This window comes from Adiantum capillus-veneris, chromosome 30 (genome assembly GCF_014529385.1).
Source record: "Adiantum capillus-veneris isolate H3 chromosome 30, ASM1452938v2, whole genome shotgun sequence".
Lineage (NCBI taxonomy): Eukaryota > Viridiplantae > Streptophyta > Polypodiopsida > Polypodiales > Pteridaceae > Adiantum > Adiantum capillus-veneris.
The window spans coordinates 15,713,768-15,785,856 of NC_140960.1; the positions used below are offsets into that span (position 1 = coordinate 15,713,768).

A 72,089-nucleotide genomic window follows, 5' to 3' on the forward strand; every position below is an offset into this window, starting at 1 on the left:
GAGGTGCTGGGAGTGGTACAGGTTACCCATTGCATGTGGATCACGGGAGAGACGGTGTTGTCTCTGTGATCACGCAGCCAGGTAGAGAGCGAGAGAGCAGGCGAGTCTCTTTTGCTCATGGGTTGCAGGGTACTTTGCATGGAGTGCAGAGTAGTGAGCTCGTTGTGCACACAGTTGGGGCACGACTTGAGCAGTCACACAGAGAGGTGACAGAGTCAGACATGCATGCTTTGCTAGTGACTAAGCAAAGCAGAGAGTCAGTTGTGCGAGATACTTCTATGCAGGATAGACAGGTAGAGCGGTCTTGCTCTAGTGAGTCACGACAGGAGGACGTTGTGCAAGAGTCTATGCATACGGAGTTAGAGCATGAGAGCTCTAGTGAGTCACAGCAGATTGAGTGGTCATGTTTGCAGTGGATGATTGCAGAGGACACTGAGATGTCAGTGATTATGCAGTCATTCCTTTCTATGCTCGACAGTGAGCATGGGGATATAGTTGTGTAGGATATGTCTTCCAGCAGACACCTAGAGCAGCTGGTTTGCTCTGAGGTTGCACGACAGGTTGATGCGTCTTTTGTGGACAGTTAGGAGATGCATGTGGCTGACACGCCTTGTCAGTCAGAGATGCCTATTGCCAGGGATATATATGTTGATGCATGCTCCGTAGAGCTAGCAGGGCCCGCTAGCATTGCATCGGCATTCGGTGGTCTCATGTATGAGATGCTGATCTTGAGACCGGATATCGCAGCTGTAGTGGGAGCATTTGCAGTTGGGGTTGTCAGTCGTTTGTTGACTGATGATGGCATAGTGCACGAGGGAGATATGCAGGTATTGCATACATACTTGCAGTACGTGTGTGGTACGTCTCGTGGTGTATGGACTTACACGGGAGCAGGACAGCCGGATGCACACGATCACAGCCAGCTAGTGGGCATCGGTTGAGAGCGATTTTCTCTCACCTTTTGTAGTCTTTTGACTAGGTTCCCTTGCTTAAAGGCACATTCGCCTTTAAGTGGGAGGTTGTTGGGGTATAGGCGTCTGTGCCTTGCCCGGCCGCCCAGAGTCTGGGCGCCCACTGACTTGTATACCTTATACATAGCATAAGTGTATAGGGGGCTGCTCACTCTTTGAGTCTCCCCACCCACATCGTGTTGTGTGTCTCCTTCTCTCTCTCTCACTCTCCGTCTGTGGTGCTCCCCGATCCCCTTCAATCATGAGCGAGAACCGCCTCTAACCTGAAGCGTCTTCATATCCATGCCAAAACTATGGCAAACAATGCTTGAGATCACAAGACTCTCCAACCTGAGAGCAAACCACTGTCTCAAGTAAAGAAGGTGAGCAAACAACCAAGCTCACTAGCCTGTGCAATAGGCATAGATATCTGGCAATTTCGGCACAGTCTCCCCTGGGCTAGAGCAAAAACCTCAACAGTAAATTGCAATGGAGAAAACAACAAATACCCAAATGGCCAATTTGGGAATGTACTTGTCCGGAATCACCTCACAAAGTTATACACAGAGCCAAACCGCTCTAGCTGGAGTATCACTCAACAGTGCCACAAATGAAATACATATGTGAGTGAAAAACTGCTGCAAAATGTGTTTATGAATGAACAATGTGCCTGAAAATTGTAGCATACACAATCCTCACTCTTGTGAGACTGCATAGAAGAACACCAAACTGTGTCCAAGCTGACAAAACCTGTCAAAGTGAGAGTAAACACTCGATCACTGTCAAAGTGGGAATATATCGACCACTATACCATTAGAGAGCAAACTGCGAATACGCAAACCATGGTGAGAACTCTTGGGAAAAATCCGACAGAGTTTCCCTTGGAAACTGAGCAAAAACTCAAAAAATCTCACCAAATACGCATGATAATAGACACTGTCTTAGTAGCAAAATCCACAAATGGTCTACATGCAATGCCAAAAGCCTGTCAAACTGGCTCACTCCTGACCGAGTAGCTCTACGGACGTGTACCTGTCCAAAAATATTGCAAACGTGTAAACCTGCTACCTGTGAGCTATAGCTAGCTCAAACTGTATCCGCATAAAGTATACATAGTATGAAACTGCACAAAATCGTGCTAGAAAAGCTCTCCGAAATGCCCCACAGAGTCAAACAATGCGCATGAAACCGCATTCGGATGTGTGACAATCCGAAAGTCACATCCCAAAGTATCACTTGCATACGCAAAAACAAGGTGCATTCTCTCTCAAATAGCACCACAATGTGCCATAGATAGCCAAAGATGCAAACCGCATAACTCTCTATACTGTAGGAATTAAACAACAAAACCTCGATATGTAGAGATTGTTGACAGGTTGCTGCAAAAAAATCAGCACTCAGAATTGCAATATTCTAATATAACCAGCGCGTCCGGAACATGCCAAAACCTGAGGGTAGACTCCTGGATCACATGTATCCGACTTCGGGTGTGAGAGATATGCCAAAAACCTCCGTTTTGTTCAAAAAACGCAGCATAAACTTGCTGCTATTGCACCTGCTGTAATTCAAAGCAGAATTTTATAAAATGGACATAGCTAGTCACGTATGGATGCATCAAACCTGACTCTAGGGTAGTGGTCACTCCCTCGTCGTCCATAGGGACTGTATCCACATGTCCTAGCATCACCATATCAGCCTCTAGCGTAAGCATGCCAAAGAACTCCATATTTCTTAGCTCTGTGGTAGGAGGCATCTATGTCCTAAGAGGATCAAGCATGGGCGCTGTAACTCTGCATCTATTGACATAACGTGCACAACACTCTGGAGCTTATTCATGAAAGATACGTGTCTAGTCTCTCACTGACATAACTATAATGTAATTAAGACTATGCCATCTCACACCTCAGATATATGCATAGGGTAGACCAAGCCACCGTGGGCTCCCCTGGAAATCACTAATGATCCACAATGCATATGAAAATACTGCTCTCTAAGCAGTATCTAACAACGACAATCTGATAATCACTCAACAATGCATCTTAAAAGACTGTTAGATACTGCTCTCTAAGCAGTATTTGACACCCACAATCTGCTAACTGTCTCAGTGAGATCAAACTCTATCTCAACTGAGGAACATAACACACACGTCGTAGCATATAAGATGCACCACTGGGTAATGAAATGCATACATCTCCTGCACCTTCTATGTCATATGCTGATTCGTCAGCAAGATGCACAAGACCAAGGCTCTCACTAGTAAAAGTGCTAAACCACTCACGACATGATGTGCCGTGGAACACTGCATACTCATCTAGCAGCCATTAAGAGCAAGGGGCATCTCTATCCGACACAAAATCAAGATGAACAATAGAGATAAACGTGACATCACCGTCACTAGCATACAAAGCCACCCCTCTAGTCTGAGTAAAACCATCTCTACATCACACGTACATTTGCGTCACTGTCTCATGTGTCTAAAGCAACAATGTCTAATGTGCCTTGCCTGACCACAATGCCAACATCTCAAGTGTCAATATGAACAAGACCGCTGTCTCACATGAGTCATCATAGTGGACTCAAAACTGTCACACATATCAACTGCCATAAGTGAAGCTATGGCTCTACAACATGTACAAAGGGCAACGTGCATAAACCAATGCTGAAGAGAAGTACTAAACCTGGAACAAAAGGAGCTGCTTCTCACCAACACTCGTAGTGCTCAAGCGCATCAATGCATAAATCTTTCATAGTAGTGTAACCACACTGTGCTCTACAACCGTCACACTTATGCAAGTCTCAACTGCCAAAAGTACGTGGAATCCATAATCAATGACTACCTATAAACTGTATGCAATAGGCTCATGATTGGAATATTCGTCAATCGAAAACAATGCATACCATAAGTCTACCTGTAGCCATTGCGAGCATAGACAAATCTCACTCTTGCAAGAGTGGATACAAGAACACCAATCCGTGTCCAAAAAAAACAATTATATGCTTGTCAATGTGGGAGCAAAGTCGACCACAATAAGAGAGAATCATAGTCTCAATCCAATGACTGCAAATGCATAAAAAGAGTGTATGGCAATCGAGCCAAAACTATGGGAAGAAATCTAGGGAAAATTGGACAAAATCTCCCCTGCAAAACGAGAAAAATCTTAGCTCTTGAGATTCTAACACATCAAAATTAGCCATTACACCTAGACTATGCTAATCTGTTCGATGCACTAAAATTACATACCTAGCAACCTGGTTCATGTAGGATGGCACATCACACTGCAACACGGATGCTTACATATGCATGTTACAAGACACAAAAATAGATAGTTGCTGATGAACACTCCCCCCGCAAAACCATATGCACTCCCCGGTGTTCGGGAAAAATGTGTCTCAGCTTAACATCGTGTCGTTTTCAATTTCAAAAATGCTAGTTGAGGGCAAGGGGAAAAGGAGTAATTCTTCCCTAAAATAGAGAAAAATAGTGTAACAATCCAAAAATAAACCTTATTTTCTAAAATTTCCTCTTGGAAAATTCAAGGAAAGGAATTTTGTATGTTCAATTGGTTGAACCTGCAGCGTCAAGTTTGTTGCTTTCATTGCCCGGTTTAGTGTGAATGACATGAAGGTGGAAACGTGAGCGCGAGGTCGGCAGTCTTTTAATGCGCCCTAATACAAATACCATTGGCTATTAATAGCGTTTGATACATACCACCGTGTCTTCTGGCTGTTACGCTTCCGCGCGACCTCCAATTCTCTGTTCTCCAACGCTCAGCCTTGATCTTGAAGCGAATCAATCGCTCCTCTTCTCAAATCTGCGAATACTACACTCCTGGGTGTTCTCATCACGTAAGTGCTCTCAAAGTCTGTACCTGTATTGCGCGTGTGTGGGTGTGGCCGAACATGTGTTTATCGCCTGTGCATCACGTTTCTCATGACATGGGTTCTAAATCCATACTCTTTTTTGCATCTAGTACACTGTATGCAGTTTCTTCTGAGCGTTCGAATGGTTTTTTCTCTATGTTCACTTGGCTCCGAAAAGCTTTGCTGAGACAGTATTATCCTTGCAAACTGATTGAAGTGTTTAATTTTGTCTCCATTCCTGCCGTAACTGCCTATTTAAGCCAATTCAATTTGAAGTATCCTTAGCCTATCCGAGTTTGAGCACAATTTTTGCCGAACATTGTCAAGAGTGCTCTTCCTGTCCCTGAGAACCTTATCAAGCACATCTTGCTCGCTTGTCAGTTTGTGGCTATTGTGAACTTATTATTAAGTTCATCTTGTTGACTCACTAACTTAGCAGCACCTACATCTGCTTTTTTTTCTTTAGAAAACAATAGTTCATTCTGCCCTTTGAGTACTTGTTCATAAGATGCTTGTTTATGTTTTAAACTCCCAAGATTTCTTTGAGATTCCCCTCTAACCTTGTATTCGTGGTAGCAGCAACATTGAGCTCCACTCTTTGTTCTGCTTTTGGAAGGCCCTCTTTTGTCACAAACTCGTTTGGCGATGTTATGATGTTAGTGTAGGCCATATACATAAGAGCTTTATGTCTTCCAAGGTGGTTGAGTCAGCTCTTAATAACATTTCATGGAGCGGCTGCCTTGTATGATGGGTATTGTTTTTGTGATAGAAACCCATCAGCTATTGGTTGGTAACGTTGATGTGCATCATGGCCGACATGGTCAAGAACAGACGCTCCAATTGAGCTGGAGAGTTCAGGAAAATTGGGTGAGGGCATAGTTGTTAGATGTTGCGTTGGTAGATGACGACGTAGTCGCAGAAGTGGAAGTCGCCGTGGTCGTAGTAGATGTAGGTACTAGGGGGCGTCTTCTGGGATTGTTGTCCCTTCTGCTTCGGAGTTGACATGTCGCGTGCTCAAAGAATGGTCGCAAGGATGAATGGATAAGATCTCACGTCGCTGAAGAAGGTACCGTCGCCACGCAATAGGCAAAAAATCAGCCTGCTGTCGGCCCAAAAAAACACCTGCAAAGGGGCTGAAAACGCTGCTGTAACAGGGAATGGGATCCTCGCACTTCTCAGTTGTCAGATGGCTGAAAACAAAGAAAAAACAGCAAGTAAGTAATGCCAGAAGGGTCAATTTCTTGCGGATACCTGACGAAAGTGTAGATCTGTTGGTTCCAGGCGGTGGAAGAAAGGCCATGCAGGTGTAGGTCTAGGTCGCTCCCAGATGATGCAGAGGCTTGGCGCTTTCAGGACACGCAGCAACCACACAAAAACGCAGCTCTCCAAAAAAACGCAGATATTTACCAAAAACGCTAGGCAGATTTGGTCCGAATTGGGGGCGATCTTGCAGCAAGGAGGGGGCCCTTGCAAGGGGAGATGCTGATCAAGTCTTGAAGCAGCAAAATGCCAGGCAGATCCAAAAATGCTAAGTTGTTGAAAAACGCTAGGTATCTTTCCGACTTTTTTCGTGATGGAAAGTGGAAAAAATGCTAGCGCTAGGCCTCAGTAGTGAGATTGATGATGATGCTCCCAAGTAATGGCGACTGTTACCATGTGAGAGTGAGCAACGGAGAGGGTCAGAGCTATCATGTGCGCCAAAACGAGAGAGAGAGAGAGAGAGAGAGAGAGAGAGAGAGAGAGAGAGAGAGAGAGAATGCTAGAGGCACAAATGCTCTGCAAAACACAATGCTCTCAATACACAATGCCTGAATACAACACTATGTTGGGTTGAGGTAGGGCAAAAAAAATGTGTAATAGGTTCAAAAATATAAAAGCCCATAAAATGGCTAAAATATGTGTGCACCCAGCCAAGCTCAAAAATGACCGGCCGGACACATGCTAAAGTGTCCCCCCGTGCAACCTACGTGATGTGCAATGGGTGGCCAGCCCGGGAAAATCACTAGCCGTACAAAATGGGGAAGCAACGGTGGTGTAACTAACACAAGATGCTGAGGCTGATCTGAAAATTGGAAACGCTAGGCTACTCTTCTGCTAGCGCTAGGTGATGTGCAACTTGCTCAAATGCTTGGTTGCCCGGTTCCTATAAACTCCCTTAGGCTTAGGTAGGGCAAATTGTCCACCAGACCCAACAAAATAAATCCTAAAATGATTTATTAATAAGTTTGGTCAATTTGTCAGTTTCTTGGGGAAACTGTCCTCTAACCTAAAACTATATGCCGCCATGCCTAGATGCCCACCATAGTGTAATAACGTCTGTCAAAACGCGTGTACAAACCATTTATGCAAGAGGGTTCCAAAACTAGAAAACCTAATCTAATCGACTCGTTTGGACATGCATGTCTTGTGAACAGGCTCACAAAATTGCCGGTACCAATACTCCTAGGCTTCTAGATACTCCTATCTAGGAAGAAGGGGAAAACTGGCTCTAGAAGTCAATGAAGCATGTCCACGTGGCACATAGAGCCATGTGCATGTGAAAACCTCTTTAGATGCTTTCCCAAAAAGCAACCCGCTTTCTCAGAAAGCATCTGTATTTCCTCAAAGTGTAACAAGCGGGCACCATGTGGCCTCGGAAAAGAACAGACGAGACAACTTTTAACACTTGAAAACAACTGAATTGAGAGAGAGAGTGCACGATACACGAGACGAAGAGTGGCGTAATTCCACCCCAAGAGAGCATTGGCCCCAAACCCCCTGGCGCCCCTTTCGGTATTTCTTTATATTACTTGAAATTAGTACAGAGATGGCGCGGCTTTGCTCTGGTCTGCTCCTGCAAGGTTGCCAGAGAAGAGAGCCTAACTTTCTATTTAAACGCCCAAGGCCTCTCAAAAGCAGTTACATGAAAAGTATCAAACTCTAAAAGCATTTGGTGCCAAAAACAACCAGGTCGAAAGTCAGTACGATCTGCCACTTCATCACTCTGCAGCACAAGACGCAGGAGACGGTGCTATTGCTACATCATACCCTATTAGCGCGATTCGGTGCGTTCGTACAACATGTCAACGTAATTTTTGGGGAGTTCGTTTAGGCCAGCCACGTCAGCAAAACAACTATGCAAGGTGTGTATGTGTGCTTGGCGTCCATTGGACAAGGTCCCATTAAGTTGGTGGAAACTTCTTTTAAAAATTAGGCCCACTCATAGAGGACTTGTAAGTTGGTAAAACTTATTCTACTGCTTTTACTTCTTCTCTTAGGGTTTAGGCTCCTATGCCGAGATCGGATCTTTAGTGGCTTGACACGTCAGAAGTTTGTGGCACAAAGTGTCGGGTGCAGCGGAAGAGAATAAGGATTTTGCTCGGATCTAGTACTCCGCACACAAACACAAGGGACACTTTACTTCACTTGAAAGAACTGAATTGAGCTGAACGAAAGAGAGACGAGAGAGAGAAAGGAGACGACACAGGGATGTTGGGTCCCAATCGTCAAGGGTCCCCTTGCTCTGTCATCAAAGCAAGTACTTTCTTTATTCTTGCACAAATGCTGCTACAATGACTAAATGTTGAGATGCTGATGCTAATGGGTACTGATGCTACTGATGCTAGGTACTGAGGTACTGAAGGGGACTATGTCGAAGACGATGATGTCGACGACGGGTACTACGGGTTCTAAGTCGAAGACGGGGAGGTCGACGATGAGGTCTATGTCAAAGACGATGAAGTCGACGACGAGGTACTAAGGGTCTTTGTCGATGACGGTACTGTGTCGAAGACGGTGATGTCGACGACGGATAGTGCTGGTCTACGTCAACGACGATGATGTCGACGACGACAACGACAACGACGATGGCTGTGACGATAACGACGATGATGTCGTCGTCAAGTCCGGGAGTGCGATGACGATGATGAAGGTGTCGTCGTCAAGATAGGATTTGCGATGATGATGGCGATGGTGTCGTCGTCAAGATAGGGACTTCGATGACGATGACGATGGCGATGACGATGGTGTCGATGACGACGGCATTAAGGCTGAAGAAAATGCTAGGTGTTCTGCGGGGGATCTGCTACTGCGACGATACTGCGGCTGTAACAGACTTGGACACTCCAAGTCAAGAATCAATCACAACAGCATCAAATAACCACTTCAAAATAGTTCACAATAGATTTGCACTGGCCCGGTGGAGTTTCGTGCCTAGAGATATTGGCCCCAAAGACTGGCGCCCCTTTCGGTATTATTTAATGTATTAATCAATGTTCAAAGTACAAGAGAGCGGTTAGGGTTTCACTCTTTGACTTTGCGTCCAGATACTCTGCAGAGTGTGAGCCCTCATCGCTTATTTATCGTTTACAAGGGATGCCGAAAGCAGAGTCCCAAAAGCTTCCAATCGAAAGCAAAGTGTTCTCTCTCTATCTCACACAAGCTCTCTTGAGTTTTTGTAAATAAAAAGCAATGTAATTCTCTCTTCAAATTGCGTTGAGAAAAAAAGCATCAGCTATTGCAGCCCTAAATCAGCGCCGCAAATTCCGAGATTTTGCCACATCATCAGGTTGGTGCTTTTCCACTGCTTCCCTTTTAGGGTTAGGGTTTTTGGCAGATTTTAGGGTTTGCAGGTTTTAGGGTTAGGGTTTGCAGAGTTAGGGTTTTCAACAGCAGTCATGGTTTCGGCTCTCGGGCAGACATGTCATCACTTTGTGACATACTCTCCTCTTGAAAGCATTGTAATCGCCCTCGATTACGCCTGCAAAACAGACAGAGGCCATAAACCGTCTTAGCAGACATTGATTGTTAGTACCTACGTACTAGGAACACACATCTAGCACATGTACCAATCGACAGTCACATCACACGACATCACTAGACATCACAAGACATCACATGACATTCAACATTCATTTGGATCTTAGACCATGATTTATCAGCAATGTAGCTAGCAATCGCATCTAGATCCAATCGGGACCTCATCGATGTCCGATTGACTAACCCCTATTGCAACCATGTCTATTCGAGACAATCAGACCAAAATGCTGTAGTCATTTCGTCCATCAGTTCCTGCACTTAAAAGAAGTCAAGAACAAATCAGTATCATAATCAGGAATTCCATTTCATAAAGTCATACAGCAGAATACTGTCAGCTTTCAGTATCCCTGAAGCTCAAAGAGACATCAGTGTCACGTGACACATCCAACCCTATGTGTCCGTGGACAAGCTACAACACGATAAGGGTTCAATCAGTCCAGTCATTCTAGATTTAGAAGTGATCTGGCACTTTTGTGAGGCTATTCGTAGACCGTGCATGCCCAGACACTTAGTGTAGATGCATATCCTCTGGTTGCACACAGCATGATCATAAGAATTCTCATGAGAATCCTTCAAGGGAATTTTCCAGTGCATTTAGCCTATTTTCCCTATTTTTGACATTTTTCACTTATTATTTTTAAGTGACTTTTGTTGGAAAGTAGGTAGGGCAAATTGAGTAAGTTTGTATCTAAGCAAACCTAGACTAGCACTAATTGGCAGAAGAGGCAGCAGGAGCACCGCTCAACAGGCACCTTCTCAGCAGGAACCCCCAGCAAGGCCTAGCGTTTTTGCTACACAGCGGAGAGGCTAGCGGTTTGCATCAAGACCCCAGACCAGCCAACGTTTTTGCATTTGCAGATTCCCGGTGACAACAGAACCATAGGTCAGCCTAGCGTTTTGCATTTGCAAGACATCCGGCGACAGCAGATCAGTTTTCAGCCCTAGCGTTTTTGGTTTCCAGATCAGCCCCGGCGTTTTGCAGACTTACCGCGACGGAACATCAAGGAACATCAGCGTTTTCAGTTTTCAGCAGTTAGCACCCGCAGTAGAAGTCGCGAACCTTGCAGATCTCACCTTCCCGCAGCAGATCCTCGCCGCACGGTCAGATCCCGCAAAGTGCGCAGTTGCAGCCCGGAAAACGCAGATTTTCAGCATCTGCGTTTCCAGCGCGTCGTCGTCGCATCGTCGCCATCGACATCGTCACCGACATAGAGTCAGAATTCAGCAGATAGAAGAGTTGCAGATTTCAGCCTTTAGCCTTTCAGATTTCAGCCTGTCTCGTCGTCGTTGACATTGTCGGCAAGTCCAAGCATTGTAGAGATTTGTGCAATCAATAGTAGACCACTCTCGCCGACGAGAGTGGGGCCTTCGGAGGAGGGTTTTACAACGTCTCTGTTGTCGTATTCTCTTCTCTCTCTATCTCTCAGTCTCATACACTTTCACGCACAGTGTCCATTCACTTGTTTGTGATCATTGCACTCTCTCATTAAGAACGGAAGGCTCTCCCTTCCATAAGAACAAAAGAAACCTTGAGCACAGTTCGGAGCACTCGTCTTGAGCAAAGTTCAACATTCATTCCGTTGCACCTAACATTGGTATCAGAGGTTTGGCAGTGTTTTGTATCACTCAAGGAAAGAACCACAAGAATCACAAGAAGTTTTTTGCTTGTTGCGGTCGCATGAACCCAAGTCGCTTGGGCGTGTCGATTCCTAATCGTGTTTTTGAAGAGTGACAGGAATCCCAAGAAAGATGCTTGTCCAGTCTCTCCTTGTGCCTTTGTTCACTCATTGAGAGCGGACCGTGCACTTAGCGGCCGGCCAATCGACGTGAGGTGGCAAAAAGCAACCTTGGTGTGAGCGCAAGGCCGCCAAGGGGTGCGCCCGCGGAAAAGAGCAGAACTCGGGTGAAGAGAAGATCCTTCTCTAACACAGATTGCAAGCGAAAGAAGAACCTCAAGACCCACAAGAACCTCAAAAACTCCAAGAACCCAGACCCCCAAGAACCCAAGTTCCTCGTGAACTTAAGAACCTCAAGACCACAAGAACCCACAAGAACAGTGAAGAACACTATTACTAAGTGTATTTATTCATAACTATACTTAGATGAAAATTGAAAAACTGAACTAGACTAGAGACAAAGACACAAGAGAGAAATGTGTGTTTGATTGATTGAATCTGTTACAAGAGGGTTCTTATATAGAATCTGAAAAGACACGATGAAAAGACATGACCATAGGCCAATAGACATGACTTTAGGCCAATAGTCGTGTCCCTCTGTTGTAGAGTTGTAATCCTTCGGCGTAAAGGTGCAGCCATTCGCTGAAGAGGCATGGCTATTCGCCGAACAGGTGCAACTCTTGGTGGAAGAGACGCATCTTTTCGAGAATAGGGGTCTCTGATCTGGTACGTCTTTGTATCTGCAAGAGAATCACGTAAAGAAGGTAAAGAATACGTCACAATCGTGACATTCCCTCCCATTTAAAATAAAACCCTGTTATTAAATAATTGTCATGCGTTTATCAAAAAATTCTTGTAAAAGGTTAGGGTATTGTTGCATTTCTTTATCCGTTTGCCAAGTAGAGTCTGACTCTTCAAGGTCCATCCACTTGACTAGAAACTCGGTAATAATCTTCCTTCTTGTCTCCTTTTGTCTAACATCAAGAATAAGTTCTGGGATTAGAATCAAGTGTTCTTCTTCAATTTCTGGAACATAGGATGAGACATCTGGAATAATTGAATCTCCTGGGATATATTTCTTTAACCAAGAAATATGAAATGTTGGATGAATCTTTCCCCATGCTATTGGAAGTTCGATTCTGTAACTAACTGTAGAATACTTCTTCAAAATCTTGAAAGGACCATAATACTTAGGCCGTAACTTGGGAAGAACAGACTTTATTGTTTTGTATCGATGCGAGGCAACACATAGTAACACCAAATCTCCTTCTTGAAATTCTGTATGGCGACGATGTTTATTTGCTTGCTTTTGATAAGTCTGTCCAACATGTGCCAATCTGTCCTTGATATGAAGAAGGATATCTTGCATTTCATTTACCAACTGATCCGCTAAAGCAACTTTATGTTGTATCACAAAGTTTATGGGAATCAATGGTGTATGTCCAAATGCTGCTTGGAAAGGAGTCATTCCAATCGTTGAATGAAAAGAATTATTGTAAGCAAACTCCACCAAAGGTAAATATTCTTCCCAAGAATTTAGGTGGGTTTGTATGTAATGTCGCAACATTTCTTCCAATATTTGATTCACTCGTTCAGTTTGTCCATCAGTCTGTGGATGATAAGCTGAACTGAATAAAAGATTCGTTCCCAATGACTTGAATAAGGAAGTCCAAAAATGTCCTGTGAACTTGGGATCTCGATCTGAAATTATTGATTTTGGCAGTCCATGGATTCGAAATATATGTTGCACAAATAACGAAGCAATATCTGGTGCTGAAGCAGTAGTTTTGCAAGGTATGAAATGTGCCATCTTTGAAAATCGATCCACAATCACCAATAACTGAGTATTGCCTTTTGATGATTTAGGCAACGTTGTAATGAAATCCATACTAATGCTTTCCCATCGCTCATTTGGAATTGGTAAAGGCTGTAACAATCCTTGTGGTAACTGTCTTGAGGCCTTCATAGTTTGGCAGGAGTAACAAGCTTTAACAAAGTTCACTACGTCTTGCTTCATTTGAGGCCAATAAAATACAGCTGTCAATAATTTATACGTTTTGTTGATTCCAGGATGAGCTGTATAAGGAACTTCATGATGTTCTTGAATAATCATCTTCCTCATGCGTAAATTGTGTGGTACGCAAATTCGGTCTTCATAATATAACAGATTATCTTCTACTGTATATGCTGCAACTAGATTCATTTCTGCTTGTGTGGGAGTATTTGTGCGAAGTACTCGAAATACTTCAACAAAATCTCGATCCGTCAAATATTCACTCTTGAAACAATCAGGAATATCAAAAGTAACTGTAGATATTGCCATGTTCGTAGCTTGCGGCATTCGACTGAGTGCATCTGCGACCGAATTCTGAAGTCCTGGAACATATTCAATAGTCATGTGGAAATTTGCCAAGAATTCCACCCATCGACCTTGACGAGGATTCATAACTGGTTGTGTAAAAATATACTGCAATGATTGATGATCCGTTTTGACAATAGAGTCGGCTTCCAAAAGGTAATGTTTCCATGTACGGTAGGCATGGATAATGGCGAGGAACTCTTTGTCATAGACTGGGTAACGTATCTGTATAGCAGTAAATTTTTTACTATCAAAGGCAATAACTCTGTCATTTTGCATTAATACTCCACCAGAAGCACGAGCTGAAGCATCTGTCATTACTAAAAATGGTTTGAGAGGATCTGCAATGGCCATGACTGGAGTAGTAGTCAAAGCCTGTTTAAGATCATTAAAAGACTTTTTTGCTTCTGTGGACCATGTAAGCTTTTCAAATTTCGTTAACTCTGAAAGAGGAGCAGCAATGTCCGAAAACTTGTAAACCTTGGTATGGTAGAAATTTGCCAAACCCAAGAATAAGCGAACATCAGATATTGTTGTTGGAAGAGGCCACTCGACAATAACTTTGATTTTCTGAGGGTCAACTGCTATTCCATCAGCTGATATAACATGGCCAAGATAGTCGATTCGATCCTTGAAAAATTCGCTCTTTTTCTTGTCGATATAAAGCACATTAGTCCGCAATATTAAAAACACCAAACGAAGATGTTCTTTATGCTCTGCAATATTCTTGCTAAAAACGTGAATGTCATCCAAATAAATTATGACGAATTTATCCAGATATGGACCAAAAATCTCATTCATCAATGTCATAAACGATGCAGGAGCATTGGTTAGTCCAAAAGGAATTACCAAGAATTCATAATGCCCATATTTTGTTCTAAATGCAGTTTTATACTCATCACCTGCTTTGATTCTGATTTGATGATATCCAGACTTCAAGTCAATCTTCGAAAATATCTTAGCACCCAAAAGTTGATCAAAAAGTTCATCAATCCTTGGAAGAGGAAATTTATTTTTGATTGTCAGCTTATTTAACGTGCGGTAATTTATGCACAAGCGCATAGAACCATCTTCTTTTTTACTAACAAAACTGGAGCACCAAAAGGACTTTTACTTGGACGGATATGACCTTTATCAAGCAAATCAGCGAGTTGTTGCTGAATTTCTTGAGATTCGGAATATGAGACTCGATATGGAGCTCGTGTGGGCGGAGCACTACCAGGAATTAAATCAATAGGATGATCCACTGGTCTACGAGGAGGTAAGGTGCTCGGCAATTCATCAGGAAAGAGGTCCAAGTATGGTTTATAGAATGGTTGCTCAAGAGAAGCTGCTAGATTGGGTTTTGATGTGGATTGAATTGTATCCAATGAAGCATCATCTGTGCTACGTATCATTAAGAGTGCTGTAAAATTCTCAGATTTTCGTACTATCCACTTAACTTGTAAAGCAGAAACAACAGCTACTGGTTGTACTTGAAATAAGCCATTTATCGTAATGAGTTGACCATCCTTGCAAAGTGTTATTATATGTCCTTGAAAACTGATAAGAGGATCATATTAGTATAACCAACATTGGCCAAGAATCATATCATAAGTTGATAATGGCATTACTTCAAAAGAAAGGCTGTCTTGATAATCTTGGATGTCAAATGGGAAGTGCTGAACAATTGTGTTACATGTCAAAAATGAACCATCAGCTAATTCAACATCATATGGTCGAATACTTTGAACCGTAGGCAATTTAAGTCGATGCACTATGCTGGTGCTCACAAAGTTATTAGAACAACCGCTGTCGACCAAAATGTTAATTGGTTTGCCATGTATGAAGCCAGGAAGACTTAAAACTTGGTTAGACAAGGTGTTCGGGACCGGCTTAGCATTATTGGCATTTTTCATAAGAAATGTAGCCCCCTTAGAAACACGAATTGTACTAACCACACGCTTGCCTTTATCTTGCTGTGGTGTAGATTGCTCAGAAGTGGAAGGTAACATTAAAGGTGTCTCTGCATTAGCATTGCGTCGCAAATTGGACGGTTGAGGTCGCTTATCACATTGGTACTATCTGTGTGGTCCACCACAAATTGTACACAATCCATCTTTGGACTGTTGTGAAGTAGACTGCTGAGGAGGAGCGGCAGAAGTTGAAGCTTGATTGCCATACGAACGTCTATTTGAATATGAATTTGGCCGAAAAGTTTGACGGCTTCGACGACGTCGATTGAAAAGAGACCAATCATTTTGGAAATTAGGTCTACCGTTGTGCGCTCTAGAACTCCAAACATTAGACCTGGATGAAGAACTAGCAGTTGATTGTGACTGCATAGAATTAGGGCCATTTTGTTGTCTGCTGCCTGAATAAGAGATATCTCGCTGGTTGCGAAAAGAAGCACGGGGTCCGCGACCAGATGGGCGATCACCGGCTCTACCAGACGAAAAATTTTCTCTACGATAGTCTCCTAATCTTTCCACATAACTGATGGCTTCTTCAAGTGTAGAGGGATTAGCCTTATGTACATCATCACGTAAAGTGGGCTCCAATCCATCGACAAAATAGTGTAATTTGTCCTGGGGACTGAATGTCATTACCTCCAAGTTCAACCTTTGGAACTGAGATACATATGCAGCCACTGAGCCTGTCTGGCATAGGTGACGCAAAGCAGAGCGTGCATGGAAATCGGCACTAGCTGGCACGAAAGCCTTACACAACGCTCGCTTAAATTTTGCCCACGTCGATGTGTGTTTGCCTAAGGTTACCCGATTTTGCCACCATAGAAAGGCGCTATCTTTAAGGAGACTAGCAGCTAAGGCTACTTTCTTGTCATCCGGCAATTCAAGATTATTGAAATACGTGTCCATTTTGAACAGCCATTGGTCAATGACTCGCTTATTACGGCGGCCATCAAAGGGTTCTGGCGGTTTAATGTCTACTTTCTTTTTATTAGATTCTGTGGGTAAGCGAAAAAGATATTGGAGTTCAGGATTATTAACTTGTTCTGGTTGATCTGGCATCGGATGATTTCCGCCCTTCACGAAAGAAGTTGCACTAGAATCTGGCGGAGAAGTCGATTGCTTCAATGATTTGACCTCTGCTGATAAGGAATGAAGTAGTGTTTCAAACTGCTCTTGACGTGACGCTTGGACTACGAATTGCTGCTGGATAGTAGCCAAGAGTGCAGTAGCATCCATCTGTCTGTGTCCTGGGTCTGTCTCTAACATGATGAAGTCAGAGTTCGTATCGAGGCGAAGCTAAAAAACTCCACCCTGTAGCCAAAGTTGGCGGTGTGTGAACTGGCTCTAAGAACTCTGCAAACGCCGGGTCGTCCTCTGTGAGATCCTCGACCTCGTCGGGCTGTGGGGTAAGAGGAGTATAATCTGGCACAATTTCCTCCGAATGAAAAGGAACCAACGTGTGCGCAGTCTGAATCTCCGAAAGACTATCAACGAAACACGCTGGGATATGGTGTGCCAAGTGCGTAAAACGAGTAAGGATGAACTCGTAATGCTGTAACTTTCCAAATCGTCCTGTTGGAAGCCAAAGCGGCGCTGACAAATGTGTACCAAGTATTCACGTTCCAGCGGGTTCGGTGGTTCAGGAGAGTACACCGGCAATGGAATGGCTGCGGGAATGTCCGGAACTGGAATGGGTTTGGGAACCGGCGCAGGAGCAGGTTCTGGCAGAATGGGATTCTCTGGGAGAATTTCGTCTGGCACTTCGTCTACGTACGACAGGTACGGAACGGGAACATCGTATGCGTCATCGTCCATGAGGCAGTAAAGTCCGCGACGCGCAGTGTGTGGCCAGAAGAAAGGAGCGCAAGCAAGCCAGCGTTGCAAAATTGCCCTATGTTGCTGGTTCGTTGCGTAAAAAAAGAGGTAGCCATGCTATATAATATGGGTAAGTTAATAAAACCTCTTATGGTCGGTCACTCCAATTTGGGGCGGCCGGGCACTTGTAATAATTTAGGAGCTTAGAGCTTATAAAGGGTCAAGCAGCCAGCGTATTGACCCCAGCGTAAAGAAAAAAAAGGACTCAGCCAGCGAATAATAACTCAGCCACGTAAAAGGGCCAGCCAGCGAACAAATTCAGCCTTAGGGAAAACGTCAGCCACGTAGCCTTTTTTTTTGTTTGTTCTGAAGCGTAATAATCAGCCACGTAAAGATGAAACGCTGCTATTCAGTAAGCGCTTGGAAAAAAAAACGTGGAAAGGTTACGGCTCTTGATGTCCAAAGGGTGTACCCGATGGCAAAAACCCTTCACGCGAAAGGGTGCGAGCGGCCAATTTGAACAAGGACTCGTGAGTTGCCGGGTACGTCACACACACACATGTCGCACACACACATCACTGTATGCTGTAGTATAGTATAAGTATGAATTGGATAAAACACTTAAGTTACCTCGTACTCAAATTCGTGTGTACCACCGTTCTTCTGTTGCCATACAACACGTAGATTGTCGCGGGTAAGGTGAGCAACGGCGAGTTAGGTAGATGCCAAGTCCAGAGGCCCGAAAAAAAATTGCTATGATACCACTGTGAAGAACACTATTACTAAGTGTATTTATTCATAACTATACTTAGATGAAAACTGAAAAACTGAACTAGACTAGAGACAAAGACACGAGAGGAATGTGTGTTTGATTGATTGAATCTGTTACAAGAGGGTTCTTATATAGAATCTGAAAATGCACGATGAAAAGACATGACCATAGGCCAATAGACATGACTTTAGGCCAATAGTCGTGTCCCTCTGTTGTAGAGTTGTAACCCTTCGGCGTAAAGGTGCAGCCATTCGCTGAAGAGGCATGGCTATTCGCCGAACAGGTGCAACTCTTGGTGGAAGAGACGCATCCTTTCGAGAATAGGGGTCTCTGATCTGGTACGTCTTTGTATCTGCAAGAGAATCACGTAAAGAAGGTAAAGAATACGTCACAATCGTGACAAGAACTCACGACTTCAGTGTATGGTCATCACTCGAAGCAGAATGGATACTTTTCTTAGAGGTGATGAGCATGAGAGAGGCGAAGAAGAATTTTCCCCACCAGTAGGTTTTTCCGACCCTCCCCCTTCCCCATCTACGCCAAGGATTGCACTAACTCCTATGGAGGAGTTGGAGCATATGTTTGTGGAAAGGAAGTTAGAACACGAAGCAAGAAATGCAGAAATGAATCGCAGACACGCAGAAAGAAAAGCAGAAAGAGAAGCAGAAAGAAAGGCAGCCATAGAGCATGACCATGAGCAAGCGCAACACATGCAAGAGATGTTGCGACTCTTCTCTCAAGTGCAGGCACAGATGCAAGAGATTCGGGAAAAGGAGACTCTCTCAGTCTCTTCTTCTCCAAAGCATGACACACAGAATTTGCATGATGATACGCATGATGATTTGAATGATAATGATGAGCATGATGATTTGGGTGACACTGACAAGCATGATGATTTGCATGATCAAGATGTGATTTCTCACAAGCATGTTGATTTGCATGAAGATAATGTGATTGTTCCCCAGGATGATGTGTTAGTTGATACTTTCTCTAGTGAAGCTAACCTCATTGCAGATTCGATCAATCACGAAGAATCGATCTTGGCTCTCGAGTCGAGGTCCAAAGAACCCCCACGGGAAGATTCGACCAATCAGGAAGAACCGATCTTGGCTCTCGAGTCTAGGTCCAAAGAACCCTCACAGGAAGTATTATGTGTTCGCATGATTCATACGCACGCATTGTTCGAGTGTTTCATTCGTGATCGTTTCTTGTATTTTAGTCGGCGTCTTTATGTGATCCCTTTCCAAAGGCATGACAAATTGTACGTTGAGCACGTTTCACTCATGGATGAGCACAGTTGTATACGGATGGTTCATGAAAAGCTGAATGGTATGCATTCAAGGAAGTCTCTTCCTTGGCACGACACAGTTGTAGAAAGAGCACATGAAAGTATGAGCACCAAGCATGGGCATTTCCGTTGTCAATTGCCACAGTTGATTGCTTTAGATCCGCAAGACAAGATTAGATCTCATTGTTTGCGTGTGTGTAGTGAACGGTTTGGCACTCCGTCTATTTGTTCATCTACCTTGCATGCACAGTCTTTTGAGAAGACAAGATTTTCTCCAATCACTTATACACGGAATAGGTATGTTCATGGTTTTGTGTTGGAAATGGTTTCAAGAATTTTCAGCCATGAAGATCTTGAAGAAGAAAGAAGCACGACTCTAGATGAAGTTGAAGCATCGAAGGAGCCTCAAAAGACTTTGTCGCTTTCGGCGCGGCCCAAAGAAGTAAGCGTTGCAGACCTTTATGAAGTCCAAGTACCGCATGACCCACACATCAGAGTGGGCCTACGAAGAGTCCCTTCCAGGATTGTGGATGCTTTTGGCGATCTCCCTCGATGCCATACAGTTCGGTACCAATACCTCACTTTGAAAAGGAGGGGATGTCACGTGACACATCCAACCTTGTGTCCATGGACAAGCTACAACATGACAAGTGTTTAGTCAGTCCAGTCAGTTTAGATTTAGAAGTGATCTGGCACTTTTGTGAGTCTATTCGTAGATTGTGCATGCCCAGACACTTAGTGTAGATGCATATCCTCTAGTTGCTGTCACGAGGACGTGGCAACTGCTAACCTTAGTTGTTGGTTTCTTTCGAATGATTTTTGTTTAATTTCTGAGACCCTCTTTTTGAAGTTGCAAATGGTCGGACATTGTATGGCCGATGTGAACGGTAATTTCACCCGCAGATGGGAAGTTGGTCGGCATTGGAGTTCGTAAAGTAAAAGGATGTCTAGGCCAGTTCAAGGTCATGTAGGTCCCCTCGTCGCACTTAGCAAGTTGGTGGATACTAGGAAGTGAACCAATAAAGGCATAAAGTCAATGTGGGACTACCAACAGAAAGTATCCAACAGTTGGGTCACATTGCACTTTTGGATGCGGTCCCAATGAGGGTAGATTGTCAGATGACCAATGGGAGCCCAACGGAATCATTTTCTAAAATTTAGGGAACTGCTATTTTGGGCCATGAAATCTGTTCGCGTCGTTAGCTTCAGAATGACAAGGGAAACATTTTAGTACTCCGCTGCAAAGTCAAATGATGCACCAGTTGAGAGATTTTTAAGCGAGAAGCCCAATGTGGGAAATTGCATGCATGAGTGCCAAGTGGCACTTTTTGGCCAATTTACCAAGTTTGGGACAACAGAACTCGTAATTGACTTTTTGGAGCAGTTTTGGAGGCTGATAACACTGATTTTCAGCCATTTCTCTCCATTTTTGAGCTTCCCATGACTTTACCTAGGACCAAGGATCTCATTTTCAGCATTGGAAGGCGTCAGATGCGTGTTTACAGGGCTGTTTTGCTGCGTTTTTAGCGATACGCAGGTTTTGGCAGCCATGGAAATTTTCCCCTTTTTGCATCTAGTTGTTCACAGATGCATTACAGGTCAAGGGCAGCAGAGGGGGCGCTCGATTTATGCTGGGGGGATGCTTCATTGAGAACCTGTCATCACAGGTTAAGAGCTATGGAGTGCTTTCTTTCCCTCCCATGTACAGTGTGGTGCTAGGAGTGATGCCCTGCACACTACGCACTGCTCTCTCTCTCCCCTTTTGCAGTATGTGATGCCCCTCTTGCTCTTCATTTGACTGATTTACAGCTGTGTGGGTTCATGCTTTTGTGCTGAGGCAAGAGCCTCCTTGAGTAGGAACAGGGGTAGCTAACTGCTACTCCAAAGCAGGCATCGGTGAGGGTCATAACCTCACCGTATAGGTGCAAATTCAGCGCTGTGTATGCGCAGAAAATTGACTGTTTTTCAGCCATACGGATGCTAGAACTCTTGGGAATCATGCCCTACTGGCAGTGGACAGCTAGGGGACTGTTTGGGACTGAAAACAGGGCAAAAAACAGTAAATACAGCGAGCTGAATTTACTGTTTTTGGGTAGGAATCAGGGGGTTTACGCCAATGCAAGTGAGATTCAGCAAGGGAATTGATTTCGCGCAAGTTTTGGGGCTGTTATGTTGTCGAAATTTTGGCCAAATCAGGTAGTATCTAGTGTGATACAGGTAAAGGATTCCCAGGATCTTACTTTGTAATTTTCCCACTCAAAGTATAAAGAAATACCGAAAGGGGCGTCAATTTTTGGGCCTTCAGGTTGTCGGCGTCTGCTCGGAACATTCTAGCTTCCAAACCGTGTGTGTATTCAAGTGTTAATTCCCGTCGCAGGTTCTCTTTGCAAAGTGCTCTGTGTGTGTGTCTAAAGTAAAGAATTTCGGGTGAAAGCCAACGCCTACCGCCCCACGGGCCGGTTTCAAGGTTCCGTTGCCGGGACATCAATCACTTTTTCCTCAAAGAGTGAGCCTCGGTTGTTTTGGTTAAAGACACAGAGTAGAGGAACGCGCGATTACACTATGGCTGACAAAGGGAATGACACCAAGGAAGAGGGTTCCTCTTCACAGGACAGACAGGAAATTCCGCATGTTCGCCCTGCCCAAAAGTGGTCAAATTAGGGCTGATTTTCTGCTGAATTTTTAGGGTTTGCAAGTATGAACCAATATGAGATAGGGAGAGGTCTCACGGTGGTAGATTGGCCACTAGATCTCCTATGGGAGTGATGTGGGTCTGCCAGGTGACACGCTACTTACCGATTCTCTGAGGCGATTGCTTGGATTCTATGACGCATTGGTAAATCATCTTGAAATTTGAGCTTTCTTGGTCGTGGGTGGTACGTCAGTGTTGTGGAATTATGCTCGTTTGCAGAGGCAAGAGCCTCTTGCACAGGTAAAAAGTTAAGGGACAGGTTGCAAGATTCTATGTGGTGAAGTTCAAGAACTATCCACCTATGGATGCAAAGTGGATGGAAGAGCATGAGCTGTCAGAGTCACCAAATGTATTGCAACTTTAACTTGAGGCCTTTGGGTTACAGCCTACTTATGCCCCAACCCAACATGTGCAAAGGAGGGATAATGATAGAGCTAGCACATCAAATGTACATATGAATTCAGTGTAATAGATGGAAATGAAAAAAGTATAAAGGTCTCATTAAGTCATTTGTATCTATGTGTTACGATCTTTCTTGCGGATACATGCGATGATAAAAGAGTGCTAACAACACAAGATCATCAGTGGCATGTATTTATCGTATGCAATCGAGGACGTTTGCGATTTCAAGAGGGGGGTGTCACGAGGATGTGGCAACTGCTAACCTTAGTTGTTGGTTTCTTTCCATTGATTTTTGTTTAATTTCTGAGACCCTCTTTTTGAAGTTGCAAATGGTCAGACATTGTATGGCCAATGTGAACGTTAGTTTCACCTGCAGACGGGAAGTTGGTCGGCATTGGAATTCGTAAAGTAAAAGGATATCTAGGGTCAGTTCAAGGTCATGTAGGTCCCCCCGTCGCACTTAGCAAGTTGGTGGATACTAGGAAGTGAACTCAATAAAGGCATAAAGTCAAGGTGGGACTACCAGCAGAAAGTATCCGACAGTTGGGCCACATTGCACTTTTGGATGCGGTCCCAACGAGGATAGATGGTCAGATGACCATTGGGAGCCCAACGGAATCATTTCGGGAATTGCTATTTTGGGCCATGAAATGTTTTTGCGTCATTAGCTTCAGAATGACAAGGGGAACATTTTAGTACTCTGCTGCAAAGTCAACTGATGCACCAGCTGAGAGATTTTTAAGCGGGAAGCCCAATGCGGAAAATTGCATGCATGAGTGCCAAGTGGCACGTTTTGGCCAATTTACCAAGTTTGGGACAACAGAACTCGTAACTGACTTTTTGGAGCAGTTTTGGAGGTTGATAATTGTGATTTTCAGCCATTTCTCTCCATTTTTGAGCTTCCCTAGGACCAAGGAGCTCTTTTTTAGCATTGGAAGGCATCAGATGCGTGTTTACAGGGCTGTTTTGCTGCGTTTTCAACGATACGCAGGTTTTGGCAGCCAGTTCACAGATGCATTACAGGTCAAGGGCAGCTGAGGGGGCGCTCGATTAATGCTGGGGGGATGCTTCATTGAGAACCTGTCACAGGTTAAGAGCTATGGAGTGCTTCCTTTCCCTCTTATGTACAGTGCGGTGCCAGGAGTGATGCCTTGCACGCTACGCACTGCTCTCTCCCCCCCCTATGAGCAGTATGTTATGCCCCTCTAGTGGGCTTTTCATTTGACCAATGTACAATTATGTGGGTTCATGCGCGATTGCCGAGGCAAGAGCCTCTTGCTTAGGTACTGGGTTAGCTAGTGGCTAATCCCCTGCAGGTACAGGTGAATTCGGAGAGGTTTCACGTGAGAAATCTCGTCCGATTCAAAGGACAAGTAGCCCTACAGGTGCGGGAGCTCGAGGTCTTGCCACAGATGCGACCGGCACGTGAAACGGAGCCTAAAACAGGGAATTACAGCCTGCTGTGTATTTTTGAAGGTTTAGGGTTTCGGCCCTAAACGGTCCTTAACACCGCCAGGAGGTTTGGGGATGCGAGGGGACCGTTGTACAGGTGATCTGGCGCATTTTCGGGGCACAAAACAGAGAATTCAGCGTGCTGCAGATTCTCGCCAGGTTTTGCAAAGTGTCTGTATGCGTCGGGAAAGTCATCTATTGCGTGGGGATACTCCAGAACAGGTGTTTCTTAGCCTTGATTATGCGGGGTAGCTTGTAGGAGATCACATGTTTTATTCCCTTTGTTAAAGAATAAAGAAATACCGAAAGGGGGGCCAATTTTGGGGCCTATAGGTTGTCGGTGTCTGCTCGGAGCATTCTAGCTTCCAAGCCGTGTGTGTACTTAGGTGTTAATCCCCGTTACAGGTTACCTTCGCAAAGTGCTCTGTGTGTGTCTAAAGCAAAGAATTTTGGGTGAAAGCCAACGCCTACTGCCCCACGGGCCGGTTTCAGTTGCACACAACATGATCATAAGAATTCCCATCAGAATTCTTCAAGGGCGTTTTCCAGTGCATTTAGCCTATTTTCCCTTTTGACATTTTTCACTTATTATTTTTAAGTGACTTTTGTTGGAAAGTAGGTCGGGCAAATTGAGTAAGTTTGTATCTAAGCAAACCTAGATTAGCACTAATTGGTAGAAGAGGCAGCAGGAGCATCGCTCAACAGGCACCTTCTCAGCAGGAACCCCAGCAAGGCCTAGCGTTTTTGCTACACAGTAGAGAGGCTAGCGTTTTGCATCAAGACCCCAGATCAGCCAGCGTTTTTGCATTTGCAGATTCCAGGCGACAACAGAACCACAGATCAGCCTAGCGTTTTGCATTTGCAGGACTTCCGGCGACAGCAGATCAGTTTTCAGCCGTAGTGTTTTTGGTTTGCAGATCAGCCCTGGCGTTTTGCAGATTTACCGCGACAGAACATCAAGGAACATCAGCGTTTTCAGTTTTGAGCAGTTAGTACCCGCAGTAGAAGTCGCGAACCTTGCAGATCTCACCTTCCCGCAGCAGATCCTCGCCGCACGGCCAGATCCCACAAAGTTCGCAGTTTCAGCCCGGAAAACGTAGATTTCAGCATCTGCGTTTTCAGCGCGTCATCGTCACGTCGTCGCCATGGACATCGTCACCGACATAGAGTCAGAATTCAGCAGATAGAAGATTTGCAGATTTCAGCCTTTAGCCTTTCAGATTTCAGCCCGTCTCGTCCTCGTCCTCATCGTTGTCGACATCGTCGGCAAGTCCAAGCATTGTAGAGATTTGTGCAATCAATAGTAGACCACTCTCGCCGACGAGAGTAGGGCCTTCGGAGGAGGGTTTACAACGTCTCTGGTGTCGTATTCTCTTCTCTCTCTATCTCTCAGTCTCATACACTTTCACGCATAGTGTTTATTCACTTGTTTGTGATCATTGCACTCTCTCATTAAGAATGGAAGGCTCTCCCTTCCATAAGAATAAAAGGAACCTTGAGCACAGTTCGGAGCACTCATCCTGAGCAAAGTTCAAACATTCATTCCGTTGCACCTAACATCAGTGACTCTAGTATCTAAATCAAGGCATCTGTTGACAAAGGAGCGGAGTGACTCCCCTCTTGTGCATCCCGCTGCACCAGATCCCCGGCCAAGCTAAATTCTGGGTTCCATTTGGAGTAGACTATGCTAAACCAAAAGTATCGAGGTAAAGTTTCACAATCCGAGGAGTATCTGCTAGGTCCTCCTCCTCCATCCACTTCGCATCCAATGCAGAATAGTTCTTGAATTTAACCAAGAACCGCCTTCGGACTTCACCTTTCTTCGTATCCTTATGTGCCAAAATCTGTTCAGGAACAAGCATCACCTCGTTTTCTTCCACTTTGGGTCGCTCATCAGGCTCCCCATCATCAGGCACATCACCTTTAAAAGGTTTCAAGAGACTCACATGAAATGCATTGTGAATCCTCCAAGTATCAAGCAGTTTTAGTTAGAAGGAGACATCGTTTATCTTTTCAGTGATCTGGAAAGGTCCGTAGTATCGCATACTAAGCTTTGGAAAAAGCCTCTCCTTTCCCTTTTTCTTTCTCAGGCGTGCCTTCTCAAAACGAGAGCACCTAATCATCCTCCTTCAATTTCAAGTCGCGACGATGGCGATCCGCTGCCTTTTTTTGTCGTTCTTGAGACTTTTGCAAAGTCTCGCGAACCTTGGCAAAAGGCGTATCTAAGTCTCGCGTATATTCATCCGCTTCAAAAATCTTATCTTTCGTGCTTAGGAAGGGTGGAACCTTCGCAGCACTTTCAACAATTCTCAAATGGCGCCTTCCCTGTCGAAGAGTGTATCGTGTTATTGTAGGCAAATTCTACCAAAGGTAGGTACTTTTTCCATTGAGTCTTCTAATCCGAGATATAAGACTTCAATAAATCTAAAACCACTGAATTGGCAATCTCAGATTGCCCGTCAGTCTGCGGGTGGAACGAACCTGCGTGCCAATGTTCTCCCAAATTGCCTTCCAAAACAAACTCGTAAATCTGGGGTCTCTGTCGGAGACAATCGTCTCAGGCATGCCATATAATTTGAAGATTTGGGCCACACACAATCTCGCTAAGTGATCCGGCTTGATTGTTTTCTTCACTGGAATGAAATGAGCCTGTTTGCTAAATCTGTCAATAACAATCCAGATACCATCGTGACCACTCTACGTACTCGAGAGATCAAAAATGAAATCCATTGCAATACTTTCTCAGGGGCGGGTGGGTATGGGTAAAAGGCTGTAACAATTTCTGTGCTTTATGCTTGTCAAACTTGATCTTCTGGCATACTAAGTATCTGCGCACAAACTCTTCCACATCCTTTTTGAGTCTCGGCCAAAAGAAGTATCTTTCTACCCCTTTCATGGTGGTAGCAATGCCATGGTGACCCTTAAAAAGTGGACAGTGGCATTCAATCATAACCTTTTCCCTCAACGGCTGTGTAACGCACAACATGGTTTTTCTCATCAAGTAGCCATCCTGATTGGAATATCCCGCTACTGTCTCCCCATCCCGTATTCGTGTGAAAACGTCTGCAAAATCTGTATCTGTTGCATACTGGTCGACCATATCCTCGAAGCTCCTAAGATGTATCGCGGAAAAAAAATTGGGGATTAGATTTCCCGTAGAAGAGAAATCGGCCGTGCTCTGATATCACTGTAACAGACTTGGACACTCCAAGTCAAGAATCAATCACAACAGCACCAAATAACCACTTCAAAGCAGTTCACAATTTACAATAGATTTGCATTGGCCCGGCGGAGTTCCGTACCTAGAGATATTGGCCCCAAAGACTAGCGTCCCTTTTGGTATTTCTTTATGTATTAATCAATGTTCAAAGTACAAGAGAGCGGTTACAGTTTCACTCTCGGACTCTGCGTCTAGATGCTCTACAGAGTGTGTGCCCAAACCACTTATTTAAAGTTTACAAGGGTTGCCCAAAAGCAGAGCCCCAAAAGCTTCAGATCCAAAAGCCTAAAAGCAAAGACTCTTTTTCTCTCTCAAACTTACTTGAGTTTTTAAAATAAAGCAAACTCTTTCTCTCTCTTTCAAATTGCGTAGGAAAAAGCAGTTGACGCAAAAGGCTGAAATTCCGCCGCAAATCACTGGATTTTGCCACGTCATCAACTCGGAAATCTGTTCTGTTGCCCTTTTAGGGTTAGGGTAGGGTTAGGCTTTCTGGCAGATTTTAGGGTTTGTAGGTTTTAGGGTTAGGATCTACAGGCAGATTTTAGGGTTAGGGTTTGCAGAATTAGGGTTTTCAGCAGCAGTCATGGTTTCGGCTCTCGAGTAGGATGTATCGCGGAAAAAAAATTGGGGATCGGATTTCCTGTAGAAGAGAAATCGGCCGTGCTCTGATACCACTGTAACAGACTTGGACACTCCAAGTCGAGAATCAATCACAACAGCACCAAATAACCACTTCAAAACAGTTCAGAGTTCACAATAGATTTGTAGTGGCCCGACGGAGTTCCGTGCCTAGAGATATTGGCCCCAAAGACTGGTGCCCCTTTCGGTATTTCTTTATGTATTAATCAATGTTCAAAGTACAAGAGAGCGGTTAGGGTTTCACTCTCGGACTCTGCGTCCAGATGCTCTGCAGAGTGTGAGCCCTCACCGCTTATTTATCGTTTACAAGGGATGCCAAAAGCAGAGCCCCAAAAGCTTCCAATCAAAAGCAAAGTGTCCTCTCTCTATCTCACACAAGCTTTCTTGAGTTTTTGTAAATAAAAAGCAATGTAATTCTCTTCTCAAATTGCGTTGAGAAAAAAAGCATCAGCTATCGCAGCCCTAAATCAGCGTCGCAAATTCCGGGATTCTGCCATGTCATCAGGCTGGCGCTTTTCCATTGCTGCCCTTTTAGGGTTAGGGTTTGCAGATTTAGGGTTTTCAGCAGAAGTCATGGTTTCGGCTCCCGGGCAGACACCTCATCACTTTGTGACAGCGGCTTGGATGTGCAACCGCTTCGCCGGGCTAGGGCTGAAATGCAAAAACGTTGGCTGATCTGGCTGAAATCTGAAATCGTTGGCTGATCTGCTGAATTCTGAAAACGTTAGGCTGATCTGGTACTAGATGTGGAATTTGGCGAGGACCTGCAACATGGTGGGAGCGGGAGCGGGTTCTTGCGAGGCTAAGGTTGAAAACTGAAAACGTTGGGCTGTCTGTTGAAAATTGAAAATGCTAGGTTGATCTGGGTCTTCTTCTTGAGAAAACGCTAGGGCTCTTGCTGAGGTGTTGCCTGCCTGTTGGGTGCTTGCCCCCTTGTGTCCCTGCTTCTTCTGCTTCTACTGAGTGCCCAGTGGGTTTCTTTTATAGCCTTTAGCAATTTGCCCTATCTACTTTTCCAACAAACTTACAAAAAGAATTCCAAAAGTCACTTTTTATAAAATGACTTATAAAAGGTGGTTCATGCGGTAAAATGCCTGCATGATGAAATGACTGTTCTTGTGCAAGAGAGGGTATGCAACTATGACCGGCTTGGACATGCACGTCTTGCTAGAGGCTCACAATGTGCCAGGCTAGGTCCTACGCTAAGACTGACGCTAGACTATGGCATAAGCATGTCCACGTAGCGCAAGTGAAGTGCGTACGTGACATCCCCCCTTGTTAAAAGTGAGGCCTAGCTGCTGAACTTCTATCTATACTTCTAGTGCTTCTGATGCTGTGGATGCACAGACCAATGCAGATTCTTCCGAAACCAGAGACTGATGGTATTGCGGGTGCTGTGGGTACTGCTGGCGATGCAAACACCGTGTAAGGGTCACTATCCAGCCTTACTACGATTACCGAATATTAGCCTGGGCTCTATACCAGATAGTGCTGACTTTGCCTGCTGTAGCAAGAGCTGTTTCTCAAACATTGATTGTGGTGAAAACATTACCGGTGCTGATGGACTGAGGTTTGGTTCCGGAGTCCTTGTCAAAGGTTCAATGACGAGGGAAATGGATGCACTCTACATGCGAATGCGAATCCAAAAGAGGTTCGGGATCCTGTCTCCAACTCCTTCCATATCCACATACAAAGCTAGGAGATCTTGGTACTCAAGATGTGGGTTTTTGTGTATCCGATGTCGATCTTCCTTCAAAGGCATGGCAATGACGATGGGATCTGGCCAGTCCATGGTCGGGACTCAAAGATTCTTCAGGAAAAAAACTGCGAGAGATTTTTTGGGTTCTTGGTTTCGCTTGGGTTCTTGATGGTTCTTGAGGTTCTTGATTCTTTTGGGGTTCTTCTTCAGTTCTTCCCTCGAGTTTGCGAAGCCGAAGCACATAGAGCTCTGATACCAATGTCAGGTGAACGCACACAAAGCTTTGATACCTATGTCAGGTGCGCTGGAAGAGAATAAGGATTTTGCTCAGATCTAGTACTCCACACACAAACACAAGGGACACTTTACTTCATTTGAAAGAATTGAACTGAGCTGAAAGAAAGAGAGAGACGAGAGAGAGAAAAGAGACGACACAGGGATGTCGGAAAGCAAGTACTTTATTTATTCTTGCACAAATGTTGCTACAGTGACTAAAGCTGAGATGCTGATACTAATGGGTATTGATGCTACCGATGCTGGGTACTGAGGTACCGGAGGGGACTATGTCGAAGACGATGATGTCCACGACGGGTACTGCGGGTTCTATGTCAAAGATGGGGAGGTCAACGACGAGGTCTATGTCGAAGATGATGAAGTCGACGACGAGGTACTGAGGGTCTTTGTCGACGACGGTATCTTGTCGAAGATGGTGAAGTCGACGACGGTTCTGTGTCGAAGACGGTGATGTCGATGATGGTTTTTTGTGGAAGATGGTGAGGTCGACGACGGTTCTGTGTCGAAGATGGTGAAGTCAACGACGGGTACCGCTGGTCTACGTCAACGACGACGACGATGGTGACTGTGACGATGACGACGATGATGTTGTCGTCAAGTCCGGGACTGCGATGACGATGACGATGACGAAGGTGTTGTCGTCAAGATAGGGATCTGCGATGACGATGGCGATGGTGTCGTTGTCAAGATAGGGACTTCAACGATGATGATGCAGCGGCGGCGACGACGATGGTGTTGACGATGACGGCCTCAAGGCTGAAAATTGAAAATGCTAGGTGTTATGCTAGGGATCTGCTACTGTGGCCTGGATCTGCAACCGCTTCCCCGGGCTAGGACTGAAATGCAAAAACGCTGGCTGATCTGGCTGAAATCTGAAGTTGCTGGCTGATCTGTTGAATTCTGAAAACTCTAGGCTGATTTGGTACTGATGGGGAATCTGGCGAGGATCTGCAACCTGGTGGGAGCGGGTTATCGCGAGGCTAAGGCTGAAAACTGAAAATTCTGGGCTGTCTGCTGAAAACTGAAAATGCCAGGCTGATCTGGATCTTCTTGAGTAAACTCTAGGCTTCCTGTTGACGTGCTGCCTGCCTGTTGGGTGCTTGCCTCCTTGTGTCCCTGCTTCTTCTGCTTCTACCGAGTGTCCAATGGGTTTCTTTAGCAATTTGCCCTACCTACTTTTCCAACAAACTTACAAAAAGAATTCCAAAAGTCACTTTTAATAAAATGACTTATAAGAGGTGGTTCATGCGGTAAAATGCATGCATGATGAAATGACCGTTCTTGTGCATGTACATGCACGTCTTGCTAAAGGCTCACAAGGTGCCAGGCTAGGTCCTACGCTAAGACTGACACTAGACTATTGCAGAAGCATGTCCACGTAGCGCAAGTGAAGTGCGCACGTGACATCAAAGTTTCCTTTGAACCCATCTTCGCTTGCTAATTTCTTGTGCACATTTTTTTTAGTTTTTTGCAAAACTCACAATTGTGAGTGATTGTATTAGAATGCCACCAAGAAATACACAAATCAGACTCAAGCTCAACCCGAGCCTTGAGGGGCAGATTGTTACATGAGAGTACCTAGCAATATACAAATCAGATTCAAGCTCAACCCGAGCCTTGAGGGGCAGATTGCTACCTAGCAACGTACTATTACCAAAAGCCCATAAGCCAATCATCCGAGTTTTGCATTTTACCTATCACATATATTATGTCCTTACTTTCTTGTATAATCTTTGAAAAGCCAGCCACAGAGAGGTCACCATCAAAGACACGGTAGTTCTTGGCCTTCCAGATATTATTGAAGAAAAAATATCTGATAATTTGGGTACAGATTAGAAGAGCAGGACTTCGAAATTGTTTCCCACCAAGGCACATATCCTTCTTGGAAAACCCTATCTTCCACGTTCTTTGTATCCATTTGCACACCTTCCCTAACAGGCCTCAAATTGCCGGGCATTCCATGATGTCAGGTGCAGCGGAAGAGAATAAGGATTTGCTCAGATCTAGTACTTCGCACACAAACACAAGGGATACTTTGCTTCACTTGAAAGAACTGAACTGAAACTGAAAGAAAGAGAGAGATAAGAGAGAGAAAAGAGATGACACAGGGATGTCGGGTTCCAACCCTCAAGGCCCCCCTTGCTTTGTTGCTAGAGCAAGTACTTTCTTTATTCTTGCACAATGCTGATACAATGACTAAATGTTGAGATGTTGATGCTAATGGATACTGATGCTATTGATGCTGGGTACTGGGTACTGAGATACTGAGGTTCTATGTCGTAAAGACGATGTTGTTGACGACGAGGTGCTGATGGTCTATGTCGACGACGGGTATTGTTGGTCTATGTCGAAGACGGGGAGGTTTGCGACGGGTACTGCTGGTCAATGTCGAAGACGATGGTGTTGATGACGGGTACTAATGGTCTATGTCGAAGATGATGATGTCAACGATGACGGCGACCGTCATGCCGTGATGACGGCCACGACGCGAGGCCAGGGCTGAAATCTGAAAACGCTACTAGGGCTGAAAATTGAGATCGTTGGGAATCTGTTGCGATCGGGTACAAAATGCGGTACTGTGTTGTGGCGATGACGACGATGGGACTCTGATGATGACGACTATGAGTCTGGGACCTACGACGACGGCGTCAAGGCTGAAAAACGCTAAGGCTGAAAACTGAAATCTATCGCGATGGATGGATGGCTTTCCGGCGAGGATCTGTTGCCAGGAATGGAATCGGGGATGTGGCGAGGCTAAAGGGATGGTACTATTGCAAAAACGATGATGGTTGCAATCTACTCCAAAAACGCCAGTGTTGCTGGGGAACTGTCGAGAGAGAGACCACCTGCCGGGTGCAACACTTGGTCCTACCTTTCCAACAAAAGTCACTTATTAATAAATAAGTGAAAAATGTGTACTTTGGCAAAAAGGGTTTCATGCTCTGGAAAATGCTCATGCTAAAATGATTGTATTGTGCAAGAGAGGGTTATGTAAACAGTGATGTACTTGCCCTCAGATTAGGCACCATTTGGGCGTTCTGGGGGACTTTCGAGTAATAGAATCAGCCTCTTTTCTTTTTTAGAGAGAGAGAGAGAGAGAGAGAGAGAGAGAGAGAGAGAGAGAGAGAGAGAGAGAGAGAGAGAACCGTTGTTATATGTATTCTTGTTTTGCCTGAGTGTGTTTTTTGTATGTGCATAGTGCTGCATACCAGGTTGTATACCCAATTTGGGGAGTTTGTTAGTATTTTGTCAATAGTGATGGAGCTGATAGTTGTGTCGTGTCGTGAATGATTGCCATGCATGTTTATCTTGCTCTAGGTAAATTAGGGCTTTAGCTAGGTGTATGGAGTGCTATTTGAACATCAGTTAACCATTGGGTGTGTGTACAGTTTTTAAGGAACACCAAGCTGCTGACAGTTTCCATAGAAGTGGAAAGCATCAGCAATGGTAAGGGCTCTCTTACAAGAAAATACTTTTTTTTTCCCATTCCAAGCGCTTCTATGAAAATCTTGATTGAACTTTTCTTGTAGTCATCGCTTGCTGCTGCCAGAGCAGATAACTTCTACTATCCTCCAGAATGGACTCCACAGCAGGTTTGTGAAAGTTACTGCCGATCGATTATCTCTTTTGCCTAAGCACAGTTCAGCGCAATGTTGATGATATGTTTTGTGATGATTGTAGGGCTCGTTGAACAAGTTCCAGGGGCAGCATCCATTGCGCGAGAGAGCCAGGAAACTGGATCAAGGCATATTAATCATAAGGTGATTGTCTAGGTTTCAAAGCATATTTGTAAGAATTGGAGAGTTTGAGCTGTTTTGAGACCATGAGCTGTGCCAATGCTTTAAGGATGCTTGTATTGATTCAACTTGTTGCATGATTGTGCTAGATTTGAGATGCCATACAATATATGGTGTGGAGGATGTCATTCCATGATTGCAAAGGGAGTGCGTTTCAATGCCGAAAAGAAGCAAGTCGGAAACTATTACTCCACAAAGGTGAGCCCTTTAATATTACTGCTACTTATTGTAGCTTTTTTGAGTGTGGTAATTTGTGACTCAGAATGGCACTTGATGCTACAGATATGGAGCTTCTCAATGAAAGCAGCCTGCTGCAGGCAGGAAATTGTCATTCAAACTGACCCTCAAAATTGTGAATATGTCATCATTAGTGGTGCACAAAAGAAAACTGAAGAGTATGACCCTGACGATGCGGGGACCCTCATGCTGTCTTCTGATGCAGGCACGCTATAAATCCACGAGTTTTCAATATACATAGCTTTGTTGTGCAACCTTGTTTTCACTAAGCCCGGTTCACTGTGTACTGCTAGACAAAGGAAAGTTGGCCGACCCATTCTATCGCCTTGAGCATTTGGGTGAAGATGCTCAAAGGGCAAAAGTAGCCGAGCCGTTGCTAGTGCGCATGCAGCGTGTATCGAAAGTGAAGCATGAGAACGACTACTCATTGAATAGGTCCTTGAGAGCACGGTTGAGGGTAAGTTTTGGTCTGCCAATTTCTTGATTTTTCACTCTTTGGAGAGGCTACTTTGCATGAAGCTCAATGGAAACATGTCTTTGCAGGAACAAAAAGAGAGAGTGAAGGCGGAAACTGATCACTCCAAGAAATTAGGGCTAGGAATAAGGCTTCTTCCGCCTTCAAAGGAGGATGCAGAAGAGGCTTCAAGGACAAAGTTTCCCCACAAATTCGAGGCTAATCAAAAACAGAAGAGAGCAGCTATTATTGCATCATCAATTTTTTCTCAAGAGTCAGGTAAGCGTAATCGTGCTGTTGCCGGTTCCGAGGAGAAACTGTTGTTGCTGGCAAAGAGAAGAAGAATGGACGTGGCTGCTGCACACAGGAATCTGATAGGCAGGGTGAAACCTTTGTCTGGATCTGATGATAGAAATCCATGCTCTGTTAGGAAGGTTTCTTATGGCATAGTAAGTCGATGACTCCATGATCTTGTTTCAGTGCATTGCACCTTTGAGCAAGCCTAGGATTGGCTCCCTTGTGTGACAGATGGATACGATGAGTCGCTTGTGTTTGTAAGTGATTTTGTAAAAAAGCCTTGAAGCTCCTTGAGCATATGTATCATGTTGAGTTTTGACTTGGTGTTTATCATTAGCGATTACATGGTGTTAGATCATAGGCTCTGTGCTTTTGTCGAAGGGCGAAGCATTTTGACGACTCCTCTTTAGGCAGCCTAGAGATGTCTACTTGGATGAGCTATCTCCCAATGACTTATCTAGGAAACGAAAGTTCTGGTATGCATCTAAAAGAAGACAAAAGGCCTCTCTGGTTAGGACTCCTTTAAATTTGCCTTCACAAGTGTTGCAACTCTGTTCAAAAGGAGATGACCAAGCAGAAATATATGAAGAAAGATTGTTCTCTTTTTTGTGCTATGCAAGCATAAACAAAACTCACATACCAAGAGCCCCTCTTGTAATCTGTGGGCTAAGCAACCATTCACAAAGTGCATCATGCAAACACCTACACTTACATTAGCTGTACATGTGTAAACCGCAAAGTTGCAAGTCCATTGCGATTGTTGGTCGGTCTCTTAGTAGGACAAGGAGAGGCCCACCACTAGCTTGAGAGAGAGAGAGAGAGAGAGAGAGAGAGAGTTTTATGGCATGGATGAAGAATGTGCACCAAAACTGAGACCATCATTTGCAACTGGCAACATCTCTAGGAAAGTGGTTAAAAAGAAAGCAAACAAAATTTTGGTATTCATCTCTCTAGAAGTACCAAACTATGTTCAAACTTGGGCTTGATTACCTATTTTCATGGACTTGGGAAGTTTCATGAAACTTGGTTGCAAACTATTTGAACCAGCTCTTATGTTGGTAAAAGAAGTAGATTTACCTACACGATAATTGCGTTGCAAGAAGTGCATTGCTCTTTGAAATGCATTGGAATGCCTCAATATATTTCTTTCACTATACCTCATATCTAGTGTGATTCTTTGAAAAAATGCCCCAATGAGCGTCAAAAAATTTGAATAAGGAGCACTTATGCGACAACCAAATCATAGCTCAAAAGTCATCTTGTATGATCTTTGCATCTTGGTTTTTTGATCTGTGGACTCAAAATGGTGATGCTTACTAGATATTCATTGATTTGATTGCTCGCTTCTTCTCAGTGACGTGCAATGTTGGAGCTTCAAGAATAGCGGACTCGTTTTGTGTCGTTCATTAAAACTCAATAGCAGAAATTCAACTTAGGCACATTGTTGTCATGGCGCTGTGTGTCCACTAGGGGAAAAGCAAACAAAAAAGGAAGGGTTTTTAGTGAAAGTGATTGCATGCAATGCTAATAGGGTAGTGGGAAAAGAGACTTTTGGTCTCTTTTGCATTGGAAGCGGCTAGAGATGTGATAAATTTTTTTGTTTGTGTGGATTGGCGGCAAGTGAACAACGACGTGATGCTCACCAATGCTTTGATCAATATGTATGCCAAATGCAGTGAACTTTAGAGAGCACATGGCAAGAAAACTTTGAATCGTTGTACTTTGCAATGCATTGGCTATTGAATCCGGACATATGCTCGGAGACTATTAGGCAACTATTAGGCTTGTCGGGGAGGAGAGATCTAACCTAGTACACTCTACACTGGTGGAGATGACGGGGATATGAAGCTCTTCTTGACCCACCACCGCCACCCCCACCAAAACCAGCACCACCGCCACCACCACCTCGATGAGCCACCGTCATGAAGTCCCACCCTACGAGTTCGATTGGCTCATGGATTGTTGGATGGAGATTTTATCGCGAACATGTGAGACACTGTTGGATGTGCTGTGAGACTGAGCGACGCATGTGGGGCCGGTATGATAATTTACGCATTTTTTCTAATACCTTACGAAAGCCTAAATGGCATGATAGGGGATGGTCATGGAAGTAACTTAAGTAGAGGGACCTGAGGGCTGTAGGAACATAGATCCGTGGTTCACATGAGTGTTCAGTGTAGAACAACACATTGTTGATGTTACCAAAGCTTTTGTGCTGAGGAGAAAGAGTGAGAAATTGTAGCTTGTGGATAATGGACTGTATCAAAAGAGAGAGTGGATAATGGATAGTGGATAAAAGAGACCTTGGAAAACGCAAGCTTGGAGAAGAGTTTTTTATCACACACGGAGGGAAAGACAGATGTTGGGGAAGAATGAACTACTGGAAAGCTAAAAAAGGCTGATAACAAGCAAGTAGAAAGGAGATTAATGAGCCAGCACGGGAACACTTATCCCTCAACAGATCCTGAAGTAGAACACTTGTGTGACAACTTGTGCTGATACTCAACTTGTTGCCTTGACATTCAAAGGCCCCTTTCACTTTAATAAGCGTAAATAAAAATGAGAGCATCATCCCTAGATTCCCTATAATAGGGATTTTCCCAAAAATGTTCGGATTGGTTCAAAAGGTTCATTTTTTGTTCGTCAAGGGGGAAAAAACATAGAGAAGGGCCTTGGCTATGACAATTTGATAAGTGATACAGCTTAAGAGCACTTATGTGTAGAAGCCTTAGCAACTCTCTCACTCTCTTTCAAGTGTCAAAAACTACCAGACAATAATAAACTTGCATGTGATAAGGTTAGATTTAGGCTTACCTTGAACTAGAGACAAATGAGATCAACCTTCTGATTTCAATGGTTTTTTGCAACCAGCAAGTCCAATCTCTTTATGCTGGGTATCACTTGACAAAGGTGTTTCAAACTGAGGGAAGAAAAGAAAAAGTTAGCCTCTATTGATACGTTTGCATGACTTTTAGTTTGACAAGATGCATTTGAATTATTTGTGTGTACCCATGCATGTTCCTCCCATTAAAAAGAAATCCATAGGCATGTATGTCTAAGGTGTTACCATCCTAACCTAGTTTCCTAACAATATCCTTTCATCATAAACTTGTTTTCCTCTCCAATATTGAAGGGTCATGATAATGTTGCCTCTAGTGCTGGAAATGCTTTCTTACTGTGAGCTATGACATGTTGGGATAACGGCCAAGTGTCCGGTTGGACAACCACACACCCATACTAACAACTAACTGTACTCAACCTTAACATGATAGAGTAAGGAGACTATGGAATTTTGCTAGACTATGGCTCCACCCATATTGTGTGTGCTGTCTTCTCCTTCACAACACACTCTCAACAAACTCCCACACACAGATCCTCACGACTGGTATTATAGCTTTTTTTTCGGGGAGGGGGGGGGGGGGGGGGGGGGGGGGGGGTCATCAAGGTTTGAGGACTTAGCTTATTTTTAAGTTATGCAAGCTATGCGCAATGAAACTGAGTTTTATGAGACTTACATACTATATTGAGAGCGTTGGAGTGTGTGGCTTGGAGCATCAAGAAACAAATCACAAATTGCTCAAGCAAGCAAGGTTCGCAAAGGAAACACACTATTGGGTTAAAAATTGCAACATAAAAACATAAGAAAGCGTGCGCAACGACTCCAAGTATAGGGAGACGAAAAACGGTGGGACGTTGAAGAACAATAAAGTAGATAGGGATACATGAGGAGGTTAAGGGGTGATTAAGGTGATAAAAAGGGTGGGACACCAAATGCGTTTCGCTCATAATGAGCTCATCAATGGTGTGAGTTTAGAGATACAAATGGAGGGGGTGAGCGAGGTTTTATAGAGGGGCAATTTGAGGTGGGATGTTTTTTGGGGGGAAAAGGGAGGTTAATGGTAATGTACTCAAGTACATAGGGAAAAAGTTAGGGTAGAAGGGGTGGTACCTATTTTTTTGGTGAGAGGTAGACAATGTGTACCTAATAGAGTTAAGTTCTTTTAAGAGGATGGTGAGGGTGTGATTTGATGCCAAAAATTGTTTTGTGGGGGGGGAGGGGAGGGGGAGAATTTGTTTACGTTTGAGCAAGTAAACAAAAGATGCATTTGGTAAGCGATGCTTTTATTAGAGGTGTAGAGGGAAGAAGGCAGGGGACGTTGGATGGAGGTATGCCAAAAATTTCGGGAGTATAGAGAATTGTACTGGGGGGGGGGTGGGGGGGGAATTGTGCGGGTTTGATGGAGAGAGGAAAAATTTGATGGGAAGAAGATAGAGGATAGCGTGGAAGGTAGGTATTAACCACTATTTCCCATATGAGTAAAAAAAATCAATCATAGAGAGCCGCTACTTCATAGGTTAGGGGTACAAAAAAGTGGAGCTTTCCAAATTTTTATTAGTTGAAGGTGGGTGGCAAGCCTAATACAAAGTATAGAGAGCCCTACCTCGTAGGGAAGGGGTGAAAAAAAGAGGAGCTTTTCGAATTACTGTTTGTAGAAGCTGTGCGGCATGCTTTACTAGAAAGACATGCAATCCATCCAAAAATTATGGGTGTCCGTCGGGGTGGTGCAAGGTATGCACAAGAAGTTTATGGATGTTGGGTCCCGATGTCCAACAAATGATGGGTCTAGCTAGATGTGAGAGTGTGGGGTTGAACTGGCAAGCCCGAGCAATAGGGTTATTGATACAAAGAGAGGGTGATAGCCTTCTTGTGGAAGGCGTAAAAGGTAGCTTGAAGGTTATGGGGGATGTTTTATTAAATTGGAGTGATGGTTCCATGAGGGAGGTACGGTTCTGATAGGTGCCTTAGTTGAACACCTTATGCAGAAACCCTTGTGGGTAGCCTTTTGTCCTAAGGCGTTTGTAGACGAGGTTACGGATAATGAGGAAACCTTCCAAGGAGCTCTCTCTAATGATACATCTTTTGAGTTCATTGATGATGAAAGACACTTTTTGATGTGTAGGGTGTCAAGAGATCCAAGGGATGTAGTTATAGGAGTTTAAGGATTTTTGGTGGCAATGGGAGTCCAACATGCTTGAGGAGGCAAAATTGGTACCTTTATAAAATCCTTTGTCGAGGATAGTGGCGTGGTTGGGAGAGATGTGGCTAGAGATTCTTATGTGTTCTTGAAGTAGTTTTCCATAATCATTCAAAAGAGAGGCGAGGGAAGTCTGAGAGCCAACCCATAGTCCAAAGGCATCATCTACATAGTGCTTGAAGTAAAGAAGGTTGGAATTGTGCAAAAGAGAGGAAGAGGCTACTAAATGGCATAAAAATAGGCATGCATACACTACGGCAAAATTGGAACCCATAGCTATGCCCTTGACTTGTTTCCAAAAATTTCCTTTGGAGGTAATGTAATGGTGTGATAAGATGAGAGCCGCAAGAGAGAGGATAAAGTGAGTTTTAGGAGGGTCAAACTGGGTATCTATGGAGGCTTTGAGGGCTAAGAGTCCTTGGTTGATTGGAATATTAGGATAAAGGGCCTCAACATCAAAATTGAAGAGGAGGGTATTGGGTGGGAGGGGGAGTTTGTTAAGGTTTTGGATGAGGGTGAGAGAGTTTTTAAGATTTTTCTTGTAGGTGAGGAGGATAGGAAAAAGTTCCAAGTGAAGCCATATGGAGGTTTTTTCAAAGATATAACCTTTGTAGGAGCAAATAGGCCGAGTGACAAGGGAGGGTTTGTGGAGTTTTGAGATGAAGTATATGGGGCAAGGTTTAAGTTGTTTGTTAAAGGGCGAGAGGATGAAGTTACGATCTAATGCTGGTAACGTCGAAAATTGGATGGTAAGGGAGGAGAGGAGGGAGGCAATAAAGGACAAGGGGAGGGTAGAGCAAGGCTCATAAGTGGAGGTATCATTGAGATAGGTGAGGGCATTACTTCCATACCAATCCAAAGGTAGGATGGCCAAGCCTAAGTTCTTGTCCGCAGGGTTTATGACAATTGAAGCGTCCAATTTGAGACTACATAAAGCTTGTGAAACAAAACGGGGACGCTTTGAAGGTGGGAAGAAATCAGAGTAGAGAAGGTGGTTAAGGTTATGAAGGTTATTGTGAAAAATTAAATTGAGAGCGGGGTTTTCCACATTAGAAAAGTTTTGAACTCATTTTTGGGCCTTTTCAGAGTGCCACATCATCAAAGTTGTACAAAAGAAAGCAACCCGGTAGACCCCTCTAAATATTTCTCAGAACCCCATGATATGACCTATCATTGGAAAGCTTTAAAAAAATGGATTCTAAAGAGATAAGGTCCGAAAAGTTTGGATGACTTTTATGAAATTTATGCCATTTTTTTTCAAGCAACCAATTTTTGTTACCGTTACGGTAATCTAAAATCACCTTTTTCTAGATCTATATGAAGGCAATGTCTGATACATGCATGCTATATATCAATAGATAGCATTTGAAGAGTAGATTCTAAATATCCAACCTCCGACAAGTTTAGATCTTATTTACAAAAATTTTACCGATCCCCACTTTTTGAAAGCTATGCCACATCAACAATTCTTACAAGGCCCAAAAATGAGCTCAAAATTTTCCTAATGTTGGAACCCCCATTATCTAATGAGAAGGCTTTAAGCTTACCAAAGAGGAGAAGCTTGTAGCCTTGAGGGTTTGTAAGGGGTAGCCAATAGTCTCTTCTAACCTACCCTTTATAGGTTGGGAGCTCGGTGTATTCTTTGCCAAAAGGTCTTGAAGGGGTAGTGTTGGAGATCCAAAGCACTGGAACACTTATCCCTCGACATCGTCCGTCGTGACGGTCTCAACAGATCCTGAAGTAGAATACTTGTGTGACAACTTGTGCTAATACTCAACTTGTTGCCTTGACATTCAAAGGCTCCTTTCACTTTAATAAGCCTAAATAAAAATGAGAGCATCATCCCTAGATTCCCTATGATAGGGATTTCCCAAAAATGTAGAGACATACTCGGATTGGTTCAAAAGGTTCATTTTTTGTTCGTCAAGGGGAGAAAAACATAGAGAAGGGCCTTGGATATGACAATTTGATAAGTGATACAACTTAAGAACACTTATGTGTAGAAGTGTCAAAAACTACCAGACAATAGTAAACTTGCATGTGATAAGGTTAGATTTAGGCTTACCTTGAACTAGAGACAAACGAGATCAACCTTCTCATTTCAATGGTTTTTTGCAACCAACAAGTCGATCTCTTTATGTTGGGCATCACTTGCCAAAGGTGTTTCAAACTAAGGGAAGAAAAGAAAAAGTTAGCCTCTATTGATACGTTTGCATGACTTTTAGTTTGACAAGATGCATTTGAATTATTTGTGTGTACCCATGCATGTTCCTCCCATTAAAAAGAAATCCATAGGCATGTATGTCTAAGGTGTTACCATCCTCACCTAGTTTCCTAACAATATCCTTTCATCATAAACTTGTTTTCCTCTCCAATATTGAAGGGTCATGATAATGCTGCCTCTAGTGCTGGAAATGCTTTCTTACTTTGAACTATGACATGTTGGGATAACGGCCAAGTGTCCGGTTGGACAACCACACACCCATACTAACAACTAACTGTATTCAACCTTAACATGATAGAGTAAGGAGACTATGGAATTTTGCTAGACTATGGCTCCACCCATATTGTGTGTGCTCTCTTCTCCTTCACAACACACTCTTAACAAACTCCCCCACACAGATCCTCACGACTGATATAATAGCTTTTTTTTCGGGGGGGGGGGGGGGGGGGGGGGGGGGGGGGGGGGCGGGGCCGGTGGTGGGGGTCATCAAGGTTTGAGGACTTAGCTTATAGCACATAAATCATTTTTGCAACTTTTAAGTTATGCAAGCTTTGCACAATGAAATTGAGTTTTATGAGCCTTACATACTGTATTGAGAGCATTGGAGTGTGTGGCTTGGAGCATCAAGAAACAAATCACAAATTGCTCAAGCAAGCAAGGTTTGCAAAGGAAACACACTATTGGGTTAACAAATTGCAACGCAAAGCATGCAATAAGGAGCACATATGGCGTAGCACACACACAAAGAGGGCAGAGTGCTTGGAGGCACCTATAGGAGAGTGGATGGAGCAAGAGAGCTTTTGAGATTCTCACACAGAGTGGATATCTCTTAGAGGTAGAGCTAGGGGCAGTCGGAGGATCATACCCGATTGCATATGGACTCAGATAGCAGATCTTGGGATTGAGAAATCGATTTTGATTGGAGGATTTAGACCCGATTAAGGAGAGTAGCTTTTTGGCATCGAAAAAGTGGGAACAATAGGAGCAGGTTCATGGGGGCCACACATCTGGCCTCCACCCACAAACAAGCACATACATAGAGTTATCTGCTCATGCACGAGCGTGATTTTTTGTGAGAGCCAGAGAGTTATTGACAATCATATACTTGTTTGGCTCATGTATGCTATGTGTGGATTGAGAGATTGACTCACACATAGCCATAGATTGGCTTTGTAGACTGCTCTTATAGGCTCTATAGACATATATTTCTTTGGCTCATGTATGCTATGTGTGGATTGAGAGACTGAGTCTCTAACTTGCGTATAGCCATAAATTGGCTTTGTAGACTACTCTTATAGGCTCTATAAACATCATTAAATAAATGTATATGTTTACAAGGATAGGTTATAGGCACTTGGTAGCTCCAAGGGCTTGCAATATATTTAGACTCCTGTGGGGATGCATAGAGTACTGTGATTGCTCTATGGTTATGCATAGTTTTATACAGTGTGTAGTTTTGATTGCTTCTGTGCTCTTTTGACAGCGGGTTTTCCTTGCAAGAAGTTCAAACACCATTTTATGCTTGTATCTCTCTAGCAATTGTTTATGCGTATATGATGATGTATCTACCAATAATTACTCTGTTCTATGTATGTTGAGTTGTGGATACTGCTTGCATTGTACGTAGATTGTGAAGCCATATTGGTATCTATAGCAATCCTGATCATTCTAAAAACTTGATCAGTAAATGGTCATTGTTGAGCTTCACCATAGTCCTATTTGCTGAGCCTTTAGAGGATCATGTTGGAGTTTATTGAGCTGAGGGATTTTTCAATGTTGAGATCCTTTCAATGATACAAGTTGCTAGAGTACCCCTTTTTTTCTCAAGGCCTCACCATAGGATATGTAAAGGGAGGACTAAGTGCTTTTACCGCAGTGTTGATAGACATTTATGGTCAAATATTGATCAATGTTTGATGCACTTATAGTTAGTTGACACTCTTTATGCATTTGTTTATGCTTTTGATAACAGTTTTACTCGTTTTAGTTTAAGATTTTGCTCCAGTTACAGGGAAGACTTTCCCAAAATTTTTGCAAGATTCTTGCCATAGTTTTGGTTTTCTCGCCATACTTGATACTCGGCAATTATGATTGATATTTTTGAAATGGGCATTTATAACATCTAGAAGTTTGATGGCATGGAAAACTATATGGAAAGTGCATATTCATGATGTTTTAATACAAAAAGATCAATTGGGACCATTGTTTGAACACTAAGATAGTGATGGTTACACAAATGTCCATTGAAAATCACTTGATGCTAAAGCTAAATCTTCAATTCATTTATATCTTACAAAGTCATCTTCTAAAGTCTTATGGGATACATTATGCACTAGATATAAGAGCAAGGTTGTAAGTGATAAAGTTTACTTGATGAAGAAGTTGTTTGAGCTTCGTATGAACAAAGATGGTACCATTTATGGACACTTTAACGATTTCAATCAATTGAAGTCACAAAGACTCAATTTTGATAAAGAGGTTCAATTTATCTTCTTGTTATTCTCTTTAATGTCCTCTTGGGTTACTTTTGCACAACCATTTAATAACTTTGTGCGTAAAAGGAAGTTGGTCTACAATGATTTAGGCGATAGTTTTCTAGTGTAGATTTTCACAAGAAATCTATTGAGCCTACCAAGAGTGGTGATGCTTATGTTGTATAGTCTCACAAAGAGAGATGTCACACTCATGATGATGGTGCCAATTTTAAGGATTGCAAGAACTCTTGTAGTAAGTCTCATAATTCCATTCACAATGTTGAGTGCTACTATTACCATAAAAAGGGACATGTGAAAAAGATTTCCTATGCTGTACAAAGAGACGAGAAGTTTCAAGAGAATAAGAAGTCTAATAGTGATGCAAAGGGAAAGGTAAAACTTGAAGAAATTAATGTTGCTGAGTCTCTTAAGTCTCATGATGTCTTTGAGATGACTCATACCTCAAACATCTTGGTTTTATGTTGGATTTCATTGTGGATGCCCTTGTCACACAAGATGTTGGTTATAAAAAAATTTGGATGATATATTCTAGTGTAAATTTCCATGTTAGTTTGCATAGAGAGTGAGTTTTCTTTTCTGCAAAGGGCTAGCACGTCGTAGTAGTCAAATTTGGTGATTTTCATGCATTTGAGATTATTGGAATTGGAGACGTAAACTTGGTACTTCCAAGTGGCATATAATTTATGTTAAAAATATCAAATATGCTCGTGAGTTAGCTAAGATTTTGATCTCTATTTAGTAAAAAGTTGGATGATTTGGGATATACTACAATATTTACGAATAGCTCTTGGATGATCAAGAAGGGCAATCTTGTGATTCTCAAAGGTCAGAAGCAGGAGGGTATTTAATCCATGCATGCGTCTTTTGTAAAAGACAGTTTTATTTCCAAAGTTGAGATGTTGTCTACTGAGTTGTGCCATACTAGCTAAGCCATATGAGAAAGAAGGAAATGTAAACTCTAGCATGTTTTGGTTATTTATTAGTGCTAAAATTTAGTGACTTTTCTATGTACAATCATTCATGTATGGAAAATAGACTAAGAGTGTCCATTTTCCATTGAATAGAAGATGTGATGTGCCATTGGAACTTGTATGTAGTGATGTATCTGGTGCTATGCTGACCAAGTCTCTAGGGGGAGCCACTTACTTTGTAACATTTATGGATGACTCTAATCAAATTGTTGGCTTCTTTGAAACATAAGGATGATGTATTCTCTATGTTTTAGAAGTTTCTTGCACTTGTAAAAAACAAATTAGTCAAAAAGCTTAAGGGTTTGAGGATTGATAATGGTGGAAAATATGGCCCAAAAGACATGACAATTTTTTTTGCAAAGAGAGGGATTTAGAGTTACTTTACTATGCCATAAACACTTTCCCAAAATGGAGTTGCAAAGCATATGAATCGCATGACTTAGGATGTGTTTGAGCTAAGGTTTCTATGAAAAATTTGACACAAGGATTTTGGGCTGAAGATATGTTGATAGTGGTCACATTACTAATAGATCTCTTAGCACACCATTACATTAAAAGATTCTAGAGGAGTTGTGGTCAAGCAAGAAACCACACAATGATCATTTACTTGTCATATGCTCATGTGCTAAAGGATCTTAGAAAAAAAGCTTGACCCAAAGTCACGCAAATGCATCTTTATTGAATATAGTGATGATGGAGGGATGAGCCATAGCCTATCGTCTCTAACCCAAAATCTCATAATATTATTTGCAGTTCACAAGTGAGCATAAGAAGTCAATAAAAGAGATTGAGTACAGAAGAATCACATTTGAGGATGTTGCCTCATATTTGTTAAGAAAATAGTATAGCAAGGAGCCTTCCAATAGCAACCCTCTAGTGAGAGTAGAGAGCAATGGTTAGGGATCAAAACACTCTAGTAGAGCCTCACATCCACTTGAGTGGTTTCAACCAGATGTGGATTATGTAGTGTTGATTAACTGTGGAGAACCTTCTTGCTTCCAAAAATCCATGAAGATGGATGATAAATTGCAATCAAGCTATGGAATCAAAATATGATTTGATTATAAAAAATTAAAATTGGAAAACTATGCTTATCAAGAGCAACTCTTATCTTCAAGGACAACAACATAGTTGCATTAAACTTTGCCCAATCAAAATATGGCATACAAAACTAACTACCAATACGAAATGAAAAATTCACCAAGAGAGCTATCAACAACCATCATAAGGAGCTCACATAGTGATTCAAAGATGGTGCAATATTGCAAAGGACTCATCATTGCCCAAAGTGGAATTAAAAAGGAGAATGCAAAACAAATTGCAAAATTGCTTCAACCAGATTATAGCAAATATAAATCACCCAAGGAAGGGGGAGTGTGAGGCGCTACAGGAATGCGTGCATGCGAGTGCGTGTGCAGTGCATTGTAGTATAACAAAAGACAAATTGGCCTAAACCCTAACAATCTCCCACTTGAAGGCCAACATGACCCAAGTGGCTAGAAGTGTAAGGATTAATATGTATATCTATACAAGTGTGAAGCATGACCATAGATTCACCCTACGCTCATCATCTCTATGCAATGTGCAAACCGCTCTGAAGATAGACTCTTTATCACAGCATCCGCTGGGTTCTCATTCGTGTGGACTTTGGCTAACTCAATGTGTTTGCTAGACAAAATATCCCATATCACATGATACCTGATCTCGATGTGTTTTGATTTGGAATGAAACACAAGGTTCTTTTCTAACAGAATCGCACTCTAGTGTCACAATGTAACACTAGATTCTGGTGTATATCAAGGTCTTGATCACCAACTAGCTTCCTTGCTAGCACTGGAAACTGCAACATACTCAGCATCAATGGTGGAAACAAAGTGCAATTTTGGAGAATCTCCAAGAGACTTTCACTCTAGCAAAAAAAAAAACATAGCCAGATATGGATTTCCTAGTGTCCACACAATTCGTATAATCACAATTACTGTATCCAACTATGGATGCATTACTATTTCCAAAGCATAATCATTTGCTGGCTAAAACCTTGATGTATCTCAAAGTACGATTCATTGCTTCCCAATGCTTTTTGCCCGAGTTTTCCATATACCTGTTGACCACTCCCACTTGCTATGTTTGGTTGCTTGCTAGCCATGGGGAGCATGAGAATGCTAAGTGCCAAAGAATAGGGCACCTTTTTGATTTTTGCCTTTTCAACATCTGATTTGGAGCAATCATTCTCGCTAAGTTTTACACATGCAACCATTAGAGTACTCAATGCTTTCACCCCTTGCATGTTAAAACATTGAAAGACCTTGTGAATATACTCTTCCTATGATAGGTAAGTATTCCATGCTCACGATCTCTCCTGATACAGATACCAAGAAAATGATGTGCATCACCCATATATTTCATGGAAAACTACTTGCTTAAGGCGTCTTTGAGAAGTGGAATCTATGTTGACTTCCCAGCTATAAACATATCATCCACATACAAGATTAGAATGATGAGGGAACCATCGTTCACCCTCCTTGGGTACAAGCAGTGATCCTCTTGGCTCCGTACATAAACTTGGGATTGAATGTACTTATCAGAATTAATGTACCAATACCTTGAACCTTGCTTTAGTCCATATAAAGCTTTCTTGAGTCTACACACCAGTTCTACCCTTGTTGTCTTCTTAGGATTTATCTCAAATCCCCGTAGTTCTTTCTTTGCATTGGGGTGTTTAGGACTTGGGAAGTAGGGTTACACCATGGAATCATGAAGCTCATCACCTTCTTTGTTCAAGGAAAGCTCTACAAGAACACAAGGTTGTATCATGTTTAAATCTCTCATTAAGATAATTATAATAAAAAGTCCTTTTGGAGGGGAGACTAGATCCAAGCAATCTGATCCTCAATGAGTTGTCAATCTTAATTGTTTTATTCTTTTTGAATTATGTGTATGATTTTATGCTCTAAAGTGTGTAAATGGTGCAATGAAATAAGCCCAACAAAATTTATAGTTCTCTTGTAAAGAATCCTCTTAAGGGAAAATTCCCCTTTCATAATCTATTTCACGTGTGATTCAAAGAAAACACTAGATTCTCTAACAAAAGATGTCATCAAACAAGAGAATTACTATCACTATAAGAGGAGTAGTTTATAACCGCTAGCATTGCCGCGGAAAAACAAAGAAAAATGGAAAGAGAAAATATTGCATACGCGGCAACAACTGCGGCTCATATCACGGTAGTGGTTTGAAAGTAATAATTGTGGTAATAGCTACGGTAATATACCCGCAACTATTACCGCGTCAATTGCTGCTTGTATTACCACGCTAACTACCGCTAAACGCCTATTCAAAAATAAAGGTATTCATTTGGGCCACCCAAAATCGGGTGGCCCAAATGAGCACCTTTATTTTTGACCTGCATAAAACAATGAAGCATCAATTGTTTTTTGAGAGAGTATACAAAAAAAACAAGAATTGAAATTGAATTTACTTTACCTTGACAATTTAAGGTGCAGAAGATCAACTCTTGGAAAAAGTTATAAATAAAATGAAAATAGTTGTATATACATTGTGCCACATTGGGAATTTACAAAAGTTTGGACAAATATTTTTCTATCTAATCCTTGTTATCGTCGGCGTCGAGAGGCACGTACGTTTGATCACCTTGACTCTACATAAACCCAAACCAAATGAAACAATTATCAACAACTCAAAACAATTGATACATAATTATTTGTTTAAACTTAGTGCTTGTAGTGATCCAACCATCGAGTCAAATTGCTTGTGAGAGATGTGGTTGTTCTTGAACAACCATCGCCAAGCATCAAATTTTGTATGTCGCTCCCGATACCTGACCATCTCTCTGGTTGGTCGAGTAAGAGTGATATTTTCCTAAGTTAGCAATAACAATAACAATAACAATAACAATAACAATAACAATAACAATAACAATAACAATAACAATAACAATAACAATAACAATAAAAATAACAATAACAATAACAATAACAATAACAATAACAATAACAATAACAATAACAAGTCATCAGCTATAATCTTTATAATCACCGATTTAGGTAGTAATTTAATCAATCTTACATATTTGTCCTTCCAGGCTGCTTTGCCTCCCAAGCCATAGTGCGTGGGAGTTTGTCTGGAGCGAGCTTCGTGTTGTTGTCTATAGGATGAGCCCGTTGTAGTGTAATTGGTCTTTTCTTGCATTGCCCACTCCCACTCCACATCTGCCATGTTGCCACCACGATAGCTCTTGTCTAGATCTCTAACCTGGTTGGCTGTTGTGCATCGTACATTGGACTGCTTGTTTTTAAAAAAATGTTTTTATGTAGTCCTTCAACCATTGTGAGAAAAGTTGATCAGGTGCATTTGGAAATCTAGCATGCAACGCATCCTCAATGTAGCGTGCATGATCGGACAGTTGGTCTCTAAAATTTACAAAATGGTTTTTATACGTTGAATGTATAAGAATCTCAAGATGGCATCAAAACACCTGCCCTGTGCTGTACTAAAGACCACCTCCCCACCATATTTTACCCTGTAGTAGCACCCATGCACGTCTAGCACGGGTGCATCAATATCCTTGTCCTCTACATCAAGGATGACACACTCTAAAATAGGCAACTCTGTTCCCCCGCCACTACCAAAACAAGCGAAGCCACTAGATCCCCCCCGCTTCGTCTCTCTCGACGCTCGCTGCCTTGAGATGAGCGTCAACGCGCACCGCTAGAAGAAGTGTGTCGACGGTGTTCTGGTGAAGCAAGAGTGGAATGGAGTGGCATGGGACCCTGTGATGCCATGGGAGTGGGACCCTGCGATGGACGAGGAGTAGGACGATAAGAAGGGGACGTAGACTGAGGTGCCGTCGATGCAAGGCTCTGGATGTAAGGAGTCCCCCCCTGACTCCCCCATGGTGTGGACTGTGGAGAAAGATCGTAGGTTGCAAGTGCTGTGGAGTGTAGCGGCCAGAATCCCTCCATCAAATGGAGGTATTGGTCTCATAAAGAGATAGCCCGTGTAAGTCTAAATCTACGATTGGTGGAGGAACCTGAGTAGAGTAGGTGTAGGATGGCCATGACTGCAATTAACAAAAATAAACCTATGACACTCATGGTTTAGGGTTAACTAGCCAGAAATAATCTTTATTTCTTTGCTTATTCTCCTTGACTCAAGACTCGGGTCCACTGGAGGCGATGTCCACCCCGGGTGAGAGCCCACCTGGGATGTACCAACCAAAACTGGAGCCAGATGGCTGCTCCCCACCAGGTGGTCTCTCGTCTGACATCTACTTTACAAAGAGCAATATGAGATTTAGTTTTCCCCCCTTTTCACTCATCTATACATACATACACAAGTATATTAGCACATAAGCACGTAGATACATATACATACTAGTAGACCTAAGTAGAGGCCAGTAGTGCCAAAGGTCTAGTGGCACCTCTTTAGATATCATCACAGTCTCAACCGTGGTAAAATAAAAAATACGTTGCGGTAATCCATCCATGAGTGGATCAATGACGGCAATGCCATGATTAAAAAAGGACTATACCCAAGAGGAAGCGTCTAACTGTCGGGTGCTATGCTCTCGTACTTAGTGCCTACATACATGCATAAACAAAATATTATATGTACATGTTTGGTGGACACAGCGGACTGACACGTAACATGCGAATGTACACCAAAACCTGTAATACTCGCTCATTTTTTCAAATGAAGCGGTGTAATTCAGCTAATGATTTGTAATTGTAATATATTTTGGTATACATCCTCTCAACCTCTCTGAGTCTACTCCCCTTGTAAGTTGCTGAATGGCCGTGGGAAAGTTCCCTTAGCCTTTAAGTCAAAACCCTTAGTTTAGACAAAAGGATGGCATTAGCTGGAAGAAGTAGAAACGTTCACTGTGAGAAGCCTCTTGTTGCTACAAGTTGTAATCCACTTTTCTGCTGGACTAGTAATCAGAATTCATTTCGAATAGCACATTGTGTTCCTTGTCTCTTGATCTACAATTTAAGTATAGCCATTCTCAATTCTGCTGTGGTTTGTGACGCATTGTTTGTGAGCTAAATGCATTGATTTGAGGGTTTAAATGGATGTTTTTTGATGTTTTGACCATGGATAAGTAATTAGAATTCATTTCGAATAGCACATTGTGTTCCTTGTCTCTTGATCTACAATTTAAGTATAGCCATTCTCAATTCTGCTGTGGTTTGTGACGCATTGTTTGTGAGCTAAATGCATTGATTTGAGGGTTTAAATGGATGTTTTTTGATGTTTTGACCATGGATAAGTGTTTCTATGCCTAGGGGGAACCTTTCTGTACAGTTCTGTTTCAGTTTTCAACACATTTTTTTGATGGATCGTGATTTATTTAATTTTCCAGATGGTTGCGAAACTTGGTAGGATTGTGCCCCTAGATGTTGTAATACCTCTCCTTAAGTTTTGTTGCATTCTGAATTTGTTTGGATGCTAGAACAACGTGAAGACCTAGAGCGTTGAGATTGGATGCATACTGATTCTCTGACTAGGAAGTGGTTGATTTTCTTTTGTTGTAGTATGAGTAGCCCTTAGAGTTCACTTTGGTGAGATTGACACTCTCATTAAGTCTCTGTGCCCCATCGCGAGTTGCTTCCTTGCATATTGACATTATGTTAGTACAAAAAGCTATACTACAGACGTCTTTCGCGACGACCCGCTAACATTGGCGCCATTGCCGGGGAAGTCGATCCTTAGGTGGTGAGTGACTCAATGTATGAAAAAATCCCATCCAAAGATTTTGACACCCATTCCGTTTACATATAGATAGTAAAGCAACTAGACATAGGTTTAGTGCTTAGTAGAGACTGGAGTTCGAGACTAGCCACTGCTACTCCTTATGAGCAAAGAAAGCTGTGAGTGAAGTACAAGAAAGTATTTCGTTCTTTGATTTTCCCATGCTTGAAAAGGACTGTTCCACCACACACTTCATTGTCATTTTTGTAGTGTTAAATTCATTTATGTTTGTGGACTTATTCCAGTTTATAGGATTAGGTTAAGTAACACTTTGCACCATCATTCGGGGCCAATAGGATCGAGGAAAAAGCTATCCAAAACCTGATCAAATAGAAGCAGGGAACCAGTAGAACCAAAAATCATGACCAGATGCTTCCAAACATGGATCACGATCCATGTACTTGGTAGACATTTGACACTGAAATTTGACCAATGCACTCCTGGCTACTAAGGGAACAACTTTTCTAAAAAGAGCCATAGCCAAAAGGTAAAAAAAAACTGACCCAAAAAAGGAGTTGTTTGCAAAAACTACAGAGCAGACACAAAATCTTGCTTTTGACAAGGAAAAAGTTGGTCAAATTCAAAAAGATTTGGGGAAGAGCATCACTATACCCTTAGTCACCAACTTACAAGAAAATCATTCCAAAATCTTGCTAAACATGGATCGCGATCCATGTACCTTTTTGGAAATTTGAGCTGATATTGGGCAAGTAGAAAAGTGATAACATTTGAAGTACTTTCTCCCAAGGAACCCTTATCAGAAAACTTCAAAAAGAGGGCCAAAAGGGCAAAAATCATGTCAAGGGGGAAACCACTAGAACAGACCCTAAAACTGACTTTTGGTTGATAAAAAAAACTCCAAAACACTCAAAAACCATATAGCCAGCATCAGTAGACCAAGGACTAGCTGTGAGTCAAGTTTCAGTACATTCTAGCACTAAGGTACATGGATCACGATCCATGTTCCTCTGACACATTTTGATACAAAAGTTGCACCATAGCTAGAGGGCATCACAAAGAGTCTAGTGGTCCTTTCAAAATTGAATTTGGATACAAAAAACCATAACAAAAGCCCAAAACTGGCAGGAACTTTGGCAAAGTGACATAATTGACCCGACTTCCAATATAGAGGTTCATTTAAAAAAAAATTGATACCATAAGACCTACTAATCATGTTGAACCTGATGGTATCAAGAAAAGTCCATTTGCTTCCCAACATGGATCGCGATCCATGTTCCTATGAGTCAAAACAGAAGCAAAATTTCACTACACAAAGAGGTAGTCCATAGGACCCCGGTGGCTCTTTCAAAATTGAAATTGGACCTGAATTGTTGATGTTGTGTGTGGAATTGTGTGTTATTGAAAAACCTAGTTAGATTTTGTCGATTAAAAGCCATAACTAACAGGAACGGTTGTAAGCTCACAGCTATCAAGCATTCTTTGACAGATTGCAGGTACTAGAGAATACTACCCGGCAAGTAAGATCAAAACAAGGAATTCAAACTAGCTAATAAGGTAACCTGGTTTGGATTCTGAAATACCAATTCTTCATGAATTTGTGATCAGGAAGATTGTACCAGAATAGGAATCCCAGCGTCTTGGACCAAGGGAGCAATCACTCAACTGAAGGAAGCGTGAATTAAAGACCACTGCAGCCTTTAGAACCCATTTTAGAGGAGAGCTTCTCTGACACTTCGTCAGAAAGATCATACAGCCTCATGACTAAGGATTCTAGAAAGTTGAACCCTAAGGGACACCTTCCATGGGGGCAGGTCCTTCTCAACATGCATCTCATGTAAACATGCTATATTTGAAGTTTCCATTTGAAAATGTGCTTAAGGCCAAAATCTATAAGGATGGAATGGACCGCTACTGTGTTAAGCTGGAAAATAAGTCGAGCAAGTTCAAAGACCTTGTAGATGTTGATGACGGGGATGTATATTTCAATTGAGAGGGAATGATGTACCTAGTGGTTCATAACCCCTTTATTGTGGATAAATGGGGGATGACTGGCACCAAGGACAAGGTAGATCAAGAGCTGACGGATGAGCCACCCAAGATGGATAAGCAAAATGCGGTGCTTAGATGCACCAATGAGACAGAGCATCTTAATACAGACAACACATATGTGGGGCTATATAAATTTAATAATGGAGACCAAACACTCTATTATAGATGTGATGAACCCCGCATCAAGGAACTGGCCGACTGTAAAAAACTATATGTTTTTACGTACACGGAGGGGAGAAGTATTCAGGTGGTCATAATAGACAAGTATGGCCAAAAATACTCTCCTATGGATTGTAAGGAGTTAGCGAGATGTATATATTTTGGGGGATCACTCCACCAATACTATGTAAATCTGAAAGAGGTAAAAACCACGACTACTCACACGAGATCGTAGACTGCACATGTGAGTCCAGTGAGAACCAGAGTGGAAGATTATTTTGGACATGAACGAGTTCCAAACACAGGGCCTTTAGGATCAGTGGGGTCTAGGGCTTCCACGAACACACATAGGGGCAGTACAGCTCTTGACGTGACTTACACCACTAAAATCCCTCCAACTATTACATGAGATCGACTTGATGAACCTAGAGAAACCACACTAGGAGGACCAGGGGTTGTAAGGATGGTTGACGTATACGACCATCTCAAGTGGAAAAATGCATACCCAAAAAGTATAGTGGATCAAGAGATTTGTATGCTCATGTTTCAATATTCAAACAAGTGTTGAGAGCGGAACAGGTAACATACTCAATATGAAGGTTTTGGGTTGACATTAGAAGGGACTGATTTGACCTGGTTCCAACCTTTAAACAACCTAAAATTCCCAAGTATTGAGCAACTTCTCCGAGAATTCGCTGAGGAATTCTCAAAGGGAGGAATCAAGCATAACAATGTCTCCTAGATCTATGCATTTAGACAAAAGGAGAAGGAAAAAGTGAAGGAAGCATCACTTCGTTTCAAGCAATACATAGAAAGATTCCCTGCTCGAGAACTATCTTAGGATGAAAGACTATCAGTCCTTTTCATAGAAGGATTGCAAAACAACACTCTAAAAAAGGAATTGCACTTAAAGGCATGTGTAACTTTTGAGCAAGTCACGAAAGAGGCATTGTATCTGGTAGACAATTGCAAGGCATATGGAGAGGTGATTGAAGACACAGATCAAGGAACGAGTAGTACCTCTTCAACCACTAGTGAGTCCACGATGACTCTTGGGTGGGAAAAACCCAATTGTGCTGGACGTTGATCAAATGATCGAGGAAGTGATCAGAAGGATAAACCAAGGAAACAGGATGAACCCAAACACACGACAACCACCCACCCAAAAGTGTGACACTTGTGGAGGAGATCATCCAACTCAGTGGTGAAACCTTCAAGAGAGGCCAGGAGTAAACATACCACGAGTACTGAAGTGGTGTGCTACTGAACAAAAATGGACAAACCATGAAACACATGAGTGTTTCTATAATCGAAACTATGTTAGAGAGAGACAATACGGACCACATGGAGGGCAAAAATTTCCACCCCCTCCAAGATACCAAGTAGGGTCAAATAACGCAATCCAAGGGCAGGAAAAACCTGAACTTGTGTTGGGGCATCAACCTCCTTTACTCCAGGAAATTAGGGCCATGGTAAGGATTTCTCAACCCATAGAAACACCTTCTGATCAGAGTATGGTCCAGGTAGTTTCATATCGAGAGGATTTAGACAATGCCTATGAGAGGGGGTTTGACAGAAATACATATGCTCCGGAGGGACAAATTCCATGGATAGTTCCTGAAGAAATTCCGGAACCCTCATTTATAGCACAACCAATGAAAAACCATTACCTCGATGAAAATATGCTTATGTTCATGGCAAACCAGAGCTGCAAACCTAGGGGGTATCCTCCTAGAGTAGGACAACCGATGTGGGCTCCACAAGCTTCTCCACCACTTGTAGTCCACCATGATATGAATGCGACGGTGATCATTGGGCAAAAAAAAGACCACACAAAGGAGAACAAATGAAACTTTCTGGGTTCTGTGAAGAGTGTACAACTGACCATGTCATTTCACATTAGGAAGTTTGGACAACAAAAATGGAAACTGATGAGGAATCAAATGATGATAAATTTGATGCACCTTCCCACTATAATAAGTATACTATTCGAGATAGGAAAATTGTGGTGCAGAAACCCAAACAAGATTCCAAAGAGCCAGGAACTTCATATGATGGGCATTCAAAATCCAAATGCATCAACTTAGCAGAACCAGGTGAGGAACCTAAACCGGCATACATTGCCATGGACCTCACTGATGAAGAAGAGCGACCGCTGATAGATAGATCTTGAGATTCACAAGATACCCCTTAAAAGTGATGCCAGACCACGCAGACAACGTCCTTACACATACAATGAGACTTTTGGCAAGAAAATTAAGGAAGAGATAGACAAATTGAAAGATGCTGAGTTTATCTATGAGATTGAACACGTCAATTGGGTGTCCCCTATGTGGTAGTACCCAAAAAGAATGGCAAATTGAGTGTCTGTGTAAACCTCAAACATGTAAATGCAGCCACCTTCAGGGACAACTATCCACTGCCAATAATGGATCATGTTATTGAGAGGATAGCAAGGAAAGAGGCCTATAGTTTTCTGGATGGGTTCTCAGGCTACAACTAGTTGACAATTAAAGCTGAAGATCAACATAAGATATCTTTTCCAACAGAGTGGGGTATATTTTCATACAGGGTAATGCCTTTTGGCTTGACCAATGCCCTTGCTACTTTCCAAAGACTAATGAGACTAATGAGTCATGCATTCAAGGAATATCTCAGACAATTTCTAGAGATATACATGGATGATCTTTGTGTTCATTCTCATATGAGAAGTAACCAATAACGCATCTAGGGAAAGTGCATAACGTATTGTATTTGATTAAACCTTGAAAATTGCGTCTTCATGGTAAGAAAAGGTAAAATTTTGGGCCACATTGTGTCCAAAAAACGAAATTTCCACTGATACAAATAATTGCCGCTCTACCGAGACCAACAAAAATGAAAGAAGTGCAGGCATTTATGGGGCATTCTGGCTACTATAGGTGTTTCATATATATATATGTATGTTGTAATAGATAAGCCATTGTATGCCCTCATTGGTAAGTTTGAATGGACAAAAGAATGCGAGTAGGCTTTTCATAAATTGAAGTAGCAACTAATTTCTGCTCCAATTTTGCAAGCCCCTGAATGGAGCAAAATCTTTCATGTTCATGTTGATTCATCAGCCTATGCCATAGCATGCATATTAGCCCACCCAAGAGAGAAGAAAATGGATTTTCCCATTTGCTACTCTAGTCGACAACTAAACAACGTAGAGAAAAATTATACCACTATAGAAAGAGAAGGTCTGGGAATGATATATGCTGTCAAAAAATTTAGACACTATCTTCTTGCAAAAAAGTTTGTTTTCTTAGTGGATCAACAATCATTATTATATCTACTAAACAAACCTTACAACACTGGAATAATTGTTCGCTGGTTTATACTATTGCTTGAGTTTGACTTCACGGTAGTCGTAAAAAAGGGGACTACACACACTCGAGTAGATCATCTTTCAAGACTGTTCCATGGAGAAGCACCCGAAGGTATCGATGATGATCTTCCAGATTCGTGTCTGTTTAACATTGAAATGGTTCCAAGGTTGGAGTGAAGAGGTCATTCCTCTACTCAAAATCGGGTCATTATAGGTTGAAAGACAACCATTATACATCGAACACGAAATTTCCAGCTTTTAGCAGGATGATTGTACAAGCACGATAAGGATGGGATTTTGAGACTATGTGTATAGCCCGAAGAATTCGACTACTACCTCAAACATGCTCATATACAAAATACGGGGTGTCACAATGGAGAAACACAAACATGCCAACAGCTAAAGAGACTGGGATTCTACTGGAAAAACATGAAAAACAGTGTCCATACTTATGTAAAATCATGTGATATCTGTACAAAACAACCTCCGGTGGAGCATGCAACCCTGTTTCGAGTAGTACAAGCACCCAAATGGAGTACTCACATAACTAAGTACTTAAGAAACAAGACCTTCCCTAAGGGATGGGGCAAGGCAAGAATGAAAATTGTAGAAGAAGAGGCCAAACACTATTTGCTAATTGCCAACCAACTGTATAGGCGGAGAAAAGACCAACAACTACGATTGTGTGCTACGAAAAGTGAATATTACATTATCATAGAACAAGTGCATTCAGATCAGCTGGGGGGACATTTCTCTGCTGATAAAACGGCAAAGCTAGTGCTACACTCAAGCATATGGTGGCCAACCCTATTTAGGGATGCAGAAACCTATGTCAAACGATGTGATGAATGTCAATGCACAGAACCACCCCTATGGAGAGACGAGATGCCATTAAGGCCAATGATGGAGGTACGCACTTTTGCCAAATTGGGCATCGACTTTATTGGTTCCATCATACCTCCAAGATACAGCTCGCACACACAATACATCATAGTAGCAATAGACTACATGACGAAATGGGTGGAAGCAAAGGCAACACAAAAAAATGATGCATGAACTATAGCTCAATTCCTTTTCGAACATATCTTTATAATATATGGTCTACCCATTGAAATAGTGGGAACACACTTTCTAAACAACGTCATTGAAAGCCTCCTTGACGAGTTCATGGTGGTCCATTAAAAATCAACACCCTATCACTCGCAAGCTAACGGGCAAGCGGAGAGTACCAACAAAATCTTACACATGGTACTCACCAAAATAGTCAGCAACTCAAGAAATGATTGGGATCAAAAGCTACACACAGCATTATGGGCTTACAGTAGCTTTTAAAACTTCCATTGGGACGACTCCCTTCAATCTGGTGTTCGGGATTAATGCAATTCTACATGTGGAATTCTTAATCAAAACCCTACGAGTTGCAACAAAATTAGGGTGGACGGCCACGAGCCATCGAAAAGACTGGACACCTTGAAGCAATTAGATGAAACTAGAATGAGAGCGATAGCTGGGATTTATGCTCAAAAAAAACAAATGAAGGCTTTCCATTATCAACATGTGATTAGCAAGGAGTTCCAAAATAGGGATTACGTTTTAATGTCTACCCTCAAACAACACTCAAAAAAACTTAAAAAGTAAGAGATGGGGCCTTTTGTTATACATCATATATCACAAAGCGGCACCATCAAGCTTGCAACATTAGCAGGTGAGGAGATGCCTAATTGGACAAGTGGCTCTAGATTAAAGAAATATCTTCTTCCGCTGACACTAGAAGAACTCAAAACAATACATGCAGCAAATCAGAGCAGAAGTCAAGCACATGACATTTGGGAACATGCACAATACGAAGCCAAAATCAGAATATTAAAGTGCAAGGAGCAAGCAAACTTTCAAAGAAATGCACAACAGAAAGATTGTATCGATACTATTCCGTTAACATCCATACAAACAAAGGCTACATGGTTAGGTGGCATGGATTTACGCATTAGGTTACAACTTGCTTATGGCACGGATTGGTGGAAACTGGGGCAAGAGATAATGTTGTTAGCTACTCCACTTTTTTCAGAAAAAAATCACAAGGGAACCTCTAATGCCAAACACAATGGGGTTCAAAGTGGCAAACAAAGGCACAATGGACAGTCTAGGACATGTAAATTTACCAAACATTAATGGAACAATTTATCCTCATCGATTTCATGTGGTTGAGGACCAGGATCTTAACGAAGCAGTTATTCTAGGAGTGCTATGGATGCGTACTTATCAAGCCACACCAAAATGGCAGGACAATACCTTACAGCTCACGCAAGAGGACCAATATTTTGCCACACCCTTTGTACAGACAAACCATGTATGGGAACCTCTACAATCACCACCTGCTCCAATTCAGCGATATTCTCCAACGATGATTAGGAAAATCTGGGTTAAACAGTCCATCTTGAAAACCAATCCGAAGAAATTGTGGATACCAAAACGACAAAGTAATGCAAGCCGGCCTACATTGCATCAATAGAAATCCGACCTCGACAAACCGCCCAAGGCTTTTGTCAGGAAACCTAGGCCAATCCAACATCAACATCGGCAACCAAAAGACGTCAAGTGGGTATGTAAACCAAAACAAACTCGCTCACAAGATGCCTCTTCAAGGAAATCCACACCAAAGCAATTTCAGTGGCAACCAACACAAAGCCCTCAATCAAAACAACAAGCAGGGTCACAACTTCTGCAGGTCACCGTCAAACACAGGGCGCGTCTTCTACAATTACTACTATTCAGACCACACAACTTCAACATAACCTTTCCATCAGCAGCCACTGAACATATTGTTCATCACCCCTCTCTTGCACAACATTTTGTTTCTCCAAGCATAGCCTCCATTCGCATCATAGAGCCACAGTATATGGCTATGCATCAACACATACTTTGTTCCCATGCACTCTGACACATGTTTGTCTGGGACGACTCACTCTAGGAAGGGGAGAAAATGCAGCAGGATTATCATTTAGTATATATTATCATTATATCATTTCTTTTCCTTTAAAACAGACTTTTTAGAGCCTTATAAACTCTTAGCCAGCATAATCATGAGCCATACCGACACCATCTAATACTGGGTTAAGAATATGTATATATAAGAGATTACACTAATTTTGGTCAATTTTTGGCCAACTAATAATAATTGTAAATAATTTCCTTTTACTAAAAAAGCTAAAAATGACAGATAATCAACAAAAATTGATAAGTCAAAAGCCAGGGAAGTTGGAATTGACTTTTGAAAGCAAACACCAAAACTTCAAAAAGCAAGGGCTTCAAACATGGCAAATATGAAAAGATTCGACACACGATAGATTTTGAGCCAACTTCTAAAGGATCAAAACTACAGATTGAATGTTACTTGTTGATTGAATATTAGAATGAAGAACGGTTTGAACTGCAGGTGACATGAACAATAGGATATGATCAATAGAGGTAAGTATGAATGGGGCACTTCGGGTAGACTAGGAACATATAGCCAAATGGGGCAACATAAGCTCATGTGCATTGAGAGAGAGAGAGAGAGAGAGAGAGAGAGAGAGAGAGAGAGAGAGAGAGAGAGAGATCCACATAAGCATAGGGTTTTCAAATTTGTTTCTACCCGCTGCGACTACCTCGATAGCTGTTACTACACCGAATTCGACACGTATGATCATTAACCCTACAAGAACATGTACACATGCCTCATATTGCATCAACATTGCCAAAACAACAGATAAAAGCAGAACAAAGTCACAAAATTTGCAAATTGGTCATGGCCAATGGAGGACTTCAAAACTCACCGAAAACCAAAAACCTTTCATCAACAGACCCCTAGTAACTGGCATCAGGAAAAGCAAAAATAGTTGCAAAAGATGGTGGAACATGGATCACGATCCATGTTCCTCAAACCCAATATTCAAGAAAAATTGTACAGTAGCATCCATAGGTGGCCAGGAACAACCTCCCCTAGCTGGAGTTGCAAAATGCTTCCCAACATGGATCACGATCCGTGTAACTTTTTGCCAAAATTTGGGCAAGAGTGATTCACTAGTTGGGGGATGCAAAAATATGAATGGTGTTGCAGAAATACAGAAAAATTGCTCTTAGAATCATCAAATCCTCCTGTTTTGCTACGTTCAGTCTGCAAATGGTCTTTTGGCCATTTTCAAAGGGAAAATGGTATGATTCCAGCAAAAACTCATGGAGTAGGGCTAGGAGCAGAGTTCTTAAGGAGTTTCCATTTGCTGCTTTAGCTAGTTGGGAAGCTTTACACTCTCCTCAAATCCTATCATCAAGGAGATGTAACTTAAAGGTGTTTTTAGGATCAAAACCAAGCAAAAGGTTACCTGCAAAGTGGTGCAATTTACCTGGATCAATTTTTCCCCTTAGATGGATTCAGATTCTGGTGGAATTTGACAGGGAGCTAGGCAAAAGCAGAAATCATTGAGAATTGAGGCAATAACAGATATCAAGCAAAGGATGTGCCCAAAAGTGGTTCCAAAAAACAAATATGGTAAAGATTGCAAAAACATAGACATAAACTGGGAAATGGGGTAAACTAAGAAAAAACATGTCCAACTTTGAAAATACTTCACCAGTGTACTAGGAAGACCTATGGGGACATATGTGCAAGAAACTGTATCAAAATTCCTCCCAACATGGATCGCGATCCATGTACCTTTTTGCCCAACCAAAGAAAAATCCATATCATCTGGTCCAGTATGTTCAAAAAAGCCAAGCCATGAAGTTTCAAGCCATTTGGATTTCAAAATCCACATCAAAATGCAACATTTCTCTAAGTTTGAAGAAAATTTCTAAAAATTAGCCTAAGTACCAAACCAATGATCCAAATCCCAATTTTTTTGGACCAAGGCACCATTTAGATGAACCCTACCAGATGGTATCATTAGCTTTTCAAAATGTTCTCCAACATGGATTGCGATCCATGAACCTCAAACCCTAAATCCAGAGAAATTTGCATAGTAGTATCTCCATATGCCCAGAAACAACCTCCCCTAGTTGGATTTTCAAAATGCTTCCCAACATGGATCGCGATCCATGTACTTTTTTGCTAGAATTCATTTGTTACACTATGCCCTTGTGCCGTTAATAATCCTAGATGCACTGGTGAAATTTGGTCAAATTTGGGGTAATTTTGACAAACTTATGCTCATTTTGCATTTTATGGTCAAAGTATCGTTTTCTTCAACTTTTTGACAGTTCTGATCAATTGCTAAACCCTATTTTCAATGCTTAACTGACCACAGGATGCCTCGAAGGAAAACATAAAGGGAGTGGGAAGCTGCACCTTATGAGATAACAGATATCTCCTCAAATGAGAAGGCTCATATCATCGAACAGGTACTCAAAGCAATACCGGCAAACATATTCATTGGAAGATTTCAAGCCGCCGATGGAGAGATAGTGAAGACCACCATCTTCCCGAGGGAAATGTGGACACTACACCAAAAGCCAGAAGTACAAGCATGGGGCAGGTGCCTACAATTGGATAGCTTCTTACGATTACTGCCTTGGGGAACGGTGAACTTTTGACGAGCTCATGAAATCATAAGCTTGATTCAGTACAATGGGGAAGCCACCCTGACTGACAAAGATGGGGCAACAATCAAGGTTAAGATCACAACAAAAACAATCAATGAGGCTCTCCATCTGTAGCAAGGGACACACAATCTATTGCAAAAGACAAAAGCAATAGACAACGATAAAGCTTTCCCAAAGCAAAGAGGAAAATAGTTGACATATCAGTATTCGATCTACTCAAAAACCAAATTGTCATTGCACCTCATATCACAACACTTCAAAGTACAGAAACCACCAAGATACATGGAACCGCTATTGCACATGGCAGTAGTAATGGCAATGGGCTTAGCAGAGAGAAGAGTGGTTAGCTGCAACTTCGGAAATTACCTCCTCGACAACATCATTGAAGCAAATCTAAAGAGGAGCCAAAAGAGAAAGACCTACATGAACGCGGGACCAATGCTGATGCAAATTGCCTATCAAGCATTAGGGATGATTGATGATCTACCACCTGCAGAAGCACAGATAGATTTGATTCACAAATCTAAAAGACCAGTAAGATCGGTGGCCAAACCATCCACAAGACCAAAACCAGAGGCTAAACAAACAAGGCAAAGCACAACCAGAACGGACACTGACAGCAAAAAGACAGAGTTAGATGCTCCGAGTAGCCAAGAAGCTGGCTCTCAACAAAGAGATACCCCTTTGGAGTACCAGTCTTCAGAAGAGGAGCATGACAGTCAGTTCTCCCTAGGATATATAAGATTGAAGAAGAGAACAACCTACATGGAGGAGGCCATCCCAATTACTCAAGCCGGGAGAACAATGAAAGAAGCACAATTGCTAGGGAAAGGATCCGCCAACAAAGGCATGAAGACAAAACAAGTCAAGGAACATGAGAGAGAGAGAGAGAGAGAGAGAGAGAGAGAGAGAGAGAGAGAGAGAGAGAGAGAGAGAGAGAGAGAGAGAGAGAGAGAGAGGTGTAGGTGAGAGAAAACCCCTCGGGATGTGAGGGAAACTTGATTCAAAGTGATATTTACATAAATCTTAGCTACGGCAAGATGGCAACCGTGGTGATAGAGAGAGATAGTGAGAGTTAGAGTACCTATAGTACGTCCTATAGAGGAATTTCCATATACATGGAGGTTCTACTCTTATGTGTGGTGACCCTTGGAGTTAGGGTGTGTGCATAGCTTCCTTCTCATAGTGCTAACTTACCAAGCCCTAGTGCTCAAGTGCCGTGCCCAAAAATGCTACATCACTCTCCTAGAGTGCTCTCCCAAAGTCCCCTCCCTTGATAGTGACCTCTCAATGCCCTTGTATAGGTGCAGGGCTGCATTAGTTTATGATAATTTGATATAGGTTAGGGCCCTAATCAGGAGAGACAAAGCAAGGAGTTGGGTCCCAGATGGTTGACCCTTGCTTTGTCTTAGGAGAATTTAAAAATGATATCTCCTGGGTGGGCCTTTGTGACCATCACCTAGAGAGAGGTGGCAATATACAATTGGTTTTCGTACAAGATTCTTGCTTGAAACTGGAAAATAATACCCTACGGTTGTTACTATGGAGATGTGTCGTGGACGAGATACTGATGAATGGCGGGCCTCATTGGTGCGTCGGTGTAGCACGTTCGCCAGTTTTGGGGTCGGTCGGGGCAAGCCTTTGGCATCAATCTATGAATTGGCGTCCCTACGCGTGATTTAGCCGTCCTTCTCCTTTTGTGTTGGGCGTTGATGTCAAATTCCTTCGCTTTTTTACGTTTTGTGGGTGCATATGGCGTGAGTGTACTATGTGTTTATGTGCATGTGTGTACATGAGTGTTTGAATGTGCGTGCTCGTAGGCGTATTATGTGAGCGTGTGTATGTGCAAGTGTGTATGGAGAGAGAGAGCGAGAGATGTTTGAGAGAGACTGAGGGGAGTGAGTGGGTGTGTGTATGGGGTTTTCTGTGTGTGTGGGAACGAGAGAGAGGAAAATATTTATTATATTTTTTAATAATTTTATGCAGCTCAGCCGGCTTCACAGATAACGTGAGTGAGAGAGAGTGTGTGCAAGGAGAGAGAGGATGATGGAGAGAGACTGAGGGGCTGGGGTGAGTGTGTGTGTGTGTGTGTAGGTGTGCTGAGAGAGAGAGAGAGAGAGAGAGAGAGAGAGAGAGAGAGAGAGAGAGAGAGAGAGAGAGAGAGAGAGAGAGAGAGAGAGAGAGAGAGAGAGAGAGAGAGAGAGAGAGAGTAATATGTTGTGTTGCTCTACTGTATGGAGGCCCCAGGATGACTGAGAGAGACAGGGAGAGGGAGAGCGAGCATGAGTGGGAGAGGAAGTGGGGTGAGATAGGGAGGGTATGTGTGTGTGTGTATAGAGAGAGAGAGAGAAGACTGCTACGCCTGCGGGCTGTTTCACTATGAGAGAGAGAGAGAGAGAGAGAGAGAGAGAGAGAGAGAGAGAGAGAGAGAGAGAGAGAGAGAGAGAGAGAGAGAGAGAGAGAGAGAGAGAGAGAGAGAGAGAGAGAGAGAGAGAGAGAGAGAGAGATGGGGAGGGTTGGCTGAGGGGAGTTGGGGAGGGAGTGTGTAGGTGTGTGGGTGTATGGGTGGGGAGACAAGAGAGAGAGAGAGCTTTTCCTGCTGGGCCATATGGCTGCTGACAAGAGAACAAGAGAGAGAGAGTGAGAAAGAGGGTCAACGAGGGAGTGAGATAGGGTTGTAGTAGGGGGGACTGAACGAGAGAGAGAGAGAGAGAGAGAGAGAGAGAGAGAGAGAGAGAGAGAGAGAGAGAGAGAGAGAGAGAGAGAGAGAGAGAGAGAGAGAGAGAGAGAGAGAGAGAGAGAGAGAGAGAGAGAGAGAGAGAGAGAGAGAGAGAGAGAGAGGGAGGGTATGTGTGTGTAGCGGGCCAGGGAGAGAGGGAGAGTGGGTAAGGGAGTGAGGGGGTGTGGCGGCCTACGCCTTGGTTAACAAACAAGAGGGAGAGAGAGAGTTATTTTATGCTGAGAACGAGGGAGTATGGACAAGAGGGGAGAGATGAGGGAGTGAGAGTGTGAGACAGTGTGAATAATGAAAGAGAGAGAGAGGGAGACTCTTGTCGCATTTTGCATGCCGGCGCCTGAGAGGGAGAAAAAATTATTTTACACACCGTATGGGCTCAGTGACATAGAAACGAGGGAGAGAGAGAGGGAGGTGGGTTGCTGGAGCCAAGCAGGAGAGAGAGAAGATGTCCTTTGGTGATAATGGAGGAGGGATGGAGCGAGTGTGGGCAAGAGGGGCGGCCCACTGCATGCAAGCATGGAAGGGTGGTGGTGCATGTAAAAAAAACGTTTTCTTAAATCATTTTCCTTGTATTATGCTTCCCCCCGAGTGGGCTGGTTCTTGCGGCCAGGATCCGAAAGCTGGGCATCACATCTTGGTTGAGGGGCTGACGAGGGCATGACAAGCTAGGTGTTGCCGTGCTTCGGGCAGAGGAAAGAGAAACTTTTTTGTTTTTTTTTCCTTGATTTTTGAAAACCGGCTATCAGTGCGGTCAAAATAAAAGTAGATCAGGAAACGGAGGCAACACAACCAAAGCCTACTGCAATTTCAATGGCAATAGAAGTACTGAAACTGAAGGAAAAGACGACTGAAGAGGCTGGGACATCAGATCAGGGATCAGGGTCAAAGAAGCCAACAGAAACCAAGATCGCCTCGTTCGTAAGCTGTAGTAGAGGAGGGAGCAAAAATGATCAAGTCATTTGACATTGATGCTTATTTAGAGCATATCAAGCTCCAGTTTCAATGCCAAAGGGCTCTCTACAACCTGTGCGAGCTAGAGCTGGAAGATACCAAAGGAGACGCATCTAAGGAAGCTGAAAATACCTTGTAGCTAAAACAAAGAATAGAGGAATTGGAGAAATCACAGCTACAAGTCCAATCCGAGTTGCAAAGAGAACAAGAAGATGTAGCCTACTATTACAAGGAGGTGCAACAATTTAATGAGGCAAACACTACCCTGCAAGTCGAGTGGCAACGCCTCGAGGAGGAACTAACCAAAGAAGGGAACATAACGAAAAGCTGCAAGAGCCATACGCAGTGGTCAACAGGACTCTGACCCAACTTTTAGCCATACAAGAGACTCCCACATCCTCAATCATGGTTGCTAGATCAACCTCTTTGAACCAAGAGGTTCAAGATCTAAAAGAGGCCCTTGCTCAAGAAAAGTATGATAGACAAATCATGACAGCAGGACATAAGGCACTGCAAAAAGCCAAAGACGAGGAAATTGAAGAATTGAGGAAGCAGTTAGCAGAGGCACGGGGGTACTTGGAGACTCTGAGGGCAATTCAAGCAAAGCCTTAGAAAGAGCCCCAGTGGACTTTGAGCAAGCAGGAGGAGTTGAGCAATCCACATTTGAAGCTCACAAAACAAATGTGCTAACTTCAAGCACTGGAAAAGCAACACAAGAATCTGTAGATCCAGCCACAACATCCATCTCGGATTCGGCCAAGGAAGAAATTCAGCATTGGATCTCAAAAGTCAAAGACCCCTCGCACAAAGAATATTTGCAGTACAAATTGAAAGTGCTGGAATTGGCTACCCTACTCATGATCACTCCAGATGAGGTGGTAAAAAACCTCAGGCATGAGATGATCACCCTGACACTGATGCAGTAGGAGGCTAGATTATGGAAGCAAAGAATTCTACCTGACCTTGAACTAAACAACAAAGGGGATTACAGGGATGATCTTGTCATTTCAATACAAATTCAGACCGTTATTGACAATCAACCCCTCTGGCGAAAGAAGTGGTTTGAGCAATGACCTACAGACAAAACCTACTACAGGAATGCTTCGCAGCACCTCAGGATTGACCCAACTTACTGTCCCATCAACAGACGGCGATCCTGGGACATCTTTTTACTCTTTGCAAAGCAAAAGGCTGGAGGTATTGAACTACCCAGTTATAACAAAGCCAATCAATAACAACCACCGTCAAAGAAGTATATGGTTCAAACACTCAAAGGGGTCATTAACATGATGAAGGAGATCCCGGATCTCACATGCCAAACGCTCGTGAAAGTTGCCAAGATGCTAATCACCTGCATAAAGGCTTTCAATGATATAGAAGCAGCGGAGCATCCCTGGAAAATTTTTGTAGAAGGCACAAGAGGGCTCTGCAATATGGCGACAGAAATCCCAAGCAAGAACGCCATCATGGGATTCTATGTAAGAGTCATGTTCCTGCCCTCCCACTACATGCAGACTTTTGAGGAGGCATTCATGACTGGATTGTTTGAGGTAGACTCCTCCATATTCAATCCCATGACCAAGAGGGCTTTGCAATATGGCGACAGAAATCCCAAGCAAGAACGCCATCATGGGATTCTATGTAAGAGTCATGTTCCTGCCCTCCCACTACACGCAGACTTTTGAGGAGGCATTCATGACTAGATTCTTCCATATTCAATCCCATGATCAAAGATCTACCAGCACGACATATAGCATATCAAAGTACTCTCAGTAATAACCCTTTCAGAGAGCTGGCAACAAAAGTGGAGCTCGAGGCAAGAGCGCAGAAGTTCAGGCACCTCACTGCAACACTAGGAAAAGATAGTAGAATACACTCAGAGATAGATTGCATGAGAACGTGCAATGAATAGGAAGGGAGAAATGCTTGGTGGACACAACGGACTGGCATGTAACAGGGGAGTATACACCAAACACTATAATACTCACTCATTTTTTCGACAAAGCGGTGTAATTCAGCTAATGAAGATTTTTAATTGTAATATATTTTGGCATACCCTCTCAGCCTCTCTGAGTCTACACCCCTTGTAAGTGGCCGAATGGCCATGGGAAAGTTTCCTTATCCTTTAAGTCAAAACCCTTAGTTTAGACAAAAGGATGGCATTAGTTGGAAGAAGTAGAAACGTTCATTGTGAGAAGCCTCTTGCTGCTACAAGTTGTAATCCACTTTTCTCTTGGACTGGTAATCAGCATTCATTTTCGAATAGCACATTGTGTTCCTTGTCTCTTGCTCTACAATTTAAGTATAACCATTCTCAATTCTGCCGTGGTTCATGACGCATTGTTTGTGAGCTAAACGCATTGATTTGAGGGTTTAAATGGATGTTTTTTGATGTTTTGACCATGGACAAGTGTTTCTATGCTTAGGGGAAACCTTTCTGTATAGTTCTGTTTCAGCTTTCTGCACATTTTTTATGATGGATTGTGATTTATGTACCTTCCCAGATGGTTGCAGAACTTGCTAGGATTGTGTCCCTAGATGTTTTAATACCTCTCCTTAAGTTTCGTTTGCATTTCAAATTTGTTTGGATGCTGAAACGGCGTGATGACCTAGAGCGTGATATTGGACGTATACTGATTGGACGTATACTGATTCTATGACTAGGAAGTGGTTGATTTGCTTTTGTCATGGTATAAGTAGAGCCCTCATAGTTCACTTTGGTGAGATTAACACTCTCATTAAATCTCCCTGTCCCATCCCGAGTTGCTTCCTTGCATATATTGAAATTATGTTAGTACAAAAAGCTATGCTGCAGACGTCCGTCGCGGCAACCCACTAACACTACACACAAATTTATATACAATTACGTAGATGTATCCATCATTTTGAGTAGAGATAAAGAGATATGGTTGTAAATGTAGCCATCATTTTGTGTTGTGCGTAGTGCGAGAGTGCTCTTGCTTCTGTAGAGTGCTATGGAGAAGAGCCTTATTTATTGTGCTTGTTGTGCAACATCTCTTCACAACAGCTCCTTATTCAAGGGAGTACTGTGCACATTGCATGTCTGCCTCCATTTTGAGGTACGATACCATTGAAAGCAGTCCAACCTAATGCTGCGTGCGTGGGGAGAAAGAGATAGCAAGAGAGAGAGAAAGATAGAGAAGGTAAGGAGAAGAGAGTAGAAAGTAATTTCTAAATTCCATCGGCTTCACGTAAAGAAGGCCTCTTTCAAAGCACTCTACAAAAGCAGAAGAATACTCGCACTGCACACACCATAAAATGGTTGCTTCGCCTACAACCATTGCTGTTTATCTCTCTGTTTCTTTATCTTCCTCTCTCCCTCTCTCTCTCTCTCTCTCTCTCTCCAACTCTCTGTCTTTCTCTCTCTCTCTCTCTCTCTCTCTCTTTCCCTCTCTCTCTATTTCTCTATCTATCTATCTCCCTCTTTCCCTCTCCCTCTCTCTTTCTCTGTCTCTCTCTCCCTCTCTCTTTCTTTCTCTCTCTCTCTCTCTCTATTTCTATCCCTGTTTTGCTCCCTCTCTGTCTCTCTCTCTCTCTCTCTCTCTATTCCTCCCTCTCTTTCTCTCTCTTTCTCTCTCTCTCTCTCTCTCTCTCTCTATTTCTATCCCTCTTTTTCTCCCTCTATCTCTCTCTCTCTCTCTCTCTCTCTCTCTCTCTCTCTCTCTATTTCTCCCCCCCCTCTCTCTCTCTCTCTCTCTCTCTCTCTCTCTCTCTTTCCCCTCTCTATCTCTCTTTCTTTCTCTATATATATATATATATCTCTCTCTTTCCCCTCTCTATCTCTTTCTCTATTTCTCCCTCCCTCTCTCTCTCTCTCTCTCTCTCTCTCTCTCTCTCTCATAATCCATTTCCTACTAAATCTACCACGCACATTCACTTGCAAACAAAGCTTACATATTACAACAACACGCAAGAAGATTGCATCTACGCCACTAAGCAACCTACATCAAATGAATGAGGTATCTCTCTCTCTCTCTCTCTCTCTCTCTCTCTCTCTCTCTCTCTCTCTCTTTGTTTCTTCATTTATGCATGTGTGTGTGTGTGCGTTTGTATGTGTGTGTGTGTGAGTGGAGTAGAACACAATAGGGAGGCGGGGGGGGGGGGGTATGATTACCTTAGGTTGTAGAAAGGTTGTCCGTTAGGTTGAGCTTCCAAAGACAAATGCGGTAAACCCCCTTTGATGAAGTCATCCGAAACGAACTGAAGCTCCTCCTGGAACCGAATGTGTGTGTGTGTGTGTGCGTGTTGTGTTTGTATTAGATTAATAGAATTGAAAGAGACTGAATTAAAGCATAAGAACTACTTTACAATGTGCTGTAATTGATAAGAACACCCACAGATACAAAACGTTGTCGTGCAGTGACACGTACATAGTCGGAACGAATGCTACAAGATCTATCTTGCAACTTTTTAGATACATAAGTATATTTTCTATAATGTACATATGCATATCTAAGTATGATAATAAGCTTTCTATCTCATCCTATTATTTATCTCCAAGGTAACATATTCTTACTTACAGTTAGAAAATACTATGGGAAAAGCGTCAGTACCTCCGCCTCTTTAACTTGGGGCAAAAAGCATTGATTCTTTCTTTCTACTATCTCATTATTATCTCATACCCTAGCTAGATGCTATATCTATGGTAACTTTCAATATATATATATTTTATGTATTTTTCATATATTTCTTATATTTCTTTTTAAATAGCTACTAGGAAGGAATCAAATCCTAGTGGAACACTAGGTGGTATGATTTTCAAAGATACACCTATTTTAATATATTATTGCAAGCATGATTACAAAACTTTGTCAAGGAGCAATGTCATGCTTTCATATTGCATGAGGTGTCCATTGGAATCAAATAAAAGTCTAGGCTAAGGGGACCACAAGAATACTTTTTCTGCCAAAAGTGTACCCTATTTTGGTGAAGTTTTTACCTCAAGGTTCCAATCTGAATTGAAAAAAGTATATAAAATGGGTGTCGTAGCTAATGAGTTGAATTTTCTGCCCCTATTTTTACTTTTTTATTTAGAGCTACGAGTGAGGAGATATGATCAAAATACTGGACCCTAGTCTGCCCACATCATACAAGGACAACCCATTTCAAACTTTCCAGTTTCTGTTCACACTGGC

At 42.6% G+C, this 72,089-nt stretch overlaps 1 protein-coding gene across 1 annotated transcript; it reads left to right on the forward strand.

Moving 5' to 3' along the window:
* The first annotated feature begins 4,657 nt into the window (after positions 1–4,657).
* LOC147417588 (coiled-coil protein (DUF572)) lies at positions 4,658–34,969 on the forward strand. The gene is made up of 8 exons (XM_086507338.1): positions 4,658–4,796; positions 33,258–33,315; positions 33,399–33,461; positions 33,550–33,629; positions 33,755–33,863; positions 33,948–34,107; positions 34,196–34,359; positions 34,446–34,969. The coding sequence occupies exons 2-8, from the start codon at positions 33,313–33,315 to the stop codon at positions 34,815–34,817; spliced, it is 951 nt and encodes a 316-aa protein (XP_086363464.1). The 5' UTR covers positions 4,658–4,796; positions 33,258–33,312; the 3' UTR covers positions 34,818–34,969.
* The last annotated feature ends 37,120 nt before the right edge of the window (positions 34,970–72,089 follow it).

Bases quoted from the DNA above. Each gene is read 5' to 3' on its own strand.
- LOC147417588 (XM_086507338.1), top strand. The intron at 33,462-33,549 runs GTTTGTGAAAGT...TGATGATTGTAG, and splicing joins CAGAATGGACTCCACAGCAG to GGCTCGTTGAACAAGTTCCA. The intron at 34,108-34,195 runs GCACGCTATAAA...GTGTACTGCTAG, and splicing joins CATGCTGTCTTCTGATGCAG to ACAAAGGAAAGTTGGCCGAC.